Source organism: Aplidium turbinatum, chromosome 3 (genome assembly GCF_918807975.1).
Source record: "Aplidium turbinatum chromosome 3, kaAplTurb1.1, whole genome shotgun sequence".
Taxonomy (NCBI): Eukaryota; Metazoa; Chordata; class Ascidiacea; order Aplousobranchia; family Polyclinidae; genus Aplidium; species Aplidium turbinatum.
The window spans coordinates 45,034,537-45,095,484 of NC_137474.1; the positions used below are offsets into that span (position 1 = coordinate 45,034,537).

General features: G+C 37.3%; 3 protein-coding genes and 1 long non-coding RNA gene across 4 annotated transcripts; 2 read left to right on the top strand and 2 right to left on the bottom strand.

Moving 5' to 3' along the window:
- Positions 1-11,036: 11,036 nt before the first annotated feature.
- On the top strand, positions 11,037-14,954 carry LOC145765918 (uncharacterized). Its single transcript, XR_014288677.1, has 2 exons — positions 11,037-11,157; positions 14,346-14,954. It is a non-coding gene; the product is annotated as an uncharacterized LOC145765918 (long non-coding RNA).
- A 9,334-nt stretch (positions 14,955-24,288) lies between these two features.
- LOC145767234 (uncharacterized) lies at positions 24,289-38,694 on the top strand. Its single transcript, XM_082579023.1, has 14 exons — positions 24,289-24,387; positions 26,689-26,766; positions 27,717-27,859; positions 28,199-28,308; positions 30,162-30,315; positions 30,824-30,964; positions 31,300-31,404; positions 31,978-32,134; positions 33,095-33,233; positions 33,590-33,671; positions 33,795-33,869; positions 36,579-36,733; positions 36,820-36,905; positions 37,379-38,694. The coding sequence occupies exons 1-14, from the start codon at positions 24,375-24,377 to the stop codon at positions 37,477-37,479; spliced, it is 1,539 nt and encodes a 512-aa protein (XP_082435149.1). The 5' UTR covers positions 24,289-24,374; the 3' UTR covers positions 37,480-38,694.
- Positions 38,695-39,780: 1,086 nt separating this feature from the next.
- Positions 39,781-43,037, bottom strand: LOC145767452 (uncharacterized). Its single transcript, XM_082579273.1, has 5 exons — positions 42,874-43,037; positions 42,278-42,600; positions 41,495-41,629; positions 41,119-41,399; positions 39,781-41,002 (listed from the first exon to the last, which is right to left on the bottom strand). Exons 1-5 carry the CDS (start codon positions 43,035-43,037, stop codon positions 40,259-40,261), a joined length of 1,647 nt encoding a protein of 548 aa, XP_082435399.1. The 3' UTR covers positions 39,781-40,258.
- A 4,436-nt stretch (positions 43,038-47,473) lies between these two features.
- LOC145767485 (uncharacterized) lies at positions 47,474-59,926 on the bottom strand. Its single transcript, XM_082579317.1, has 15 exons — positions 59,565-59,926; positions 58,758-58,882; positions 58,408-58,526; positions 55,012-55,165; positions 54,202-54,342; positions 53,577-53,681; positions 52,540-52,708; positions 51,745-51,892; positions 51,099-51,165; positions 50,833-50,898; positions 50,000-50,154; positions 49,767-49,852; positions 49,080-49,174; positions 48,670-48,779; positions 47,474-47,958 (listed from the first exon to the last, which is right to left on the bottom strand). Exons 1-15 carry the CDS (start codon positions 59,593-59,595, stop codon positions 47,802-47,804), a joined length of 1,728 nt encoding a protein of 575 aa, XP_082435443.1. The 5' UTR covers positions 59,596-59,926; the 3' UTR covers positions 47,474-47,801.
- Positions 59,927-60,948: the final 1,022 nt, after the last annotated feature.

Sequence of the window (60,948 nt, forward strand, 5' to 3'; positions counted from 1 at the left end):
TAATTTTGTAAACTTTTGATCAGCAATGTTGCCTTTCACCTATCAGGCTACATACCTTAGAAGTTTTACTCCAGTAGACTATATATACTTTTTTTTTGCAGGTTCAGGTTAAAAGACCGGAGCCGGTCAAATAGCCACTGCCTTCAATGTACGTTATATCACTAGCCTATCAGTTACTTTACATGATTTTATTAGGTTAATAATTTTTGTTTAATGTCTAAATAAATATATACAACCAAGGATAGTGCTGTTATGCCAGTGTTTAGATACCATGTTTACTTGCTGTATTCCGAAATGTAAAACTGGATATAAAACAACTCAACCAACCACCACTGAAAAAGATCGCATTGTTCAAATTTCCAGCTGGTAAAATTCTACAACAAAAGTGGATTAGAGCAATTCCTCGTCGAGATTGGAATCCAATAGAAAAACATAGAGTGTGTGCAAAACATTTCAATAGTGATGATTTCATTACCACTTCTCATGATACAAAAAAGAGTCGAAAGATTATTCGCAAATCTGATAAACTGCAACGGATACGTTTTAAACCTACGGCTGTTCCACATGTTTTTCTGTGTCTTCCTAAGTATTTATCTACGCCTGGGATCCCATTTCGACCTGCATCTGCAAGACTTAACTTAGAAAATGCAGCAATAACAAAAATGAGTGAAGATCTGTTACAACAGGAAACATTTAATGATTTTGCATCATTCCAGTAGAAAATAAAGGATGAGCCATTGATAAGTGGGTACATTGCAATAAAGAAAGACAATTGTATGCACTTTCATTACATGAAATGCTCAGGGAACTTCGTTGATGCTCCACAGTTGCTGGCATCAGTAATTATTACTGATAGTATGGAAATTAAAGCATGTACCGGTAGCTGCATGTGCAGATAATCATGTTTGCAACAGGTAAGCTAAAATATGTTCTTATATTGATACATGTGCAGCATTTAAGAAATTGTTGTTTAGGCAATTGACATTTTTGGTGTGCAAGAAATTAGCTTGCTTTGGCAGCTAATGACAGTTAGTTGTCGCTAATCTCACCATACCCTTTGTCTTTAATCTCAATGTAGAGTTTGAAATTTTTTGATAAAAATGATTTAACTTGGTAACATTTTTTCTTTACAAAAACCTATGAGCAACTCACATTTGTTTCCGGCTTTGTGCAAAAGTGAGCTTGTTAGTGACACTGCATTTTTATATATATACATAATGTATATAGGCTACAGTATGTGAAAACATTTGGAGTTTTAAATAACAAATGTGGAGTTAAAAAGTTTAATTGCATCTAGAATTTCTATCCTCTAGAGCAGACATGGGCAAACTACGGCCCGCGGGCCAAATCCGGCCCGCCGGCTCTTGTATTCTGGCCCGCCGGATGTTATCGACATGTTGCAAGTTTTATTATTGTGAAGTTTCAATAGGAGGATTAGATACCTCTTGTCTCTAAATAGCGATACAATGTAGAATGTAATCGGGAAAGAATGTAATCGGGAAAGCTGATGAATTTCCTGAGCTGGAGGACAGAGATTGGCTCTGTGATTTTGCTTTTTCTGTCGATATATTAACACATATGAATGAGCTGAATGCAAAGCTGCAAGGGAAAGAACTCTTCGCTCACGATATGTACACAAGCGTTACGGCTTTCAAATCAAAATTGGCTTTATTCTCAGCACAAATGTCCAACAATTCTTTTGTTCATTTCCCCACATTACTGACGATGAAAGAAGCCCCTAAACATGCAAATAAATACAGCAAATCACTAAATGATTTGCACCACGAATTTTGCCGTAGATTTCTTGATTTCGAAAAACTCCAAAAACCATTTCAGATTATTTCGGCTCCACTTTCACAAGTCGCTGCAACAGCACCACAAGAACTGCAGTTGGAATTGATCGATCTTCAGAGTGACTACGTTTTAAAGGAGAAATTCGAAGCCCTGAAGCTAAATGAGTTTTACGCATCGCTAAGCAACACCAGATTTCCAGAAATTCGAAAGGTGGCACAAAAAATGCTGGTATTGTTTGGTTCCACATATATTTGTGAACAGACGTTCAGCTTGATGAATTTTAACAAATCTAGCCACAGGTCTCAGCTGAGTGATGCGCACCTCAAATCTATCCTGACTATCGCCACAACCAAAATGATGCCAAATTTCGATGCTTTGGCAAAAAATAAAGCTTGACAATCCTGTCAGACGTCGTATTTAAATTCGATTTTGTTTTTTGGTTGTATTTTTCAGTTATTTGTTAATTTAATCTTCCGTTTTTTTTGTCCCTTTGTTATTCGTGTGACAAACTATATGTAAGTGGCGGCTCGATCACTTGGCCAGCCAGTCTAAGAACAAAATAATTTTGGCCCCTAATTCAAAAAGTGTGCCCACCCCTGCTCTAGAGTGTGGTGTTTATATGGTATGATTCCAGTGTGGTTTGGCATTTTGGTTTTGTCAAAGCAATCCGATGATGACAGTTATAAGCATAATTTTAATGCTCTTTTTCTCTGTGTGGGTTAGTTTGTTGTGTTATGGTAATTTATAAACTGTACTAACTACTGGTGTATGTATATATATATTTTTAGGAAGCTCTTTGTGGACCTTTGTGATGGGAAGTTGTCACACAACATTGATCACCCAACACGGAATGGAGAACGTTTGTTTATTTTATTCGACTTTACACACAACTTCAAAAACATGTACAACAACTTTCTTAACAGGAAAATAATGTATCTTCCCACTGTTGGCCATGAACAAATATTGGGTGAAGCCTGTTGTGCTGAATTCTCAAACATCAAGAAGCTGTAGGCCTATGCTCTGGAAGAAAATAAGACTCTGAAAATAGCCCACAGCTTGAAGAAAGTATCATTAAATCCAAGCAGTATAGCACGAACTTCTCAACATGCTCTGGGTAAGTAGATATGTTTGTTATACCTTGTTTACCTGTTTATTTCACTAATAATTATATAACAACTTTATATTGTACATAGACATAATTTAATGTATTGTTAGTTAAAATAGCGGTTACTGTGTTATACAGTACCAGTGCTGTATTTCCATAAAAACAGCAAAGTTTTGTAAGATAGCAGCTTAACGTCAAGCCTTCTTGGTAAATGACAACCTCTGGTTATATTAACAGGTTTGTGCTCTTTTCACTGCATGATTAATTATTGAATGACTATATAATTATTAATTAGTAATCATTAAATTCCTTATCCATTAAGTTTTTTGTTGTGAACAATTCAAAAGAGCTTCATGAATGAAAGTATATTATAACATAATGTACTTTCCAGGTGTATTCAGTGAATCCACTGCCAGAGGTTTGGAATACTATCCCAGCACCTACCCTCCATTCATGCAGACTGCTTGGTACGTGAAATTTGTGAACAACATAATTATGGAAAATCATGTCAGTAAAAGCACCATATAAAGGTAAGTCTTGTTTCTGAATTAAATAGGTACTGTCGCTAAGGACAGTCATCACACAATAGTTATGGCTTTAAAAGCATTTTTTTAATCTGGCCAGAACTCAAAATCCAGGTCTGGTATATCCCTATTAGTGTCTACTAAAGTATATTATACACAAAATAATACTGGTTATGTTTTGGTAGATTTAAGAAAAAGAAACCACATGTATATGGCGATGAAGGTAGTAGATGGTGAAAATCATGCAGCATTGGCATACTTGCAAGAAGCAACACAACTCTTAAAAGAATGGCAAGCATCTCATAGATCTGGACTTACAACCAAAACCTTCACAGCGTGCATACAAACTATGGGGGCACTCCCTAAATTAACTCGGCATTTGCAAGATAAACACAGTTTCCAGTATGTTCTGTCTGGCAAACTAATGTCGGATCCTTTGCAATCATCAGTTTAAGCAGAGCCACAATAGTGGGTAGATTGCTTGACCCCACGTGTTACGTTGAATTTTATTGTTTGTACTTTGTATGCTTGTGATATTTTATGTATGTTCCTACTTGAAATCTCTGGCCTGACCCAACTGGGATACGAATCCGGTGAACAGTTACAATAACTGTTCGTACCTTTTCGGAAATGTCCAAGCATTGTTATGTTCAGGCTATCCAGTATCCACACCACCTTACTATTTTTATTAAAGAGATGTGGCCTTTTGCTCCAAAAAGGTTGGATGTGTTAAACGTCATTGTCACGCTTTCTTTCTATCTCTTACCAGGAAAAAGACTTGGAAAGATTCAATGACGTAGTTTAATGGGTTATAACCGAAAAGCAGTCAATTAAATGTCGAATAATTCTACTAGCGAAATGAAAATCTGACTTCTTGAAGAACTTTAACGAACGGCTTCTCAAATAACTCTAATTTCTGCATCAACTACCAATCCACAACTCATAGCACAACTCTCATAACCAACTCAATAATAATCATCATAATAATAATCATATTATCATAATAATCATTACACAAACTACACCACTATTTATATAGTTGGTTGTTCAGTCCAGTAACTTCGAGAAGGTGACGTAGTATTGCATCACACGAACTCATCGTCGGTCACGTAGCATTGAGATGTAAACAACAGAAGTCTCTAGAAAGTCACGTAGGGCCGAAGGTTGTAGAAAACACGTTACATAATGCAGATTTCGTCATCAGAGGTTACTTTAGGTCAATACCCGATAATAACACATCGCTCAAAATTCCATAATGAAAACAACACGCTCGTTGAAGATACAAAGCAAGCCATCGCGAGGCATTGCACCTTGATTGTGACAGTCATTATCAAATTAAAACGGTCTAGTTTTAGTGTAGTACTGGTATTTGCAGAAACTTTCCCTTTCACGCATTCACTGTTACATCATTATCGCTGCAAATTGTATTATATCCTTTGGAAGCCAACTTTGCTACCGCTTATTGGTAATATACTTGTGATAATCTCTAAAATGTGGTCTGACGAAGTGAGTTAAGTTGCCCTCAAAACATCAAAAAATAAATGTGGTGGGTCAGCGTTATGTATTGACCTCTTAGAACTTTAATTTAAGAGAACATTAACAAGTTTGCAGGGTTTCGAAAATCTACCCTACTAGTGTCCGGGGCAAAAACAAGTGAGTCATCCCGTACTTCAGAGATCCCTGTGTGGAACCCATTATTTGCATTTTGTTTTAGAAAGTCGTAAACAATTTTGTTTTCATTGTTATACCGACCTCGCAAGATAGTTCAGTAATATAGAAAACTCATAAAATTGATCCAGTTTTGCCAGGGTGCCACAAACTATTTATCTCCTTGATTAGGGTGCCACAAGGTCAAAAAGGCTGTGAACCACTGGTCTAAACCTTCAAAGAGAATTTCTCAGACTTTTTGTGCTTGCTTATTTATAGAGTAGTTCAGTTCAGTTTATTGTTTTGCTGGCGATAAACAAACATAAAGTACATACAAATTGAGTGTCTATCAGCACAACAGGATGGCAACGAAAGACCTGTAAGGTCATCTATGTCAGCTGCCACCCTAGCCTGTTGCAGATAACACAGTAAGCAAGGTGGATGGGAAAGCAGCTCTATTGTTATAAGATAGTAATGCTGCAAGACTTTCTACCACAAGGAATCATTTCCAAGTCACAAATTCAAAAATTAGAGCGATTCGTTGACTTTTGTATTTAATGGATTGTGGTTCAACTGTCCAATTGCTGCATCAGCACCCCGAGAAGATTTGCAACTGGTAAGTAACATCAAAAGCTATGATGCAGTAGACAACACTATCGTATCGGTGTTGCTGCTATTTTATTTGATTTTTAACAATATGATGAGTAGTTTTTAAGATATTTTAATTTTTCTTTTCACCACTAGGGGCAGTATTGTGCAAAAAATTGGTGACAAAACTTGAATATTTTTGGATAATTATACTTATTCCATTTCTCTAATTTTTTTTAACAATTCAGAACATCATAGGTAGAGATGTAAAAAAACGTTTTTTTTGTTTTTTATTCGTTTTTTTTGTTTTTTTTTTGTTTTTTTTACCTATTTTGACATTAAATGTCACAATATGTAGCAATTAGGGTAAACTCATTGCAATAACACAACAGATTATTCATCTGAGGACTCTGATCTTGCATAATTACTTCATAGCAGACAAATAGACTCTTTACTACATCAGATTTTTGTTAGTTTCATTAAATTTGTTCTTGTTCCCAAATAAAACAAGTTTTCATCTTTGATGTTTGTTTTGTATCTTTCTCCTGCATTGCGGGAATATGGGTAAAACTTTATACTTGTCAGGAAAAGTATTATGAAGCATTTATTCACTCTGTGAACACTGAGCATTGCTGAAAAACTCCACTTTAAAGGAAAAATTTCTTCATTCAGGGTTGGTAGTTACTAACAATAGTCAACATGGGTGGTGGGTATTTGAAAGAAACATTAACCTAAACCTTTTCTGACAAATGCACTTACTTCTGACAGCTAAAAATATCAGTGATAAGATCTCTTGCATTATGTCACAAATGACCTGCATCAATGACTTCAATGACATCAATGACAAAGTGTCTAAGACCTTACAACACACGAAAGGAATACTTCTGTTTCAATATTTATATAGCATATAGCCTACATCGTTGCTAAGCTATCAGTTAAAAAACATGTTTAAACAAGCTTATAGCAATAGCTTGAAGCATTAGTAAATTACCACAAACAAGGTAATGTGTGTTCTGAATACTGTCATCCAGTGGCGTAGCCAAGGGGGGTTTTTGGGGGTTTCAACCCCCCTTTGGCACGCGTGTGACGTCACGATATTGAGAATGATGCTTTTAGTCTCTTTATGTCTCCAAAACAAAGTTTGCCTAATTTTAAACGAAACTGCATTAAAAGAGCGAGTTTTGCCAATAGCCTACCAAGCATTCAAATATCAGAAGAAAACATAGAGACTTAGCTTTATTTCCGAAAAATGCCGAAGAAAACATGATCTTATCCTTTTGCTATGCCACCGGACAGCACTATTTTACAGGAATATTCATACCCACATTTTTGTTGAAAATGCTCTCAGAATGCACCAAATTCAAAGTAAAAATTTTCTGAGGGAGGCCCCTCAGACTCCCCACCGGTGGGTGTGGTCTTAGGCAAACACGCCGACGGGCTTCGCCCGCCGGCCGTCAAAACCCCCCCTTTCAAAATTCCTGGCTACGCCACTGCAGTGCCATCTTGTTTTTGCCAAATTTTCGTCAACCCATTAAGTGTGTACAAGAATAACAAGTAGGCTACCGGTATACCATCACCGTAGGCTACCTTCCATAAAGGGTACTTCCATGAAAGGAAAAAGAAATTAACTCATCCGCATTCAGTGCCGGATTAACCAAGTGCGGGGCCTGTAGCAGATTGATTTGATGTACAGATAATACCCGGGAAGTCATTGAATATTTTATAGATTTGATCTACATTCTACAACAACAAAAATAACAAAAATTTAATGTAATGTTTTATTTGCAAGGAGAAATATAAAACTTCAACAATATCATTCAAAGGTCTTTTCGACGCATTTTGATCTCTGCAAATTTGGCAATTTCAGATGAGTTCAGTGACTTCAGAATGTCATTTTCAATATTCAAAAGAGTTCCATAGGCTAGTGTAGTCGCTCTTGCCCCATCGTGTTTCGCGGATAGTTTTTAATCAACTTCAATTTTGAAAATGATCTCTCTTCAATACAATTAGTTACCATCATACATACATAAATGCGCAACAAATTGTCAATGTTAGGAAACGTGGTGTCAAAATTGTTTTCTTTAATCAAAGTTAAATAGTTGAGTTCTGGAGAGGAGCACTCAATAGCAATGTGCTTTACGAATTCTGAAAACTGAGGTAGCCTAGATCATCTTTCAATCAGTCTTCCAAATCCTGCAAATATGCTTTTAAAAGTCTGTCAGCACTTTCTTGGATCTGCGCAGGTGTTACAGTAGGTCATGCAGATTTCGCAAAAGAAAAACACTAAACCGTGTGTTCAATTGGGTGTATGCCTTGCGACGTTGCTCCAGCGCAGATTGTAGGCTGTCCAATACTGCAAGGAAAACTTCCATCCGGAATCTGTCTTTAGGTGATTGATTAATTATCCATTGCATCTGGAACTGAACGGCCGCTGCCTACATCCTCATCGCGCCTTCGATTTCGGACAATTCTTCTTGTGCTTGTTGGTCGGTAATCCGGCACAATTAATCAGCTTCTGCGCCTCTGACTCAAACTTAGCGAATTGTTCTTTGAAAGTCTGTATGAGATCCTGCCAAAGAGGCACACAATGCTTGAAGAGAGGCTTGAGTTGCCTGGAAGCAATCGAGTAAGCTATTCCAAAAAACACTAAAATTCCAGTTTCGAGCAACCCCATTTTCTCGAGGAGTCCATTGGCCTGCTGTCGACATTCTGCCTTTTGCTCTTGGTCATTCGCAAGCTTCTCCAGTGCCTCCTTTATATAAGGAAAACGGTCTTTAACATCCTTAATGGCATCAGCTCTTGCGGACCATCGTGTTGCAGAGAGCCTCTTTAGCACTCTAGCACTCGTCCTCCCCGATAGCTCAGTGGTTACGCGCCGGCTCAAGATCACGCGGCGCTGGTTCGACTGTCGGGGTGTGCGCTTGAGCAACGCATTTCAGGACTGCTCTCCATTCATCGGCACCTAGTGAATGGCATAATTCCCCTGCAATAACACTTCAACAATCGGAAAACTTCACTCTGCCGATCTCGGTAACCGGCCCTGCGTCAAGACCCTCTACATTCTACAAGTATGCGAAACTATCAAACCAAACCAAACCACCTGAACACTCCAGAACGGACCACCGGCAGGGCCTATGAGAGGGGGGTACGGAGGGTACGGTGTACCCTTGAGGACCCAGACCTGTGATTGTTGGGGGCCCGGAATTGTGATTTTATAGTTTACGCGCAAAAATGTTTGGTTAAAACCATCCTAAACGACTAAATTCAAGCATAAAAGTTGCTATTATTTAGTCTTGGGGGGGGGGGGGGGGGGCCGGAATGTAGCAAGAGGGCCCGGAAAGGTAACCAAGTGCATTGTGCGCAAATTAGGGGCCCAAAGTGGTGATTTAATGCTTTACGTTAAAAATGTTCTGTTAAAAGCACCCTAAATTAAATCATAAAAGTTAGTTATTCTCCTGTCCGGGGAGGGCATAGCGTAGCAAAAGCAAGGTTGAGATTGCCTAACCTGCCAGATTTTTTTTTAAAAGCTCGGGTATTTTTGTTTTTTTTTGTGTTTTTTAAAAACTATTTGAAAAAGGAAGTTACACGCTTATTTTACTTTAAAATGAATTTAAGAGTTGTAGCAGGAGCCAGAGTCAATACTTTCGGAGCTGGAGCGAAGCCAAAGTAAAAAAAAGTGGCTTCATTCACCTCTGCTAAGCATGTGGTGAATGCAAAAGTTAATGAAGAAAGGTTATTGGTCAGATGATTAATTTGATTATGTTTTGACCTGATGTTGTGTTTGAGCATTGGTAGAAAGCTTGACTTGTTGTACGAGATACATATGACACTCAGTAACGTTAACAGATTTAACATTATCTATTAAACGCAAAAAAAAACAATAAAAAACTACTAAGTCCAACATTTTCGACACCACATAGTGTCCACATTTGGAATAATTATAGGCCACATCTAAGATAAATAACTAAGTTTGAAAATTTTACATTAAAGCTTTACAAGCGACACCTTTCAACAGTACCATCAACAACTGGCAAACACAAATTGTGTGTGACAATTCACATGATATGCTGAATAGGGTGGATCGTTTTTCAACTTTTTTTCTTAATCGCTTATTAATAGTGCGGAAAAGTTGTGCACTGACATTGTAAACACAACACAAAAAAAAATTTTCAAAAATTTTAATATCTTGGGTTGCCCCAAAGAAGTTGAAATATTGGAAAAAGGGGAAAATTTCCAAAAATTTTATTTTTTGCTTTAATTTTTAATCGCGTATTAATAGTGCGGAAAAATTGTGCACTGACATTGTAAGCACAACGCAAAAATAAATTTCCAAAAAAATTAATATCTTGGGGTGCCCCAACAAAGTTTAAAATTCAAAAAAGAATTGCAAATTTTTAAAAATTCCATTTTTACTCATTTGTAACTGCACTGCCTCCCGCGAATCATTGTAAATTACGCAGAAAATCAATATTTACAAGTAGAATTATGGTACAAGTACATGTAAGATACGCAAACCTTTTAAGAACATAATCTAAAATCTTGTTTTGTATTGAGACGGGGCATGTCTTTGCTGGACTGCGTAGCCGACTTCTGATGAATCCAACGCGGTTAGCGACACCACATATACTGCAACAGAGGCCTCCGTGACAACCTTGACACGCTCGAATGCTTGCGTGTGGCAGGGGAAATTGAGAGAATGTTGACTTGTGTTGATGTTTTCGCACGACCACAGTTCTCTGTTGAAATTTTCATAGTTATTGGAGGTTCGGTTTTGTCGTTATCGGTTTGCCAGCATATCATATCAACATAACTGACAGTGTTAAAATTGAATTTTGGCAGTTTAAAGCGCCGGATTTCAGCGTAAACGGGAGTTTCTCGTGCAAGCAGTATACGGCGTATTCACAGCTCACGCACATGTGATTCTTTGTCAAACAGCATTGATAAAATGTATTGATAAATAATATCCACTTTGATATTATTGTTCACGCAGTTTTCTCAACGTGTAGCTTTATCCGTTGGCCTTTATCTGTTGTTCGCTTAAACCGTTTCGCTACTGTCAAATCTCCTGCCAGGTAGACAATGATGATGAAGCATTTGTTTCGTCATTGTTGCCTACGTGTTGTTTTCGCATTATATATACTGGTTCATTGTAGTGTTTATTCATTCGCTATTCAAGCTGTACTGAAGAGAGTTTAATACTCGAAATCTAGATATACAGCAATTCATATTGCGTATAGAATGGAATTAAAAGCGGATTTGGTGTTAGAAGTCTTGTCTCAGATTTCATAGAATTTAGACATACGAAGGCGATAAAAGTCTGTTTTCGCTGTGGCCAAAAATCCATTTCTTTGACTAACAGGGTCGACAATGGCCTTTAGTTTATCCGACAGGTAGCAAGATTTGCTGATGGTTTGCCATAGATGAAAAGCACCGCTGATACAGAGTAGATTGCACTTTATTTCGAACCACATAGGAGCATATACCTTCCTAATGACAAAGGTAGCCAGCGTTTTTAAATTATCAGAGTGTTCTGTGGTCCCTATATAAAACGCAGAATGCGATTCCCCACAGATAGCCAGCGTGAGTGATTAAACTTACCTGGACTTCTTGTGGCGAGTGAACTGGGAATTTCTCCTGTGCAAACGCAATGACAAATGTCCCGGAGGTATCTTTGGTCTGTGCTTAAATCGGTCACACCCATATGAGGAAAATTACTTGGTATTGATTCAAATCGTCGGATAGGCATTTTATCACATGTAAGAAAAGCCTTTCCAATCTGTCCGGAATACCCACGAGGACCAGTTGTACTGCCATCCAAACCTTAAAAAGGTGCCGCAGGGGTATATCGTTTGCGTGGAGTAGACATACCAACCATTGCAGCAGTTTTCAAAACTCTAATTCCAACAGTCGGATAACACCGCCTGCATGACCCATATTTACCACAGTACCATCACACCCCACGGCTGTTATTAAGCTGGTGTCTGTTCCTCTATCATGAACTGCTGATATTATGGAGTCGGCAATGCTTCTGGCTGTTCCCGCGGTTGGCCTATTCTAAATTAAGTTCTATTCCTATGCATCTGAATAATGACAGTTCAGTTTATTTTTGTTGGCGAAAAAGAAAAGAACAAAAATATACAAAAACATAATAAACACAAATAATTCGCACAACAAGGATGGCAGCGAAAGACCAAAAGGTCACCAAAGTCAGCTGCCACCCAAACATTTAAACAAAAGACCCAAAATTAAGAATATTAACACATATAGCACAATACCAGCACTTTACATAATACATTAACAGTGGAGTAACACAGGGCAACATAAAAAAAAAACTGTGCAGAGAAATAAGCAGATGATATGTTTCAGGAGTGATCATTGTACAAATTCTTTAATAAACATTTAAATTTAAAAGCATTATAACACTTTTCCTGTATTTCTTTTGGTATTTGATTCCATAGTTTCACTCCATTAGAACATAGCATCTTCTTACCAGAGTTTGACGTTGCAGAATATAAATGACCGGGCGCCACAATGCTCTGCACCTAAAAGACGCGGACCACATACAGCCAGTAGGCTACTATTGTACAAAGAGGATAATTTGTACAGTTTAACAACTACATAGCAGTATAATGTGCTATTACTGTAGAACTCTGATGTAATGGACCAACACTCTGGTCAGTTTTTTTTCTCCAAGGCATTTGGATGTAACAGATGTCAGATTTCTGATACAGGAAAGGACAAAAAATGCTGCCCATGAATAGTCCATTATATAAATCCAAATTCTGCTGAACATAAAAAATTCGCTATTTATATATAGTTATTAAACAATCAGTCTATCATTTAACTTGAACATGCACAAAATTTTGCTGAGATTGAGAATGACAATGACCGTCCGAATGCAAAAAAGCTCAAGTACTTTCAAAAGTTCACGCTTCAACAGGCTCAAGAGCATCAAATTAGTAGCTGTAGTATGGTATGATTGCAAGTTAGCCCACAATCAAAACTAAATATACTGTAATACTTGTACTACAATAACTTCATGATCGGTATTTAGTTACTAGTTAGCATAACAGCTTGTCTGGACTTTTCTTTCAAAAACTTTTATAACTTGGCCAAAATAAACTTTGTCAGGGTCTTCTTTAACTCTTAGCCAATGCTTGCATGTCAATTATATACCAAAAGCAGTATTTTGTACATCGCTGAGTTCATTTATTCAGCAAAACAGATTTTTCTTTCCTTTTTTTCTGCAAAAACTTTAATAACTTTATCAAAGTTAACTTGTCTGGCTAACTTTGATTCTATGCTGAGCCTTTCCAGATTGACTAAACGCTCTTCACCTGTTGTTGATCTTAAATAATTTTTGATCAGCTTTAGTTTACACAAAATTGCCATCTTGCTTTGCGTTTTTAATTAGTGGTTTTGTGTTGCGCATATCATGTGAATTGTCACACACAATTTGTGTTTGCCAGTTGTTGATGGTGCTGTTGAAGGGTGTCGCTTGTACAGCTTTAATGTAAAATTTGCAAACTTAGTTATTTATCTTAGATGTAGCCTATAATTATTCCAAATGAGGACACTATGTGGTGTCGAAAAAGTTGGATTTAGTAGTTTTTTATTGTTTTTTGTTTTGTGTTTAATAAATAGCCTAATGTTAAATCCGTTAACATTACTGAGTGTCATATGTATCTCGTAGCCTACAACAAGTCAAGCTCTCTACCAATGCTCAAACACAACATCAGGTCAAAACATAATCAAATTAATCATCTGACCAATAACCTTTCTTCATTAACTTTTGCATTCACCACATGCTTAGCAGAGGTGAATGAAGCCACTTTTTTTTACTTTGGCTCCGCTCCAGCTCCGAAAGTATTGACTCTGGCACCTGCTACAACTCTTAAATTCATTTTAAAGTAAAATAAGCGTGAAACCTCCTTTTTCAAATAGTTTTTAAAATACCCTAAAACACCCGGGCTTTTAAAAAAAAATCTGGCAGGTTAGGCAATCTCAACCTTGCTTTTGCTACGCTATGCCCCCCCCGGACAGGAGAATAACTAACTTTCAGGATTTAATTTAGGGTGCTTTTAACAGAACATTTTTAACGTAAAGCATTAAATCACCACTTTGGGCCCCTAATTTGCGCACAATGCACTTGGTTACCTTTCCGGGCCCTCTTGCTACATTACGGGCCCCCCCCCCAGGACTAAATAATAACAACTTTTATGCTTGAATTTAGTCGTTTAGGATGGTTTTAACCAAACATTTTTGCGCGTAAACTATAAAATCACAATGCCGGGCCCCCCAACAATCACAGGTCTGGGCTCTCAAGGGTACACCGTACCCTCCGTACCCCCCTCTCATAGGCCCTGTACAAAACTGATGTGGTATGTACATGTTGTACATGAATTTGAAGTTAATGGAAAAAGTCAAAATATAAACAGTTTTCAACGGATTTTGAAAATCTATTTCCAATTTTGAGAAGCCATCGTACTAAGGGCTGTGGTGTCCGGCGAAAAAATATACCACTCTTTGTCCTCGGTTTATATCCGGCCGACTCCGGACATGCCTAAATCCCTCCAACTCCACGACTTAGAGTTTGGTGCAGGGTTGTGTAGTCAATGTTGCAGTTTATCAGATTTGACAGGGACTGTGTAATATTATAACAGGATTGATGTTTTGATTATTCTCAGGATGGAGGAAAGCAGTTGCAAGAAGGGATGGAAACCAACAAGACTATGATTGAGCTTGATCTTCGGCTGACTGAAGCTGGACAAGAGAGCGAATACTGCATCAAGCAGGTCCTTAAGAATAACCAGGAACTTGCAAGAGAGGAAGAGGAAACGATTGCTTCATTCAACGCCACGAAATGATTTCGATTTGTCATTTGAGCTTTGCTTTTTTGTTGATCTTGTTCTTCAAAGAGTGTATTTCGGTTTACTGCAGATTTTGTGACTTGTGCTATGGTTAGATGTCGTAAATTCGATGATTTAATGTTGATCTTTCAATCTTTTATTTTTCTTTTAGTCTTTGTTCTAAACTGCATTTTATGTTTCATTAAAAATGTTGCTATGTGTACCTACCTGCATCAACCTGGCATTTTCTCTAACGATCTTTTGAGCTGAATATATCAAACACACTGCAGGGGCGGCTCGCTAGTGTGTGCTGTGATACTGCAGCATTCCCACAAAAGTTTTCACAAAAAGCTTCCCAAATATCTTAGCGTTTCTTCTGCCCAAAATGTATTTCATGGTCTCCATTTGCAGAATTGCTTACTGTTATTAGTGTAAATTATATTTGGAAACCCTGCATGTGCAAGGAAATAGTTTGCACAAGGTTACAATAAAAGAAACACTCGATTGTGACGTCTAAGAGCCGCAAGTTTTCTTGAATTGCCAATACAAACGAATAGCAAAAGGTTGTGCAGTGTTTAGACAGCACAATTGAACAGGTTGCTATCCCAAGTGGAACGCGAGTGTTACGTTGTGAAATTTAAGTGTTACAAAATAAACCAATTAGTAGTTTACATTTTCGCTGATTTATATTACGGCAGTCTTAGCAACAGAAGAACGCAAATAGGGAGGCACAAGAAAAGACGATACTTTTTAGGATAAGTCTGCTTCCCATCCTTGGTGAAAACTGCTTGAATTTAGTATGTCATGCAATAAGCAACGTATCTACAGTACATCCAAAATTTAAATCGACATAGGCCACGAAAGATTTTTTGTCGGGTAGGTAATGAAGAAAAACAAGCGTTTTATCATTTAGAACGTGTTATTCACGTTTGTTTGCTGATCGTCCCTTTCAAAATATTAAACATTTGCGAAACTCTTAAATAAGCCAAGTCTTATCTCAAACTTTATCACAATTTAGAGCTGAAAATACGCTCAGAATGCACCAAATCAAATGTTTTTTTTTCTAGGGTAGGCCCTCCAGACTCCTGCTGTATTTTCCTTTGGCAAACACGTGGCCGAGATTTGCCCGTCTGCAGCACCCCCATTTCTAGAACTCACCAGCAGCCACTGAAACACAGTACCTTCGATTCTTTTGCTTGGACTTTGTGGTAAAGAAGAGTAGAACCGGGATGAGAAATGTTTTTATCCAAACATCGCTGAATACTGTGTTTGAAAAGAGAAAAAAACAAAAATTACCACTTTGGGCCCCTAATTTGCTCGAAAAGCACTCGATTACCTTTCTGGGCCCTTTTGCTAGATTACGGGCCCCCAGGACTAAAGAATAACAACTTTTATGCTTGAAATCAGTCGTTTAGGATGGTTTTAACAAAAAACATTTTTGCGCGTATACTATAAAACCACAATTTTGGGCCCCCCAACAAACACAGGCCTGGGCCCTCAAGGGTACGCCGTACCCTCCGTACCCCCCCTCTCATAGGCCTTGTTTTTGATACAAAGAAAATTAAGTGAATGTATCACCACAAGCAGCGTGGCCTAATGGGTTAAGGTTAGGGCAAGGGAATGAAGGGAATTTTTCTTCTGCAACTGAACTGAGTGCAAGAAGGATCTTAATGACTGTAATCAATTGAGTTTATAAGGAAAATTGTCCTACCTTTCTTAAATGCGCCGCGGCGCAATGATGGTAGCTGGTTCGCACGGAATACTGTCCTATGTTAAAGTGACTACCGTTTCAATCTTGATGACTTTGATGCTTTGACCTACGTTAGCTATTCAAAACTTTTTTCTAAAATCGTTTGTTTTGTTTTTTTGCTGAAAAAATTGTCATATAAAAAAGTGCCAGGATAAAAAACCTTTCAAAGAAGTTTTTTTCCGTATGGAGGTAAAGATTTTGACAATCAGTTCACAAAGTAGGCTATATAGGCGTAAGCTTACATAGGTTCGGTAGCCTTCTTGCACCTGTAGCTGAGTTTTAGGCTTGTATTCTTATTAGACTTGTAGGTTTAGCGTGTTGTATTACAAAGAATATAGCATAATTAAAAAATCAATTCAAACGTATTCGAAACGCACGTGTGTCCTCATCAGGAATTGCTTAACTGCAATATACTTTGTTTCATCTGTCTATGTTGAACAAATCATACTCTCTACCAAAGCTTTATTATTAGAGGCTATTTAACAAAAGACAGTATAAAGTAAAAACTGGCAAATAAGTCGAAGTGAGATATTACAGTCGACTGCACATTGCACTACAGTAGTAGACTTATACGGATTTATACGGAAGAAAGAACACAAGAATGTAATTAAGGTAAAGAGTACAAAGGCACTGATTTGATTGGAACGCTAAGCCAGTAATCAAATCAGACGTTTGTACCCGGTGGAAAAAATATTACGTTTAACTAACGAAAGAACAGTTGGTTGGTTTTGAATCATTATCGTCGCATTCGTCGGACTGACATAGCCTCTGATAGGAAAATAAATCAATAGCTTTACCAGATCGCCTTTTCCGCTTAGTTTTTCCCACTTTTGAGCCTCTGATAAGTCATTTCTGTCAGTTTTGCATAGCCTACTTGTAGAGACTTCAAACCGCTGACGGAGGGTGGATTATTGAGATTGACAAAGTGAAGTTTCCGATTGTCGTTGAAGTGTTCTTGTCTGTGAATTATTGCATCTACTAGGTCCCGCTGAATGGAAGCAATCTAGAAATGCGTAGCTTAAGTGAGAAGTTCTTTTTATTTGCATCAACAGCACATGTGGAAAGCGCACACCCCGAGAGCCGAACCAGTGCAGCTTGATCCTGAGTCTGACGCTTAACCTCTGAGCTAACCGGCGGACTCTTACTTCACCATGCTGGACTGAATGCATTGATGTAGTAGCTTACCTAACTTGCATTGTTAATTGTAGGCTAAGGTTGCACTGAGTGAACAAAGCGTCTGTTTCGAAGCCACTTACCTGTCATAACAAAGCTTTGTTGACACATGTAGCCTATAACTTTTTGTTCAGCTTATTCTACGTTTAGATTAATGACTGGGTGTATCACGTAGTAGCGTAAGTTAAATAAGCAAGCTATTCTAAAACCCATTTCACCCATTCATGACAACAATTTGCATTTGAGTTGCGACATTAGTGCATAGGCTACCGTAGTTAGAAGCAATTTATTTAGGCTAGGCTTACAGTCCATACAGTACATACAATACTTACAGTACAGTCCATAGGCTACCAAATTTTAAACTAAAGCTAAGGCTACAGTCCAAATTAACCGTTACGAGGAATAAATTGGCTGAGATTCAAGAAAACGACCTGACTCTGAAGAAATGTGTTAATATGAAAGACCCAATTAAAAGAGGAGGCGGGCGACGACCATTTGGAGTTTGCTATAGATGCGGTAGACGCGGACATTTCGCCAGGGAATGCGTTGCTGACGGCGGACATTCGGAAAACAGACGTTGCCGTGACAACCATTGCTACCGATGTGGAGAGATTGGACACATAGCCTGGAGCTGCCCTTTTAATGAAAAGGCTTGCTACAACTGTCACAAAGAAGGTCATCTGGCCAAGGACTATCCGGACAGGAAGTGTTTCCGATGTAAGAAGATGGGTCATCTCGCTCGCCGGTGCACTGAAGTAATTGAGGACGTTGGAAAACTTTCGCAGTAAACGTGATTATGGTTTTGAAAAACGCTGTCGTTGGTAGATCATGCAACGATAGATTAATGAGTCATTTGAGAATTGTTTTATTGAGTAAATTTTCGTAATGTGTTTAGTATTGATTGTGTTTTTATATTGTTTGCAACAATATTCTAAGGGGGGGCGTATGTCACAATCAATGTGCAAGGTCTCGCGTCGGGCTGCTTTGTATCTTGACAGAACGTGCTGTTTTCATTATGGAATTTTTGAGCGATGTGTTATTATTGGTCACTGCCTTGTAGTAACGTCTGATTTGCGAAATCATTATTATGTAACGTATTTCCAGAATTTTCTGTAAGCATGCAAATCTGGAATGTTTTGTTGTTTTTCACAATTGCCGAGTGACGTTTGTCATGACGTTATAAGGATGTTTACCAGTAGATGTCTGATTGCGAAATCTTTATTATGTAAAATATTTCTAGAACCTTCTACCCTACGTGACAATCTAGAAGTTTCTCTAAACTTGCTTGTTTATGTTTAATGCAACTTGACAGAACAATGTGACAATACGTAACCTTCTCGATGTTACTAGACCGAACAACCTTCTATAAATAGTGGTGTAATTTGCGTAATCGTAATTATTATTATGAGTTGATTATGAGAGATGACCAATGTTGTAGCAGTGGTAGTCGGTAATAGACGCAAAAATTAATGTTCATCGAGAATTGAAGTTATTGAATACGAGTAAAGCAAAACTGATGCTAATATAAATTTTATTTGAATACAAGAATCGTATGAGAAGCTTTGAGTGGGTTACGTTAAACTCGATTAATAGTTATAAGCGTTGGAATCTATTGCTGTTCACTGTTACTATTACTTTGATTAGTTGCTGGAAGTGCTGAACCATTCGTTAAAGTCCTTCAACAATTTTCATTATCATTTCAGTAGTACAGTCGCGCTCAAACGTTTAAGACCACCTGTCAAAATTTTGGATTCTTACAAAAATCTATGGAAATCATTCTAAACGTTATGTCATATTGGGTTTTATGCCGTTACTGCAGTGTTATGTAACAGAGTCTTCTGTTTGAGCCTTTATGAATGAGCTATTTCTTTCAGAAATAAAAATTTAAACTCTTTTTCAAGATTTGTTGCTAAAAAAATGAGCAAAAAAGGGAGCTTTTCAACTGTGGAGAGGTCAAAAATTGTTATATTAAGGGAAGAAGGGTACTCAGAAAGAAAAATATTCGAAAGACTAAAGTTCAGCAAGACAGCAGTCCATCAGGCAATAGTTAAATTAAACAATTGGGAAGTTTAGTGGACTTGAAAAAGGGTGGTAGACCCAGGGTTACCAGTCCAAGAGATGACCAAGTGATGAGGAGGATGGTAGTGCGCTCACCCACGTGTTCCAGTAAAAAAATTAGATCGGCTTTGTTGTGTAAAGGTACAAATGTAAGTACATCTACCATAAAACGCCGTCTTAGCGATAAATTTGGCCTCAAAGCATGTGGGTGAGCGCACTACCATCCTCCTCATCACATGGTCATCTCTTGGACTGGTAACCCTGGGTCTACAACCCTTTCTCAAGTCCACTAAACTTCCAAATTTTTTAAATTTAACTATTGCCTGATGGACTACTGTCTTGCTGAACTTTAGTCTTTCGAATATTTTTCTTTCTGAGTACCCTTCTTCCTTTAATACAACAATTTCTGACCTCTCCACAGCTGAAAAGCTCCTTTTTTTGCCTATTTTTTTGAGCAACAAATCTTGAAAAAGAGTTTAAATTTTTTACTTCTAAAAGAAATAGCTCATTCATGATGGCTTAAACAGAAGGCTCTGTTACATAACAGTGCAGTAATGGCATAAAACCCAATATGACATAACATTTAAAATGATTTCCATAGATTATTGTAAGAATCCAAAATTTTGACAAATGGTCTTAAACTTTTGAGCGCGACTGTAGAACTATCTGACATTTAATTGACTGCTTTTCGGTGATATCCCATTAAACTACGTCATTATTCCTTTCCAAGTCTCTTTCCTGGTAAAAGATAGAAAGAAATTGTGACAATTACAAACGAAAATTTTACTTTTTCAAGAAAAGTGTACGACAAGTCCAAATTATATCAAGTTATCTTGTTGTCCATCGCGATTTCGAATATTAAATTTTTCTCACAAAAATTCAAAATTTTTTATGTTTATCGTTTTGTATCCAGTCGAAGTCAGCTTTTTTGTAACGACTCCGACTCCAGACATACCAAAAATTTTTCCGACTCCACAGTCTTGGTTTTAAAGCATAAAAGCTAAGTGCTAACTTTGCCTAAACTTGTTCATTGAATAATTTACGTCTTGGTGTTTTATTTACAATGTAGCAATTGTGTCGAGTATGTTTTCCTAAACTTACAAGTGGAAGGTTGCATAGCTGGTAAAATATAATTCGCCTCCATTTCTCGGTGACTTGAGCGCCTTAATTGTGGTCGAAGAGACGACAGATTATTGTGGCCATATAGGCTACCAAATTTTAAACTAAAATCCTGTTTGAGCATCAAGCAAGATACGTTTGCGTTTTGACGCTTTTACCTTTTTGTAGACCTCTGCTATGTTTGGCGTGTATTGTTTTTCGTTGTGATGGTCAGAAATAAACTGAACTGAACTAGTTGAACTTTCATGGTGTTCACTTGAACAACACACTTCAAGAGCAGATCTCTTCAAGAGACACACTTCAGGGTGTTCACTTGTCAGCAACACCTAGTGAATGGAATAATTTAGGAGCAACAACACTGCAAAAAGTCGTAATTCATTCTGTCAATTGCAGTGACCGGGCCTGCATCAGTGGTTCAAACCGTCTAAAAATATACGAAACTATCAAGATTAATTAAGCTTCGATTAAGCTTCCAAAGAGAGTTTTGAAGTCTGAAAATGAGGATTCCCACAATCTCTCAGAATTTTGTCAGGAAATGTGAAGATGGCCTGGCAACCTTTTGCGTAACCACTCTACTCTCAGAGCCAAGATGACGCACGTTGCGTTTTCCGATACCGTCTTGATTTTCCCATTCAAAGCGTCTACAAATTTGCAAAACTGCCAAGATTAAGCTACCAAAGAGATTTTTGCAATCCAAAGATATAGGTTCATACAGTTTACGAATCACTTCGATGTTCAGCCATAATGTATCAGCATAATGGTAGCCTATTGTATCAGCATAATGGTTGCCTATTCTATCAGAATAATGGTTACCTATTACATACGTTTCATAAAAATACACGTTTAAGATTCTGTACAAGACCATCATCAACAAATGACACATAACCCTATCAATTAGTTTGGGGTCCATGTGCTCTACCATATCGTCGATTATTTTCTTTATTGTGTTGTAATAACACATCACGCAAGACTGAGTTTCTTTTTATAGTTGGAAGAATATAATTCATGTGGATCAAGAAACTCACAAACAAAATAGCCTACTTTTGAAAATATCTACAATTTTACTGTATAAGTGGCTCCAGAGATTATTTGTTCGTTCTCAATCGTAATCCGGAGCTTAGATGCTTACTCAGGCGCTTATTCTCACTGCCAAGAATGCCGTAAATTACGACTTGTGCAGACTTTGAATGGCATTGTGCGGAGCATAGACAAATAATAGACGGTCGGGCGACAGCTTTCATGCTCAAGTAAGGCTTCATTCCTCAACTGGGAAGCTCTTAACATAGCTGTCCACTTCAAAAATAGTAAAAGTCTTACGCATTGAGCCGTCTCTCAACAACTCAACAAGTTCATATCACTTTATTAAATGATAAGGGTTTGGTCGGAAGCAAGTTGGTTTCTCCAAGACTCCAGTTTATCAAAATTAGAACATTTGTATGCATTTGCTACTAATCATAACAAAGAATTAAAAAAAAAATTTCAATCTTAATTTTAGTTCTTCCATTGCAGTGTCTATATCTACTAAACTATCAAGGCAGACTCAAATTAGTTTAAAAAGAATTATTTTCTCAACTGTTTAATTGCATTATAGTTCGTGTTGTCTAGTCGCACATGGCACATACCAAATCAAAGCTTTTCTAGAGTTTATTAAAGTTGATTTACTGAGCGTGTAAACTTCGTAATCATCAAAGAATGTCCACAAATCTTATTTGCATTTGTATCTTGTGGCCTTGGTGTGATACTGAGGTAATAGTTTACCCAAGAACGTTGTCAGCAAACACTTTTAAACGTTACACTCATCCTATGAGCCTGCATTGAATAGTTACTTATTGACAATGTTTCTTGTAGACTGCAGCCTATTATTTAAGGTAAGTGAGACACAGAAACTAGCAGTTTGTAGGATGTGAAAGGCCAGTGAGAAAAAAATGACAAACATCATTTTGAGACAATATAAATTACAGGTTTTTTCTATTTACAAAATATTTACTTTTTATAGAAAAGTATGAAGGTAGTAAGGTTAGTTTTAAAGTAATGTAATATAACTTTGTTTAAACTAACTTTGTGACAAGGCGTAAAAAAATTGTCAAATTGGTAATTGATCCTTCTAGTTTGGCAGGAAAAGCGGAACGTCGCGTCTGTAATGCATTGTGCCTAAGCTTGATATTGGAGTAGCAGATCGTAAAATCAACCGTAAATCTGTTGTGGAAAGGACGTTTATTGTACCCTGTCGAGTCGTGTAAACCGATAGACACTTAGACAGACTTCTATTTTATTTCACAAACAACCGTTCAGTTTCGAGATTAGCCCACCACAAACAGAAATTTATGTGTAAACTTTCTTTTATGCCTTTGCAAACGAAAATTGCTTGTTTGCAGCAAATGCGTTTATTATTTTGTCAAACTCACTCCTTCTGTTTACATTTTAGACAACTGAATATGATGTTTGACCAGCAGTGTTATGTAAACAATTGAAGCAGTCCGCGTAAAACCTTCTATCAAGAAACTTGAGGAAAACGTTTTATCCATAAAATTACTACAGTGCCTGATTCAATGTCTGTTGGCTTGGTTGGTTGGTTTTTGAATGTTTATCCTCGGACTGACAAAGCCTTGATAGGTTATTCCTGGTAGTTTTGCATACTTGTAGAGGCTTTTGACGCAGGGCTGGTTACCGAGACTGACAGAGTGAAGTTTTCCGATTGTTGAAGTGTTGTTGCCGGGAAATTATTCCATTCACTAGGTGCCTCTGAATGGTGAGCAGTCCTGAAATGCGTTGCTCAAGCGTACACCACGAGAGTCGAACCAGCGCCGCGTGATCTTGAGCCGGGAGCGTATCCAGTGAGCTGACGGGTTTTCTGTGTGCACGTGAATAAAGTTACTTGATTGTTGCTCCGAAAGACCAGAAAGAATGTATAGATTTCAAACTGAGTAATAAGCAAATCGATACAAGTCACTTCAGGCTTACGAATTTAAAGCACTTTCATCTTCTCAACACTTATTGACTGTGGAAATTTTTATAAGCAAATTGACAAAGCTTCTTTGAGGGTTTAATCCTGGCAGTGTCGCATACTAGCAGAGGCTTTGAACTACTGACGCAGGCTCAGTCACCGAGTTTGACAGAGTGGAGTTCCCGCTCGTTGTTGTTGAAGTTTTGTTGCATGTGAGCAATTCCATTGAATAGTTGTCGTTGAATTGACAGCTGTCCCATACGTTGTTCAGGAGCATACCCCGAGTGTCGTAGCAGCGTCGCTTCGTATAGTTGATTTTCCTTCATACAGTCAGGCACTTCACCATCTAAATTCTAAGCGATCAGGGCAAATAACTTCAAAACGTTTGTTCAAAATTCTACATTATTCTTAGAAAGTGATGTTCTTTATACTATATTACGTTGTAATTGACCAATATAGGTTACTCTTTCTAAACTCTAAAGAATGTGGTTCAATCTTTTGAATGTCCAAGCCTGAAGTTCATACAGGGTTGTTCAACAACGTGTTCAACAGGTTGTTACGCAGGGAGACTATATTCATCTCTTTCGACTATTTTAAGTTCAAAATAAATTTACAAAACACATTCCAAACAAAAATTACTCCAATTGCTATTCCTGGATCTTTTTCACCAAAACACCGTTTAACTTGAGTTCTATAAAACTCATGTTTTCTTTAGAGTATGATCCCAATTGGGTTCTTGTTATCGATTTACAAAGCTGAAAATTAACAGTTTATTTCTGCTTGAAGGACAATTATCTTACAAAATACATGCAAACATCTCAGAATGGCCACCAAAGGTACGTATTGCAGTTTTTTTAAGTGAAATGGCGTTTTATTTGTGCCAAAGAATCCTTGGTTTTGTAATAGATCTTTGAACATTTATACAAACGCAAACACAACCGATCCATCAATCAAGTTGATTTCGAAGTAGCCGCACATTAGATTCGATTTGCAATGGTAAAAAATAACAAAAATTTAATAAATAGGTAACAACACAATCAGTGGCGCGGGAACTATTTTTCTCTAGGGGGGGGCTGAAGCTGCCGTAGTGTTGTGAGCTTCTGGGGGGCTTCGCCCTCCAGACCCCCCTTATGTGGGAGATCATTTAAAATTATCGGTCCCCTACAGTGTGTAAATAAGACGCCAAAACACACACACATTGTAAGTTGTAAGAAACGAAGAACGGCAACAACAAAAGCAGCGTTCAGGAAATTAAAATGAAAACGAACAAATTTGAAAGTGATATGAAAACGACAGTTTGTGGAAATGAGTTCTCACACGCTTCCGAAGATTGCTTTTCGCTCAGGATTTTCTTTATGAGCTGTGTCATGAGTTTTTTGACATCGACAGTGTTCAAAATGTTTGCATCAACGCAAGACGAGTAGGCCTAAATTTGTTTTGTGTCATTGAGCTTCTCAACCACGTTTTCAGACGCCATAGAGCAGAAAAAGAACGTTCTGATGATGCAGCTGAAACCGGAAGGTAAAGGCAGAGCTCCACAACTTTTCACGTTTCTTTGAAAAGATCTAGTCTTCGAGGGTTTAGTTGCGATAATATCTCAGCAACCTTTTTAACGGAGTTTGCGGTTTTTCCACTTACAACATCGCTGAGCAAGGTAAGTTCCGTTTTTAGGCCATCTTTCCTGATGGCATCGGGTAAGCTGATCTCAGTATCAGATCCTCCCTCACCGTTTGCACAGCTCAGAAGGGCCTTCTCTCTGTTGGCTGCTTAAGCAGATCCCCTTGGTCGAATCTTCGATCAAGCTCAGCTTGAACAAAATCAAGGGCTTCGATGTATTGCCGTTTCCACGCTCCTTCTCCCGCAGACGACAAATCATCCGATTCCTCTGTGTTTCGAAATCTTGCTAGAGTTTTGCTCACTTGGGGATTCTTTGGCGTCTTTAGGTTATTAACAGACACAAAGACGTTCGCTGCTTCCACAAGCATGGAAACGGATTAATCTTTTCTGAGATTTTTGATCCGTTCGCGGAAAATGGTGATGATCCAAAGATGAAGCAGAGATCTTTTTATTTTGGAGCTGTCTTGCGACGGCTTCTGCAAACTGAAAAACTTCACCGCTGCAGGTAATCGCAAGCCACATCATGCGTGCTTATTTTACCAAGCTGAATATCTTTGCACGTGCGTCTCCTGTCATTGCACTATCTTCTGTCATGTGGGTCAGACATTGCAACAGCCAAACAGGGTAGGGTAGCACTTAACAACATGAGCAAAGGCAGAAGCATGAACGCACCAACGAGTAGGAAACAAAACCAGCAAATTGCAGGCAACTTCATCGGAACCAAAAAGCGACATGAACAAAGATTTACGTTTAGACGATCGATTCACGAATTACAACTGCAACACTTTGAACGAAGTTTAAGCCATCGGCAATAAGCCTCACCTCCTTTACAACGTCTCGCAAAATCAAATCGAAAGCATGATCACTGCAGTGAATGTATAACGATCCAGGGCATAATGCTTTAAGTTTGGCCCGCACTCCGTTATAACAACCAGATCTCTTGCTGTTTTATGCTGCAAAGTGGATATTGCAGAATGATGTCCAATAAACGATGGACCGCCGTGTTAGTAAGGAGGGTGGCTGGTACCGCTACTGCGAGGTATTATAGTGATTGACGACTCTTATTGCGAATGATGAGCGCGACCACGCGTAACAGGAACTCGATTCATCATAGCAATTATTGCTCGAATAACTTTCTGAAAATATGTTATGTACCTTAAATTTTCAGAATTTTCTAGGGGGGGGCTGAAGCAATTTTGGAAAATTCCAGGGGGGGTTGAATTAGCTCTAGGGGGAGCTGAAGCCCCTTGAGCACCCCTACTTCCCGCGCCCTTGAACACAATACTTTTATCCATATTGAAACTGCAGTTTTTTTCTGAGTACAGTATTGGTATAAAAAGAACACAAAAACATGTAAATACGAAAACAAAATAAGACATCAACACCAACATTCAAGGCATATTTTGCAAGTTGTAAAGGATTTACAACTGTTGACATAAGCAATTTGACATAAACATGTTTGTCACATGCGCTTGAACGCGTATTCTATTTTATTCAAACCAACTTGTGTATTTTCAAAGCTAAACCAACAACCGCGAGAGGCGCAGCATCAGCTCAACAACAATTGAAAGTTATGAGGGAATTTCCGGGACTAAGTGGTGAGTTTTGTCTTGGGCAGAATTTGCTAATTGTGTTTTTATATGGCGCTGTATCAATCTATCGCAAACACGCGACGCTCTCAGCCATCAAACCTAAAACCAGAGTAGAATTTGTTTTAGCATGCCTGTTGTTACTATGCTACCTCTATTATTATTATTATGTTAATACAATTATTAGTAAACCTGTTGAGAAAGGAAAGTTTTTAGTGCCAAACTTATCAACAAACACTGAACAGAAGCACAAGCAGGCCTACATCTGAACAACAAAAGGCTGGCTTTTGGCTTTATTACTTTGTTTTTGTTGTGAACTCGGCTGCAGAGCCGAGAGACAGGAGCCCTGGTACAGGACACTGCTGTGTCTTTAGCTGGACAGTAAACGCGGTGCTGGTTCGGCTCTCGGGGTGTACGCTTGAGCAACGCATTTCAGGACTGCTCTCCATTCAGCAGCACCTAGTGAGTGGAATAATTCCCCGGCAACAACACTTCAACCCTCTGCCAATCTCGGTAACCGGCCTGCGTCAAAAGCCTCTACAAGTGTGCGACACTACCAGGAATAACCTATCAAGGCTTTGTCAGTCCGAGGATAAAGATTCAAAACCAAACCATGTTTAAATGTGTAGCCTACACGAAGATTGTGTCTCTTGCCTTCTCATCAACTTTATCTGCTAAATCTTCCACCACGGCATAAGCCCGAATGCCTGGATAAGACAAAAAGTTGATGAGACCCGTTTCCTTGATGTTTGCCAAACCGACTGTGGGTTGCTTCAGAATTGCCAGTTTTTGTTTTTTTTTCAAAATTTTATAATTGTTTCAATATGATAAAAAATTGGCTGCTTTGGCTTGGCTACTCAAAAATGGATATTTTTCTCGCTTCTTGATCAACATTTTAACGTTTATGCTAAGAACAATTTCAAGAAAATCACGTGTGTTTTTTTGTGCTTTCCTTTCAGATGAACTGATGTTTGCTAGAAATCTGGTCAACTCTCTAAAAGACTGTATAGAGGAAGATGAGTCGAATCACACAATTAACCAATCTGGCGCCCAGAAGCTTCTGACATTATTGCGTCATTATGAAGAGGAGTTTAGTAATAGAGTAAGTTCATGTGATGAAAACAAACATGCCAACGCAAGGGTCGAGAACTGTGGAACTGTGGCCATCATTCAATGCATCTTCATAAGAATACCTCGTTACAACAATATACGAATGACGTGTATACATTTTTTGTGTGAAAAACAATCAAAGACCAATGCAAAAGCAGACAAAGATAACAAATCAAACCAGCACAACATATTTTTAAGAAGTAATCCATTTTTAAAGGTTTGCGATTGGCAAATATTAACTCGTCATTTAACTAGGTTAGTTATTGTGGGCATCAGATTTGTCCGTTTACTTTAGTAAGAGCTTGATTTACACCCAAATATTACATTGTAGATTTGCAGGCAAATGATTGGCGATGAATTGGCAGAAGCAAATGTGGTACCAGTCCTGATGAAGTACATGAACATCCTGACAGATGACGGAAGTGACTACCCTATGGATGGGTAACTTCTGATTACTTCATGTTTGCATTAAATACCATATTCATAGCTCAGTTAGTAACTTTATAGCTTAGGCTTAACAAATACATTGAATGATTCATTAAATCTTTATCCTCGGACTGGGAAAGCTTCTTGCAAAGCTTAATCCTGGCAATTTCTCATACTTGTAGAGGCTTTGAATCATTGATGCAGGCCGGTCACCGAGATTGACATTTCACTCTGAAGCTTCACTATGAAGTTTCCGATTGTTGAAGTCTGTTGCCAAAAAATTATTCCATCTATTAGATGCCGCTGAATGGAGAGCAGTCTTTAACGTGCATTGCTCAAGCTCAAACCCCGAGAGTTGAACCAGCACCGCTTGATCTTGAAGCTTCTTTGTTCCAGTAGTCATGCGCAAACCAACTGAGCTATCGGGTCGCACATGATATTCTTAAAGAGTTGATTGGTGATACAAGAGAGTCAAACTTATGATAGGAGCCAGTCGAAAACCCGCAGCTTCGAGATATGAGCAACATTCTGCTCACACGACCTTCTGTTATCCTTTTTATTCAATTTCAAACCAACATCTAATACTTCCCTATTTTCAGTCCTCTTGTGATCAGTAAATGAACGAGAATTTTATGTCCTTTTTAAGTCACTACCAGTGACGTGCGGTGAGGTTCCTAGATGGTGAGGCACTACTTTTTTCAAGTCACTTTTACAATAAAATTTTTTAACAACAAAAACGGTGTCATAACTTACTAATCAAAAAAATTAGCAGCATGCTTTCACATTTATTAAAAATAAAATTCATGCGCCTATCCTTTTGGACTAAAACATCTGTGACTTTGTTGTAGAGACCCTTCTTTACTCCAAACATTATCACTAGATATTGAAAATAAGAGACGGGAAAGCAGAAAAGGCAATTTTTAAAGCATAGCCACACAGCCACTTCTTTTTTTGAGTACCAATCTCTTTGAAAGTTGCAAGTTATTTTTTTTTTGTTCAGTCGTCTGATGCAAACCTTATAAATTTGGAACAGGTCTTCCTTTATTTATGACTTCAACTTTGGATTGAAAGTTTAGTTTTTAAAAATCTCTCAGATTTGATACTAAATCTTCCTCCATTTTATTTACATTTTATAAGAAACAATCCTTTACGCTGCAAGAAGTCACATACCACGTAGGCTCGCGGGCACTCCAGCTTGACGAAAAAGGTTTCATAGCTGTGACGTCACATTTGAGGCGTGCCTCAAATCGTAGCTAAATCGTTCATGATGATTTCTGGCGACTTTGCAAAAGAAAAAGGCACGCATAGTGCAGTGTATGGAAGTTTTCTGATCTGAAGTGAGGCAAAGCTGGCGTTGCCTCTCCTTGCGTATTTCAACGATTTTGACCACATGAACGCTCGATAGGAATATCGCCACAGAAACAGATTAAAGCACAGTTTGGGTGTAGAAACGTAAAATTTGGGGGAAAGGGGGCACGACTACAGCAATTCACACAAACTAAAGCACCTAAAAACGTGCAATATTTACTACTTTTTAACAAAAACTATTTATTCTGTGATAACCATTTCTTTGATATAACTTTTGCTTTGCCAGATGTTGGCAGGTGAGGCACTGCCTCACCTGCCTCCCCTGACTGCACGTCCCTGGTCACTACATTATATAGTATATCAGAATTCCATCTATTTTTCTCATATTCGAAGTTTGAAGATTTTCAGAGTTAAAGATCGATTTTGGCAAAAATACCTGGCTGTTTGTTTAGTGTCAGATAATTAAAGCTCAAGTTTAAAACCGTAGCTCCCTCTGCTGTGATAACAGGTTAGTAGATGTTCAGAATAAAAACATTAAATACTTAATCTTTTCCTTCCAGCTACAATTGTCAATGCTACAAGATTATTCGATCGGTTGCATGGAATTTTACCGACGCGAGTATAAACCTGTGCAAAGAAATTGGGAGAAAGGGCATGCTCGAAATGTTGCTTTGTGACATGAAGTATTTTCAAGACACTTTCAAAACCAATGACGTGAGTGCTTATCATTTGAGATCACTGCCTGGCAGCCGTAGTCACGTGACATATAAGAAAGATTAGCAAGAACTGAGCCCAACAATTACACTGGCTTTGGCATATATAGTAAATTAGAGTTAGGAACCCCGCGAAAGTAGGCTATGGTTACAAATTTAAAAAGTAAAAGTCGCTACTTATTAACTTCATTAAACAATAATGACTGATGTATCTTGCAAAATGGAAACACAAATTATTTCTTGTACAATTGTCAGTTGTGCAAGGTTCGGGTAATAACCCAGATGGCCACTTTATCTGGTCCAGATTTGGTAAAGGTCTGGTCAGATCTGTTCCCGATCTGGTAAACATCTGGACCAGACTAAGTGGCTGTATGGGAAGTTCAGAGTAACCTAATCCACAAACACAACGCTTACCAATTATGACATCAGCATAGTAGCGTCTGATGTTATTGGCTCAACGGTCAACAGATCTTAAAATCGATTGTTTGACTTCTATATCATCTTTTCAGATGAAACGCTTCATTGTCAGATCAGCGATGGGAATCTTTAACAATTGTTCCAGCGTCAGTGAAAACGTCAAGTACTTCAGGAAAATCAATGCTGTCACCACAGTAGCCTGGTATGCCACCAATGCAGGGACAAGTTTTGAGGTACACATATAAAAACCGAATAGACCTTTACTCATCAGCTGTCTTAGCAAAATACTGCCCAGTGCTTAGCTATAAGTATTTATCAGTACCAACCAATTATATACGCAGAGGTGGGCAGTAACGCGCTACTCTGATAGAGAGTAGCTTTTCATCGACTGGTAGCGAGTGGGGGAAGCGAGTAGCTGTAGCGCCGCTTTATTAGCATTTTGTAGCGGTATCGACGGCGCGCTACTTACAAAGTGGCGGATGTTTACCTCTGTCTGTATGTATACCAAGTCACTTCAATTTTGTTTACAAACACAAACAAATTGCTCTTCTGTGGATTCTCTTCACAGGACGGACTCTCCACGTCAAGTATGATGACGTTGTCGTACATTGTAGATGAACAGAAGAACGACGAGTTGCTCGCTGACGAATCCATTATACAAACGTTTCTCGATGTAAGTTCGTTTTTGTCATGTTTCTGGTATTTTCACCGCCCGTCACATGTTTATTTGATTAATTTTGATTATTTTGATTAATGGAATGTAACAACAACTTTATGTTGTTGTTACATTCAACAACAACAACTTATTACAATAATAATAACAACAACTTTTGGTTTACTTTTGCAACACTTTTGGTTTATAGCCATTTTCAAATGGAGGAATGAAACATAGCTAATCAACAGCACACCTCAACCGGTTCAGATGAACTTGTTTTGAAATTTTAATGTCCTGCTCCAACCAGCTGTCAGCAACCTTGTGTGCAGATTTATGTGTGCCACATGTAAATCAGACCAACATGATATGCTGATAGTGAAATAACCCGTTGTTGAACTATTGAAATCCCACTACTTTACTAAGTAGTCTGCGTTTATTAACCAAGTAGTTAAAGTCCAATAGCTTTACCGACTCGGTGCATTTCAACTGGTTGCTTTTTTGTGAATTGGTTTTACTGCGCTTGTTCCGTTCAGTTAAAGTTACCAATGATTTATATTTTTGTATTTACTCCAACTTGTGACGTCTTTGTAGTTACTTGAAGAAGCTCTAGAAAGTTCGGATGGAAGATGCAAAAATTATTCTGGAGTTGAAGTAGCAAGAGCTTTGACTCGCTTAGCCAATAATGACAAAAACAGCGCAACACTTGTGAAAAAGGGGATTCTAAACAGTCTATTGAAGATGATGAGTGGTGAGATAACTTTTCCAAATTTGATTTCAAAAGCTTAAGGATAGTGAATTTGAATGTTCTAGTGAATGTTCTAGTGAATAGTGAATGTTCTAGTGAATACTGAATTTGAATCAATACAGTAATAAATCTTTACAAAAATAATTTACAACTTGATGAATTTCAAACACGTGTAGTGCTTAAGCAACCGCTGCATACCGGATAGGCTGTGCCAAAAAATGGTGAGGTTCATGAATTTTTCCTTAACTTTCTGAAAATTTGTAGTGGACTTTTACAAACACAAACGTGAAAACAAAAATTGAAAATAATGACGTCACACGGTCGCGCTGGGCGTTTCTATGGCCCATTTTCATAAAAATTGTCATATTTCGAAAACCACAGGAGATAAAAAGATGAACGTTCCATCAAAAGCTGCAGAAGTGGCATGTTTATATCTGCTCTAAGGACTACTTGAAAAATATTTACACTGTAAGCAAAAAACTCAATTTTACTATTTTTTTGTAGTAGGGGAGATGCAGGACCTATTAGACATTTTTTTCCTGTCATTTCTTAAGTTTATTTCGAAATAAGACAAATTTTTTAGAGAATACGGCCAAGGTCAATTTTTATTGACTGTGTAAATATCTTGACAATCAAATTTATTTTTGTGAGGTTAAAGCTTATACAAACTTTTTAGAAGAGTTTGTATGACAAGTTGTGCATGTGGCAGTGTCTTTAGCAGGACACTTAAAGTCAAGCCTGAGAGTGGACACACTTCCTTGCCTTTCCCGCCCACTCAATCTAAATCTTCAATCACCGGGCGTAAGCCTAGATACGATAAAAGAAAAAAGATCAAGCAACAAATACATCTTTCCTTTCTGGATCGCTGCGAGCTGAGAAAAAAAAAATCGTGACAGAGTTTCACTCAAGTTATACATATTCCACCTCAACAAGAACCATATAACAGTGTATTAACATTTGCAGGAAGTGAGGAAGACAAATTTGTGGCTACAGAAGCGGTATGGGCGCTCGCGTTTGCTGATGTCAATAAGAACCAAATAGCAGCGTTTAAACATGGAAAAATCATGGAATTACTCCAAAAATTTTCTAAATCTCAATCAGCGTAAGTTCTCCAGGAACCATAACAGTGGTTTTCAAACTGTTTACAGCGAACATTTAAGCCGGGCCATGCGGTAGAGGGATTGAATTTGGGGAGTTAAAGCCTGTGATTGCAAAGGAATTGAGAGTGGGGAAATTAAAAGTGTTTAAGAGCAGTCCTTTCAGCAACAAATAGTGAACTCATGGCAGGGGAGAGAAAAAAAACTTCAAAAACATTGATTTACAATAGGCTACAGCAAAATGTGAAATTTTGCTTCAACAGAAATTGATAGCGACTTGTGTTAGCTCATTTCGATCGTTGCCATTATTTAAATATCATTATTCAATAAAGTGTAAGTGATTGTTGCCTCCTGTTTTTAGCGACCTACAAAATGCAGCCAAAGGAGCACTTTGGGTTCTTGAGCTTGTGAAAAAGACCGAAGCAAAACAACAACAATCCAAGGTAGACAATAGGAATGTGACGTCATAATAGATTATAATACTCTTTACGGTAGATTATTATCTTTTCATATCATAATCTTAATCGTTTTTCTTTTTAACATGAAACCTTGATCCTGCCTGCCAGCCTTGCAAATCAAAACACGATGGAGGTCACGTGATGATAAGCTACCAATGGGATAGCCAGGATACAATGATCAAGGTGGGTGTGGTAAATCATGAAACAACTCGTTTGAAAATATAAACAGCTTCAATTTTTTTCCCACGCAGGTGTAGTCATAGTTCATTAGTGGTTGAACAAAAAACGCAAAGGAAAAAACCTGTCAACAAAAAGAAAGTATAAACTGCTAACTGCAGTATTCTATGCAAAAGATATTGCATAAAATCAATTTACTTTAGAATAACACAGGTTGATTACACTACATTATGAGTAAGATTGCGTAATTATGCAATAAACAATAAGCACAGTTACGGAACAATAAACAAAAGATGATTAATTATCCTTTGGCAATGCAAGGGCGACGGGAAGGTAAGGATGCCAATCCTCAGGCATAGCTTTAAGTGTCCTGCCAAATACACAGCCACATCTCTTGAGCGGTGTCGCACCTGCGCCCTTTCGAGTGTCGTTCAAAGGCTCTCACCACTTGGCAATGCAGCTGGCGATTTATTGTTAAAAAAGCTTCACAAATATCAAATTTTTTCCCTAATTTAATTTTGCATTTGTTTAGGATAGTGTCGTTATAAGTTAACTAAACAAGCTAAGAATAGTTATAAAAGATTGGAGAGCGCTAGTGGGTTAAATGCAGCAGAAATGCTTACGAAGTTGCCAGTAGAATACAGTATTAATTAAATTATGGTAAATATTTTTTAATGACAATGTGCTGCCAAAACATTGACTGGTTTGATGGCAACCATGACAACATTAAAAATATCAAAGTTGATACTCATAACATGATAAACTTGTTGATAAACATGCTGTAAGGTTTGAAGCTCACTGGTTGATTAATTGAACCTTTATCTTTGGACTGAACACGCTTTTTTGAGAACTTAATCTTTAATCCTAACAGTTTCGCATACTTGTAAAGGCTTTGAATTACTGACGCAGGCCCGGTCACCGAGATTCACAAAATAAATTTCAAATTGTTGTTGAAGTGTTGTCTGTAAATTATTCCATCCACTGAGTGCCTCTGCATAAAAAGCAGTCCTCGAAATGCGTTCCTCAGCTTATATCCCAAGAGTCAAACCAGTCTCACTTGATCTAGCACAGGGTGGTCCAAACCCTGGCACGCGGGCCGCATGCGGCCCGCGAACACTTTGTGCATGCCGGAATTATCAGTGCTAAATCCAAGGTTTAAAAATACACCTACGTTTTATAAATACATTACATTCGCCACAACCCTAAATAAGTCGCACATAATCGGGTCAATAGGTAGCCTAACTAATGTCGGTTTGTGACGACACAAACGTGCGTTGATATTTTGCTTTTGGTGCTAGCACAGCCACAGAGTACACTCTCGAATTTGGTTGTAAATTAGCTGCAACTCATTTATGAATGACATCATCGATGAGTTTAACGACATATTCGCTGACTTTGATTTGCTGAAAGCACAAATGGAGCTTTTCAACAATCTAATGGAAATAGTTATAGAGTCCCAACCATCTTACGTTCAGCAAGAACTATGTGAATTGCAGTCAGACCCTTTTCTTCTTTCACGTAACAATGAGCGATACGATGCCTTTTGGAGGCTTAGCAACGAGCAGTTTCCACGATTAAACGACTTCGCACTGAAGATATGCTCCATGTTTGGTAGCACATAGGCTACATATGTGAAAGCACTTTCTCCGTTATGAAGCGATTAAAAAGCGACACACGGAACAGAATGGCTGATGAAACCCTGGATACCTGCTTACGTCTGTCGACCACTGAATTTAAACCAGAGATCGACACTATATGCAAAAGCAAAAAACAATAAATTGTTTTGGTTTGCTAATTTGTTGACGCGTTATGTATCGTATCTTTTTTACTAGCTGAAAATCACTTTTTGAGTCGCAAGCAGAGATTAAAAAGTGAGTTAGGCGTGCAGCAAAACATTAGGTCGATCAGAACAGCAAACTCAGTCCTTTCATTGCAACTGTATTTTGTCAGCGACAAGATTTATTAATGTTCATAACCTGCAAACAGTAAGAATGAAGCTAAAACAGATTGAAATCTATAGAAAAGAAGTTTAAAATCGCAACCTAGTTAAGTTTTTATTTAACAACGTTTCTACTTTCAGCAACGCGTTATCATTTCTCACTATGCGGCCCGTGAAGTTTTTCTCAGACCCTAATGTGGCCCTTCATGTTCGCAGTCTTGGACCACCCTGATCTAGCATATTCTTCTTTTGTAAAGTCAAGCGCTTAGCTAACTGAGCTGTCATTTTGAATTCGAAATTTGTAAAAATCAGCAAACTTTCCTTTTTTTGGACTGTTTTATCATGAAGAGATTGGGCTATTTTTAGGCTAGTTTTTGACGGCAGTTGGGCTGGAAATTTCAAAAAAAAATCTGGCAACCTTGATCATGAGGTTGGTTCTGTGATCACTGATCATGCCCCAGACAAAATGTTTAGCTTTCATCAAAGATTTTATTGGTTTCGAACCAAGATCGCATGAGTGAAAAACAAGCGCTTCAGCTACTATGACATCTATGCTCCAAGAGTCCAAGCTACCTATACGCAGGAATAGTTACATCAAATTTGATGTAATTTGTTCTGCTTAGCATTGAGCACTTTTGGGAGCATTAGGATCATTAATTGTAGGAATAATTGATTAATTGAATCTTTATCCTCGGACTCGAAAAATTAAGTAGCCTACTAAGCTTTGAGGTAAGTGCTATATTGTGGGGCATCTCATTTTTTTATTTTAATTGTAGGTGAGAGATATATTGCAATCCGAAGGATATAAGGTTTGGATGGATGTTGATAACATGAGTGGAAGCATATTGGAAAGCATGGCTAAAGCGGTCGAAGGTGCTTCTGTGGTTCTTGTTTGTCTGTCTCAAAAGTACAACGCAAGTCGCAGTTGTCGGTGAGTAGATGTAGAATGTCATATTCAGGGTGATATCAATCACATGGCAATAAGTTAATTGGAAAATCTGTTACACACTTTTGCAGAACCGAAGGAGAATATGTTTATCGTCATGATAAGCCCATAGTCCCTATCTTAGTGGAAGAAAATTACCAGGCCGATGGATGGCTAGGTACGAGTATGTTTTATTTGTTTTTGTAGTCCAAGTAGAAAAGAAATGATAAAATTCTCATCATATGAATAAAAGAAAAAAGAAACAAAAATAACAATTGTATGCATTCATCTATAGGAAAATGATGGTTACTGTTTACCATGTGTGTATTGTATACCAATAATGAATGTTGAAATTTAGATTAGTGGACTGTAAAGTAAAGAAGCCAACCTTTGTGTCCACTTACAAGCATGCCATTAAACTGTACTGCCAAAGAAACAGGCGCTTATTTTGTATAGATGTCGTAGCCTATTATTATTGAACATCATACATTTATACGTATTCTATATTGTAATACTGTAATAAGGCGTACAACTCCTTAATATTTATTGGCTGCTTGCTTTGTTACAGAAGAAGAAACGTTGTGAAAAAAACAGTTTCGTTTTATTGTTAACAGTAGTTTACAAATTGATCAACTCCTATTTTCATTGCAGGAGCTCTTGTTGGGATGAAGCTGTATTTTGATCTCAGTGACCACAAGAAATTTAAGAATAATATCTCAAAACTGATCAAAGAACTATCAAGCAAAAAATAAATTGTAGATGTTCTTAAACTTTTATTTCAATGTACGATAGTGGCCTACTTTTATTGCTTCAAGTTACCTTTGCAAACGTTTGGTAAAACTAAAATATAATCGTCTTAACTGTTGTCTGAAGATAACATTTTCAAAATAACATTCAAAATATCGCTATCACTTTTATTTGTTTTTCTTGTTTTATCGACGAAACGGAATGCTTTCAAAACGATTTTTAATTTTATATGAAAACATGTTTACTCTTGTTTTGAATGAAGGTTCTCAGCCAAAGTGAAGTGTCATAAAATACTTCAACCATCTTTTTACCTTGGATTTGTTGGTTGCTGGAAAACCGCAAACAAAAATATATTTTTATACTAAACAAATAATTGCAAACGTTCTGCATTGTGTTAAACAAGTTGTAGACATAATGTCAATTCAGTTCTCTAACGCAATTTTATTCTCGTAGCTTAGTTCTCTAAACGTGACGTAGTTCCCTAACGTAGCTATTTGTAGTAAATACTGAAAAGTTTGGATGTTTATCAGGATAAGTATCGTTTCTAGCACTAGCTGCAACGTTCATCGGATGAAAGTGAAAGTAAAAGCAACGACAAACAGGTTGATTTATTGCTTCACTGACGTTTCGCGCACCATGACAATGCGCATCCTCAGATTTTAAAATAGTTTTATTTTTTCTTGCCTTCAATCGCACTGCAGTACATAACTTTGTAAATTTCATTTTGTTTGTTATTCGCTCTGAATGTGCGCATTGTCATGGTGCGTGAAACTCCAGTGAAGCAATACATTCTTGTCGTTGCTTCTCCTTTCACTTTCATCAGATGAACGTTTGCAAGTGCTAGAAACGCTATTTGTAGTGACATAAACTTTGAATACTTTCTGTATGGGCGGAGTGAAGTGTATAAATATGAATTCATACTAACAACATTACAAGGAACACCAACTATAACTTCAGATTTATCACAAATACTGATAGCTTTGCTAATAACTTTATAAATTTACATTTACGGACTTGGATTTGTAGGCTACATATGCATCTATTTTTTGTGTATTACCTGAACTTCTTCATTTTACAGTTGGGTTTTTGTCGAAAACATCCGCCACAGTATTGTAAACTACCGGTAGTGATGTAGTTTTAAATAGTTTTTGCGTCCAAGTGATTTCACGTTTTCGTACCTTACAAAAATTTATTCAACATAGTTAATCAGGTGCACTTCACTTATTCACTCACTTTATTATCTGTTCTCTTGTGGTTAGTGAATCGATGGACATGGGCTGCCCTGTCAGGTCATACTGAGACTTTTCAATAGTGGAAGGCTACTGAATTTTGTTTCCAGATTCAGGGAAATAATGTATTAGGCTCAGCCTCTATACGGCCGTACTGACACTATCTGCTTAGCAAACATTAAGAGCAAAGCATATCTGCGATGGGTAGAAACCAGGGATATCTACAACTACGGGATTGCTAACTAGAAAATATCTATGACAGGAGCGGGCCGACGTCAAAATCACCACATTGTGAAGATACGATGCAATCAGGAGGCACTCAGTCAGTGGCGTAGCCAGGAATTTTGAAAAGGGGGGGGGGTTGACGGCCGGCGGGCGAAGCCCGACGTTGTCTTCGCGCAAGGCGACACCCAGCGGCGGGGGGTCTGGGGAAACTCCCCCAGAAAAATTTGAAAAATTACTTTGAATTTGGTGCGTTCTGAGAGCATTTTCAACAAAAATGTTGGTATAAATATTAAACTTAGATATTTTCTAGGTATAAATATTCCTGTAAAATGGTGCTGTCCAGTGACATAGCAAAAGGATAAGATCATGTTTTCTTGGGCATTTTTCGGTAATAAAGCTAAGTCTCTATGTTTTTTCCTTGTTAATTCCTGGCTGAGATATTTGAATGTTTGGTATTGGCAAAACTCGCTCTTGTGACGTCACACGCGTACCAAAGGGGGGGGTTGTAACCCCCTAAACCCCCTTTGGCAACGCCACTGCACTCAGTCATCTATGTACAAGTACAAAAGTGTACCATGTAACTAACCGTATATTTATGGAATATTCAACTTGCGTCGGCATGTAGCCATCAGGCTAAAGAAAGCTCTACCACAAACGTTAATTATGAATACGGTAAGCAATAAGAGAAAACAAAATGGGTATGCATCGTAACAGGAGTCATAAATTCAAATTAAAACGTGTGCAGTAGATATGAAGCAATAAAACAGATAGTTTTCTTTTAGTTACACAAAATAAAGCATAAAAATACTACCCTAAAACACAATAGAGCAGTGGCGTGGTTGGAATAGCGAATACAGTAAAGACGTAGCCTATAATAACCAAGCACACACAGACATTAGTGCCAAAATAAGCGTTGACAGTGACTAGCTCGTCTGCAGACTACTGATAACCGAGGAGCCTGAAAGGTGTGATAATATTGCGTAAATTCCAACTTTCATGAGCCAAACACCTGAAAGCATTCTCGCTAATGTGGATATAATGCTAGCTAAGCAAGAGCCGAAAAAGTACCGGCATCGACTGAAATCAGCTTTGAAAAGTACTTCAGTACTCCATACTTGGCTCAAAATGTATTGTTGGTACCAGTAGCGGTATCGGAAAAGTACTTCTCACCTTTAATCGCAATGAATTATAACATTATGCACAAATAATACTGGATAGAAGTCTGGTGACAATCATACGCATTATACATATAGTGTGAAAAAAATGAAAAATACAAGTTCAATACAAATGACATGTGAAGATATGTAAGCATATTTCCTACAACTTAAAATTAGCTGCTACTAGAGGCTTTTGATGTTAGTTTTCTGATTTTTCGAAGCAGTTTAGGTTGTGGTGTATCAACAGTTGGTTGACTGTTAAAACGTTTAAGCTGATTTTTTGAAAAACAATTAAAAGCACATTGCACAATTAAGTCAAAATTACAATGCCCAGTAGAACATTTTGTATTTAGTAAACTAACAAGAATCTTTGATGAGCATAGCATCTTTTTGATTGCATCAACAAAGGCACGCTGATGACTGTTTAAAGATAAAAACTTTCTCATCATAGAAGGATCATTAATGATGGCCTGATAACACTGAGCAGCCAGTACAGTTGTCCCAAAGCAAAATTCAGACGGTTCACATAAACCTCCTCGGTTAGCTATTTCAAACAGATGCTTATGCTCATTTGGGATGGAGCTCTTCAAATCAGGCTCATCATCTCCCTTTATTAGCAACTCCTTGCAAGCACAGCACTTCGTGCGGCGTACAATGCTGCGTGCAATGTATCCGCTGACATAGTAGGCAATAGCAGCATCCGATTCTGACATATCCTCTAATACAATACCAAGAAAAAAGTCTGCAAGCCAAACTTGCTCTTCATTAACTTCACTACCATCGTCATCATTAGAAAAAATGTCAGAAATTCTTGAGGCTGCCAACAGAGTTTGCTGCTGTAGCAAACTTAAGCAACGTATTTTCTTTTCAGCCAAAAGCAGCTGCTTGACGGAAATAAAGAAATTGCCGCCATTGACCTGTATACAAAAAATGAAACTCAATATATGTAACGCATTAAAAGCAACACCAGCGAATCCTTAGCAAACCATACAGTGATCTCTAATAATACTAGTACAGAATAATATAAACTGACCTGCCTATACCAGCCAAAGCGGCCTTCAATAGGATCCGACATAACCTTGCCAGAAAGCAGATAATCAAAACCATGATTGGTTTGAAGGTAGGTGGCAAGTTCAACTACTGCTCCCATGGACTGAATGCAAGCTGTGAATGTCTCGTTGGAAAGCCCAGCCGTTCCACAAACACGCCATTCTTCAAAAATTTTTGTTGCTTCTTTCAAAAAAAGCAACCCAACATGATTTGTCTCATGGCTGATGCTTAATGGAATGAACATAGGATCTCTTTTCTTCTCTCCTGAACAAAGTACCAAAATTTTATAGGGTTATACATAGGCTCAGCTTATCTGCACTATAGTGCTTGTTTCTTTGACCTCCATAGACTGTACATACCTTTAAAACAAGTTTTAACAGACATTACTTTCCAAATGTTGGTGACAAAATTGATATATCGAGCAGTTTCTGAAAATGCTAAACAAGCTGTGCTGTAATGTTCCCAGCCACAAACAGTTGATTCATTGAAAACACCTGCATGCCAAAAAATAACTAGTCAATAGTCACACAAAAATACTAGTAAAGCATTGGCATGAACACAAACACACACCTTGCACATGAATACATAAAATTTATTACCAGCTATATAGCTATAGCTTGAACATAACAAATTTACGCTATGCTGATGATACTGTTCTGTTGGCTGAATCACAAGAAGATCTTCAAGAAATAGTGGACAATGTTAACTCAATTGCCAATTGGTAAAGAATTTAATATGAAAATTAACGCTAAAAAGACCAAATCAATGATAATCTCAAAATCATCAGACACTCCAGTACTCCAAATTATAATTGACAATGAAATTATACAAAAAGTAAAATCTTTTTCCTATCTTGGACATTTAATAACTGAAGATGGGAGGTGTGACCATGGAATTTTGAGACGGATAGAAATTGCAAGAACTACATTTGGAAAAAAGAAAAAATATTTTAACCAATCAACGTTTAAAATTACCAATTCGTCTCAGGATCTTAAAATGCTATATCTGGTCAACCCTATTATACAATTTGCACTTGATTACATGTTCTTCAAGTTTTTGAAGAAGTTACATTGAATGCATTTTCTACCAAGTTGTACATTTGTACAATAATGCATTTATAAGAACACTAACCAAACACCTACTGAGAGCATGTAGTGGAGATGTCAGTGAAATGCTGCTTGGATTTAATGAGGATTTCTTCAGTTTGTGAGCAACCTTTAATGCCTTGTCTTCTTCCATAGCATACAGGCGAGACAAATGATGAAATTCTGCAATACATGACTGACCAAGCAGGTGCTCATGGCCAGTACAAGGGAGATGCATCCTTTTCCTTTTTACAAAATTGTTGTAAATATTCTTCAGGTTATGAGTAAAATCAAAAAATAAAAACAGTTTTTCCTCTTTTCTCAATGGATGCTCTATGCTGTGCGAAAGCTTTCCACCACACAGATCAACAAACAATTTCCTATAAAACAAAAAGTCATACAGCTTAAAGTGGTGAAAATGGTATATACAGCAATAGATGTCACTTTGTTTTTGAACAATGTTTATAAAAACTTGCAAAAGTAACAGGCAAAAATTTGAGTTTTTATTTCATTGAGATCTAAGAGACTATCGAGCATATGAGAATGAAAGCATAATAAAATATTTTATTTAAACAATTATATGAACAGCTTACGCAGTAAGTACCCAAACAAACTACCGGTACTATGATGTAATTAGAAAAATGTTATCTTACCTGTTACAGACATGATTGTCTGCAGATACAGCAACTACAAAAAAGATATCATTGAGTGCAAGCATCACACGTTCAAACCAACTCTTCAACAAATTAGTGTCAAGTTTTTCTACAGGAATGAGACAAACAACATCTTTGTACTTTCCACGTATTGATTGGACCATAAATGTCAATACAGTTTTTGCAGGCTGACCTTCTTCAGTTAAACCAATGAAAGAGCCACTAGTATATTCAACACGCTGAGCAGTATACACTTCGTCCATCATTAAAACGACAATTCGTTCTCGTTGAGATAATTCAGATGTTCGTAATCTTAAATATTCCAAATCCAGTGTTGCAAAGTCAACAGTCATTCCAGTAGAAAGCTGACGAAGACGGCTTCGACAAGGCAATACAAAAAAATTTCGTAGTTTTTTATAAAGAGATGAACTGGTCAGTTGCCATAAAAATGCAGTAGTGATAGTATTGGTGGAATAGCGACGAGCATTTTTTGGTACTTGGAGTAAAGATATTTGTTCTACAATAAATTTTAATAAAGGCACACATGTGTTTTCATTGCAAATGGTCAAATCTATGGATGCACATTGCTCTAGACATGATGCAGCTAACTCCAACAACTGAGTATGACTTATACTATCAAATGACTTGCTGCATAGTGATTTACATAATGCCAGTAAATTTGTAAGCTCAGAAATGGTTGTTAAACATTGAGAAGCGAAGAGATGTTTATAAACTATGCGAGGCAGGACTGCAGAACACACATATGCTTGAACTTCCAAAGCATCAGTAACAACAACAGAGGATAGAAGTTTGGGTGCAAATGTGAAGTCTTCAGAAATGGCAATATAATGAAACTGGATATTTGATTCTTTGAAAATAACGACATAACCACTTGGTATGATAATACTTCATTCTGAATATTTGTCTTAAATGAAGCAAAATTTTTGATCACCTCTTGTTGGAACAGATTTTAATTTTGTTGTTCAATGACAGAATTTTCTTTTTTCAATCTGGCAGATGCAGATGATGCAGTTTTGCGAGGCACAGAACTTGCCTTTGTCAGATACTGGGGTAAAGCCAAAAAAACATGAGGAACTGCAACAGATTTTAATCGCTTTCTTTGCAATGTACTTGAACCCCGTACTTCCATTCGATCAATTCTTGTATCACAAGAATCCGTTACAAAGTCATTCTCATGAAAATGCAGGGAACATACTCTGGATGACTCTGTGACAATCCAATCTTTCCTCGGAATTACTTTTATCCATTTTTGTTTTAGCTCATGTTCTTTAGGAAACCTATATAAAGCAATTTTCTCTTTACTGACATTCGTTTTATAACCAGTTTTACAACCTGGTACACAACATTTATACACCATCTTTCAGTTTACATTAAATACAGATAGAAACTTAACACTGCAATTTAGCTGAAAGCAATATACATGGATCGATAATGGTACAAGCAGTGTAAATATTTTTAAGGTAGGCTGTCATGAAATATTTTTACTGGCTACCGGTAATTTTAGTAAAGTGACAGTTTCACTTTACTGGTGACTGCCACACAAAATTCTTGAAGTCTAGTTTAACCAGGCCTACTCCAGAAGCTGAACTGGCCTTTCCTGTCTGCTCATTCATAAAAACAAGTGATACCTACTGCCATGAATCAAACTTGTGATCAGGTCAGCATCTTCAGTGAAACTTGCCTAGCCACTTGATTATCAACGTACCGTAGCTGGTGAGAATCAGCAACAATGTTGGTACTGGTAAGCCTAATAACCCCATAGTGTGAGCATGTACTGATGCAACCTGCCATCAACTTAGCAGAGTAGCCTACGACTAGTACATGCAGGGCAGGCATAGGATTGTTGTAGTAGTAGGCTACGGTACCATACAAAAAGTTAATGGCATTTAATGCCGCATAAAAGACAAGGGGGAAAGTCCATTTGTATTGTCAGATTACAAAAATAGATGTTTCTATATAGTTATAAATAGCCTAAACTCAAGTTTTTAAAATTTTTGACTAGTTAGCAGGAAAGTTAATATCCTAACTTGCATATATTGCTTCTGCTGAACCCCTAGCCTAGCACACCATTTTAGTAGCCAGCCAATCTAAGCAAAGAAACACTACAAAGCTTTACATTTACTCCCTTTACTTAAATCATAACCAAGAAACAAAACTAATTCTGCAGTGACAATCTAATAAGCACAGAGTTATGAATTCTCTGGTCAGCACACTGCAAACTTGCAAAGGAATTGTGGAAACACTTCAAAGTTCAAAAATACCGTCGGCCCGCTTATGACAAAATTGCTGAGTCATTAAACGTGAGTTAGCAATCCCGTAGTTGTAGATATCCCTGGTAGAAACACACATCATTATTATTATTGTTGTTGATTTATGTTAGGCTACCAAATATAGTCTACTATAGGCTACATTCTACAAGATGATACGTTTTGAAGCAAATTATTTTTATTGTTGCTGGCAAATTTACCTTTGTGCCTGAATTTAGCTAAACAAACAATTTGATTGGCTGATGAAGAAAGAAAAGCTTGATCAGTAAATGAATCACTGGAGTTCAGAAAACATAGAACTGTGCTATTACATTGCAATTTAAAATCAAATCCCTGTGTAACGATATGTCCAATGCATTGACAATTTCTTCTAAGTTAGCAGTTACTCTTTTTATGTTTATGTTACTTTTTACAACTCTAAACCTTCAAATTCAATGAATCAGTCCAAGTTTACAATTAGAACGAATGTTATTCGGAATTAAGTTTAAATTTAGTTGAACGATTGCTCCTTAAAGAGAATTCTTTTAATTCAATGCAAATTACTATTTGCCAATGTAGTTTGCTCATCATTCTTTTAAGATTTTTTTGCAGTGTGCTTTTTGCGTGCCTTATTTGAACTGCTAAAGATGTATTACTGCTTCACTAGAACGTGATGATGAGTTCCAAGTTGGTAGATGATTGAAAAGTCGCAGACAACGAAGTTCGATCGCTTGGCTTACACTCAGTAGATTTACAAAATAAAGACACCAGCTGTTTCTATTTTCGTTTGTGTCATGTCGTGCCAAAGCAAAGTCACGTAAACTTCTCTGGTGTGGAATCGGTGTCTTTAAGTGTGACAGTCAAACATTTTCACCACTCGGCGGCGACCTAATACGGGACTCTTTGTTATCTCATAAAGCAGGATTCAGAATGACAATGTATACTGCAGTGGACAAAGTTAGGCTATGACGTCACAACCAAATGAATACGTGCATTCACGATAGGCTCAATTTCCACAAAGTTGTTTTCGAGATAATTGTGTTTTAAATATTTCAATCATTTATTTTTGTGGTGGGACTTCGATTACGATTATATGCTGAGATATAATGATAAGTATTATGTCTAAAAATTTCACTTGGCGATGCTTCTGCGGAGAAACTATGAGGAAGATCCCCCAAATTGGGCCCTTTTACAACTCAATTTGAATGCATGTGGCTGCGAACCCTTTGCAACTGGTTTTATTAATGAAATAATTAATGAGGTTTTATTAATTATAGTGTATTTTAAAATGATTAAAATACACAGAACAAGGAAAAACAATAATGCAGCAATGTCTATTGTCCAAAGCGTTTCAAAATCAAATATTTACTCCTCATAGTCAGAGTATTCTTCGGCTCCACCATTGGGCATATGCGCATTCAAGGCAGTTCATATAGCCTACTATCATGCTTCTTCAAGATATCGTGCCAGTGATTTAACATATTTCACTTTCTGAGGAATTATAATGCAAGGGCCTGTGTAGAGGGGATCAGTAGAGTACTAAAGCAGAGTGTACGGTTGCTTTAAAATCCGAAAACTTTACTAACGTGGGATTCATATCTGTAGCCTGTTGGCTGTATCCAAGAATTTTACACTGGGTGATTTTCCGGTTCTTAACTTTAATCTTGTAACTTTTTCAACAAACAAAATTTACAGTTTTTATGTCACTTCCTTTCATGATGGTCGTTGCTCACGATCATGTCGTTCTAGCTGGTGTAAAGCTGGACATGGTGGCACTTTCCCTGTATACTCTCTGTAACGCCAAACTCTTTGTTTGCAGACAACAATAACCGAGTGTGGTCAGATAGTATAGAATCCAATCTGCTATGCAATATTAAAGAATACAAAGATGCAGTATTGCACCGTTGTATTATTGTGGTTTTGGCTACGACACTCATCGGTAAATGCGTGTACATTCGTTGCATTAGCATCCAGATGGTTGGAAATGCAATCGTGAAGGCAGCTCACCAGCGCATTTATACACCTTCCAGCTTCTGTCTCAGCTCATGTCACTAGCGTTGAAAAAGGGATGCAGGGGCTAATTTTGGACCTAGGCCGTGCTGGATCACGCTTTTCAAGAAACAAAGCCAAAGCATACATTCTGAGGACATTGATATCGCATTCCAGATATCCCTTTTTGTTCCTCTGACCACAAGAATGAGACACCCGGTGTAAAAAAATGATAATATTAGCATCAATTTTCAGCTTGATGTCATCAGCTTCTGAAACCTGTTTGCTTCTTTGGTCTTTTGGCGTGGTTCCTTATGCTGTCAACTGAGCTATACACCTGATTTGTTTAACTGACTTCAAGAAGGACCCAGCTTCTGGAGTTGCGGCCTTCTTGAAACCAATTGAAACATTGAGGGGATATTTTTCATGTTTAGACTTGACAAATTTGGCCGATTTTCAGATATTATTTAGAAGACACTAAAAGGAATCGGAAAAACGTCGGATCAAGCACTGTGCATCATCGGGAATTCGTGGTGAAACCAACGTAGGACTAAAGTTTCAAACTTACAAGAACTCAATATCTAACAAACTGTTTACTGTAAAAACACAATTAAGCTACGTTTTTCTAATCTTTAAACTTGAAAAAAGCTGCAATAAGTTGCCGACTACGTATTATTTCATGTTGTCAATCGCTTTAACAAAACTCATTATGTGTTTAAGACTTTGAAGTCCAAGTTTCTCTGTGACGTAATGAAAGAAGAAGTCCGGCGCCTTGTGCTTAATGTTCTTTAGGAATTCCAAAGTCTCTCCGTCAATTTCTTCTTGTAGTCTGCAGAAGAATCCAAGGTCAAAATGAATTAATGTGAACAATTCATGTCTATTCAAAATGTGTTTCACAAAGTGTACGCCCCGGTAGCTCAGTTGGTTAGCGCGTGATTCCGTGGAAGGGAGCTTCAAGATCAAGCGACGCTGCTTCGACACCTGGGGTGTGCGCTTGAGCAACGCATTCTAAGGACTGCTCTCCTTTTAGCGGCACGTTATGGATGGAATAATTCCGCGGCAACAAAAAAAAAACAAGACTTCAACAATCGGAAAACTTCACTCTGTCAATCTTAGTAACCGTGCTTGCGTCAATGATTCAAAGCGTCTACAAGTATGCACAACTGCCATAATTAAGCTCTGCAAGAAGCTTTCCCAGTCCGAGTATAAAGATTCAAACTAAGAGAGATTTTTTTTTATTTTAATTTTATAACTTTTGAAGGACGTGTGATAGTTTTCAACAAAGCGTGATAGTTGTGCAAAGGTTTAAATGCAGCCACGCTGCAGACAAGGGAAATAAACTTGGCGAACGCAATTTCAATAAATGCCGACTCATATTGCAGCATTAGTCTCAAAACTGCGTTTTTCATTTTAATCAACTGATATTATTCAAAATTATATCACGGCAAAGCTTCGTTGGTAAAATGATTTGATGTCGTAGTCGGTAATATTGAAATTCATTTAGCTTCCTATGACTTTAACCCTCATCTACATAACTTACTTTTCTATTCCGTTTTCATTCAACCATTTTGTCACTTCTTCAACTGTCCGCTTTGAAAGAGCATGCCTCGACTCGGATGAATTTTTATTTTCTGAGTTTTTCTTCCCAGTCTGAATTAGATGCCATAGATTGAGTTTCGCTTTTAGCAGCATGATCGTTGTTTATACCATAGATGTATACATAAACGACATGTTTTAGCCTGATGGTGCAGGTTTGTGGTGGTAGTAGAGATTTGTCACGAGAATTTGAATTTGATGATTGTGCAGGTAAACTATAAATAGAATTGGATGAAGATTGTCACAGTCAAGAAATAAAATCTATTAGAAATAGAAAACCGATGCAATTTTAAAGTTGCATCGTTTGTTTAATATTGTGCCTTGCTTAAAAAAACTCAAATTGAACAACTTTACCAGTATGCTCAGTTCTTTGAGAAAGCCTTTAAAGTTTTCTTCAAACTTTTTGCTGCTGCTCAAATTGAAGTAAAGCTTTGTCCCGATAAGTGCACCTAGAAATGCAGAATTGGTATAAGTAGGCTACAGTTGTTTGTGTTTTCATCTCATGGATGACTTTCCAAACGCTTTTGCAAGAGCTTAAAAAAACCATTACACTCGTGTGGAATTGTTAGTACGCCTAATCAAAAAAACAGTGTAAAACCAGCTGCAGAGCGGCCTTCCCAGATACCAACAGACACAGTTTTAAGTTTAAAAACCACGTATTTATTTGTGTCCTACATAGTGACCACTACAGGAAACCTTTATCATAATGTGTCAGTGGAAGTGTGGAACTAATTATTACACCGTGATGGTTGGTAAACATAGTGATGCTCCATACGGTTCAATCTTCATTGTGTCTGCTAAGCAAGCGTTTGACTTCTTGCTTAGTCAACCCACAATAAAGAAAAGTTAAAATTTATGATGCATTTAAGATATCAATCCATAACCACCATTAAATTTAATATCATTAATTTTATCTAAAGTTACTGAGTTACTGAGAGTATTTCATGGGATACCTTTGGAACATAAACAATCCTGTTGGATAAACGAACAATGCTGTTTGATAATCATATTCAGAGCAAAGTCGATTAAATTTGCACTCACCAAGCCACCCATCAGCTTTGTATTTGTCTTCCACTAGAATTGGAATGACTTTCTTTCCGAGTTGATACGCGTAGTCCCCTTGTGTGCTGAACAGGGTCAAGAAAAAGAAAAAAATGATTGTCAACAAAGAAAGAAATTCTGATGTGAGATTTTAGCAGAGAAAGGATAAATTTATATTTTTCTTTGAAACACAATAAAAAAATAAATCATAACAAACAACAGCAAAAACTTACTGGCAGTTTTTGCTGTCTTTGTATTTTTGGGAAAGACACATAATAACTACAGATGCATTTTGTACAGCATCGGCCATGGAATCTAAAATTGCTCCACTCATCTTTTCAACGTCCATCCAAATTTTATAGCCTTCTGATTGCAATTCATCTTTAACCTAATAAAGACAAAACAGTTGGTAGCCTTTTGAAAATACTAACTGCAATGCTTTGCAAATGTAAGGAAACAGTTGGAATAAAATTACAAACATAACTTTTAAAGATTTAATTTCCATTCAAACATTGTCCTCTTTTGTTTGTCCAGAGTGAAAAATGAGAAATTGTACTAAGATGTACCAATAGGTGAATGAACTGGTAAGGATGGCAAAACGTTGAAGAGTTTACAATTTTTATTCACCTGACTTTGGTGGTAAGCTACATTTTTGTAACTTGCACAGGCATAACATTAAAAATTAATTCACGCATTGTTGTATTTTGTTACTGTACAAGGATAAAGCTGTTGCGAACTCTTCTTAACAGGGACAGGCTAAGGAAAACTAAAAACCAATGACTTTATACACATGCCAAATTCCTTGAGAGGTTCAAAACAGTATGATGGCCAACGTCTGTATCAAATCAAAATTAAATCAGACATCATTATAATGACTCCTGCCTCTCGTTTGCTGGTTTCATTTGGAACGCTTGTTTCAAAGAATATTTACTTTAATTATTTTCGATTTCTTATCGATTTTTGCTTTCTGAGATTTTAATAAATATTAATCTCAAGCTAAAACAACTTAAATTCCGTCTCACATCACTAGGAACTTCATCACAAATACGTAAAGATTCTCGCAAACCTGAAGAGCAATCTCTTGTGAGCTCCATTGATAGCTGATCATCACGTGACCTTCAGTCATGCGTGTCTACAAAACAGTTTATGAAGTTACGCTTTTTCATTGCCGCTGTACACTTGCACAGTGCATGCAAAGTCTTAGCAACTGCACATTTTTACTCCGGATCATGTATCATAGTTACGATCCCCGACGTTTGCTCATTATCATTCAAGGGCTGAACATGATTTCTTTATGTAAAGGCTTAAGCCAACATTGCATTCACTCTTTACCTGTTTCGTTTCTTGTTTTAGGTTTCGAAGAACCCATAGAGCATTTCCAGCTTTTGATTGTAATTCTCTAGAAAAACAAACCTGGAATTACATTTCAAAGCGTCAAGTTAAACTGTGAGTAAATTTCTTACACACGTCAATCTGTAGTAAACATGAGGAAGGAAATTAACGAAAGAAGATTAGGAAAATAAATAAAATAATATCATGAATACAAGGTGGGTTTGAGTTTAGGATTACAGTATGTTGAAAAATACTTAAAATATTTTAGGCTGGACGGACTTGGATGGTATACGGGCCTATGCTCGGATTGTCAGCGGTTAAATGATAAAATTAAATCTGTTATTACTAATTTAAAAGTGAGGGAAAAGGATAATACAGAGAGTGCAGTATATACGTGTATAAAACATTCATTTACTAAACTTTTCAGTTAAAGCGTCTTTCGTTTATTGTTGTGCATATGATCAATTGTGGTTACTGAAGAGAGTTCACTATAAAAGAACATAAAAGGCTACAAAAGCAAACTTTAATTTCAACTTCAAAAAAATAAAGAATTACTAAGCCTAATTTAAGCAATGCCCTAATCCTGAATTGTGGTATACAGGCTTACGACCAGTAGTTGAGGGTTAGTTTCTATCTAGGTTCGTACGTAAGTTTTTTATCAGGCTCTGTTTTACGGGAATGTTGTTCCAGCAAGTCTATGAGCCTTTGATCTTCCAGAATCTCGCTTTTGTTCTGATCAGTAAATGCCAACTGCCATACCGCCTCAGCTGCAGCAGTTTTTTCCTTGTCATTTCCTAAGACCGAAAGGATTATTTTAGTGAAAAACTTAAACCAACGTAGGCCTACAACTGATTCACTCATCATCATACTGAAGAACCTAAACCAATTGATTTAGTTGGTCAATTTAGCGAGGAAATGATCTGATGGGGCTACGAATTTCCCGTGTTGTACCTGTGGTGCTCAACAGCAGAGAATGCCGTTATTTTCAATTATAATGTCTTACAACCTCATAATGGTTCAAAGCAACGTGTCATGCGGCAATACAATGGTTTTCCATTGATTTAAAGCTCAACCTTTTTGGATCTACGACACCCTTTGGAAGAGAAAAATATTATGTGGCACCCTGTGACAGACCAGCGATCTAACTATCACTTCAAATGTAGCAGTTTTTTGCTGTTTTTTTACAAACCTAAACCGTTCCACACCCAAGATTTCAAAATATTATATTCATAGTTTTCTACTTGACTTTCAGCTCTTATGCAGTGTGGAGAAAAGTAGGCAAGTTCGCTCGTGCGTGCCCTTGGGAAAGGCAACTAAAATAACACCTTCAGAAATCAACAAAGAATAGTAACACTTCAATTTTACTTGGAAGAATAAATGCCACTATGAACCAGAATGTAAAAAGAAAGAAATTAAGATGATGCGAGGTTTAAGTCTTTACCGTATAACAACATCTTGTAGATTTTGTGTAAAATTCCATTTTGAATCACAATCGTGCTGATCTTTTTGTTGCTCGCCAGAGCGGACAAGCTGTTCAAGATATCTATGGCTTGGTAAGGGTGGTGTGTTGTAGTCACGTGATCTTCATTTCCAAGTGCCTCTTCCAAAAGCTAAACACAAAAACAAAGAAAAAATGCACAAAAAGGGGCACCCTTTATCTTAATTTTTAAGAATAGTTTTTGAGCTAAATTTGGGATTCCAAAACTAGGTGTCACAACCCACACAGGAGCTGCGCCATGAATGACGGGGCTACCAAAGGGTATGCTACGTCACATTAGGGGTTTAGGGGTGTATGATTAGATAAGTTATTTCTTTATTAAATTTCTTTCCGGTTGTTATTCAAATAAAATAACTAACAGTTGTCACTTTCCAAATTTCAAACAATATATTATTTTTTGCTTTAAAGGCAAATGTTTAAAACCTAAGTCAGGAGAGCCTAACCAGCAAGTTACTGTGACAGCTTGTCTTATCGGGTTTTGGTGATAATCTACAGTACTACTAATGAGAATAAGTACAGCTTTACTGTTTGTATTGAGCTCCTTGCAAGGTAAGTTTGCAATTTGCAGACAAGCAATGTTTGCGGGAATTTTAAAAGCAAATAAGTATAATAAGCTACGATAAGCTATATGAAAGAACATAAATTTAGAGGAATTGTCCGCAGTAAAGCTAAAACATTTGGCTAGATAAAGGTCAGGTGTTGCGTTTTGAGCAGTTCAATGTTTGAGTCAGCATCGCTCTTGCATGTAATTGAAAACCCTAAATCTAGAGCTGGGTGAGATAACACTCGTCTAAGAACAGATGTCGGATAACGTAGGGTTAAAATAATTGCTGTGTTTTACCTTTTATGTCTTCACTAAAAATGTCGAAGTTTGTCTCAAGAGCCAAGAATATTGTTGCCTCCACAAGTAAACTTTCATTATTACAAAAAGTTTTAATTCCTTGAATGAAAAATTAACCTAATCAGAAACTTTCATTTACTTTCAACAATGTGGTAAGCATAGCTTCGTCAGCGGTGATGATCTTGTTGTCATCGTCGTCAAATACGTTACAGTACGTCATAATGAACGATATGCCCAGTCCATCCTGAGAAATCATTCAAAATGCATCCCAAAATGTTCAAATAAAAGTTTGATTATGTTATTATGATTTTGATTATAAAAAGTTTTGGATAATGTTAATGTTACTTTAAGACAGCTGCACTTACACAGTGTAGCCTACCGTAGTTATCTGGGTATTTGTTCATGCTTCAAGCAAGATTTAACTTATCGAGCAAGACAGTAACTAGTTGCCGAGTAAGTTATTCTTATTTCCAACGGAAATTTATAATGTAAAGCTTAGAGGAAGTTGTGGAGGAATTATAAATATAAAAGGTCGATCATTCCAAATGTTTCACCCCATCTGGAATCAAAACGTGATATTTTCTAGTTTGGAAAGCGGAATATTTTCGACTTAAAACTGAGAATTGAAGATAAGCATTTAGACAAAGATGAGTGACATCACAACCCATACCTGTGACATCACAACCCATATCTTCACGATTAAGATTATAAACAATAATGAATGGAATGGACTCTTTTATTTTTTCATCTCTTATTCCACTTACCTTTAAGTCAGTTTTAGTTTTGTCGGCATACCACTTAATAAGGCGAGATGCACCAGAATCTTTAAAATATTTAACATTGTCTCCCACAACCGAACAATTGTGCAGTATCCCAATGGCCGATCGCACAATAAATCCCTTTCCCTGAAAAGTGGATCAGTTGTTTCCAGGCAAATGGTAGGCTACAGCTAGACTGCAATGACTTTAGAAAAGATAAACGTTGTGTGACAAGCATGTTCTTAAAAGACAGGAAAGGTACACAATAAAAGAAATCAACTATTGTTAATGTAGATGACAGATTGATTCATGTTGAAGAAAGAGATTGTTTGTTGTATGATCGAACATTTCGTAGTCAAATCTCTTCAACAGTAGAAATAGCAATTTTCAAATAAATCCAAAAACTTCAAATTTGTAAAATTTGAACGGAAAGAGTAATTGTTTTAATGTTCAGTTTAAAAATTCAAAAATTTTCTAACACACCACGGATAAAGCAGGCGATTTCCAATCGTGCAATTATAATTCCTCCCAGCTAAAGCTGATTGCAAACAAATAATACTCAACTTTACTCAGAGTGTAGTAAGCTAAATTAGTTGGCTTGATGGCTCACGAAGAAGCGTTTGAGAGAACAACCTTTGAGTTTTGATTGACCACCCTACTCTCGTTATTGCACAAGGCCTAGTATGTATATAATCTTATTTTTTCATTCCCCGATGCTTAGCAACTGCGTATGGAGCACTTTTGATATCACTATGGAAAAAACGAATGTGATAAAGTGACACAGAACAATTTTATCCCTTGGATCAAAACAACTACCTCTGATTCTGTGTAAGTGTTTTGAAAATCTTTCAGATCATCCAACAATACTGTTACAATGCCGTTTCTACCAAGCACTTCACATAGAGTTTCACTAGCTTCAGTGTAATCCCAACACACTATCCGTAACTCTTTGTAGCATTCGAACGCAATCCTGCAGGTGAACTATGTTAAAGTCAAGTTAGAAATGATTGTTTTGTTGAGTAGCGTAACAATATGTTACTTTGTCGTAACAATTTGTCGAGTAGCGTAACAATATGTTACTTTGTCGTAACAATTTGTCGAGTAGCGTAACAGTTACTTGCCCTTTGCAGTAGGGTGGTCCTTATTTTTTGACTTTTGAAAATTTAAGGTCTCACCCTCCCAAAAGGTTCCATTTTGGATAAAAACACTCTGTGTGAAATATTTTTGAAAAATATTAATGTTTAGAGGTTCCTCAAGGCCCTTGAAATTTCCCCATACACTATGTATAGGGGGTGTAATGCGGTATGAAATAAACTTTTTGAAACCCCTCTAAACAACTTTGTGCAGACATGAAAACACCTGAAAGCAATGAATATGATTACCATTGAGGAAGACAAACAGTTCCTTATGGCACAACGAGACAAGGGTCGACGTGGATGAATGGACAAGATTGATTGGGTTTTATTGAGAAAGCAGAAAAACGTAAAAGAGAAGTTTGAAAAACAAAGAAGACAACACTTAGCAGAAAAAGCAGCAGTAGAACTAAAATCGATGGCAGTTCTAGAAGATAGTTCTAGTTCTACAAACAATGATTCTGCAACTGACTCTGAGGATGCCACACGTTCATCCAGATCTCCACATCCAAAAAAAACGGGGGCAAAAGGAGATCATGTCAGCTGATCTTGCAATAAATTTAGACCGTACTAATGTCTCTGATCGTGCAGCTATGTTTATTGTTTATCATCTTTTCAACAGCTAAAAGCCTTGGTCATAATATTAGGGATCTTGCTTTGAATCAGTCAACAATCAGGCGAGCCGCCGGCAGCACAGAAAACAGTTGGCGGAAGAGATCTTACAAATTTTTTCTCCTACTGCATTTTTGACTGTGCACTGAGACGGAAAACTTCTTTCAGATTTAACTGGCAACAAAAGTGTCGACAGCCTTGCTGTACTAGTTTCTTATGGACAAACGCAGCTTCTATCCATACGTAAATTGCCATCTGGGACAGGTGATGCCCAGGCTTTAGCAGTTTGCCATGCAATTAAGCACTGGGGTCTGGAGGAAAACGTACAAGCAATGTGCTTTGACACAACTAGCTCAAATACCGGCCGTGTAAATGGAGCCTGTGTTATTGTTGAACAAACTCTTGGTCGAGATCTACTGTATTTGGCATGTCACCATCATATCATAGAGTTTATCGCTGGAGCTGCCTTTAAACAGGCAATGTCAACAACCTCTGCACCAGATGTTCTGCTCTTTAAACGGTTCAAGGAGCAGTGGGAGTACATAGCTCAAGAGAATTATGAAGATTCTTCCACTGATGAAGAAGCTGCAGCTGGTGTTAAAGATATCAAGGATGACCTTATTCAGTTCATTCATGTAGTATTGGCCAAGGAAAAGCAACCTCGTGATGATTATCATGAACTAATGGAAATCTCATTGCTTTTTCTTGGAGATACTACACTGGGGCAAGCTAATTTTGAAGCACCTGGTGCAAGCCATCATGCACGGTGGATGATGAAAGTGATATACACCTTTATGGTGTGGTTATTTCGAAGTCAGTTTCACCTGACGCGCTGTAAGTAAAACGGTTTCCGTGACCTATGTGTGTTATTACATGTATCTATATCAAGGCGTGGATAACAGCTCCTTTGGCTATAAAAGCACCCAACAATGATTTGTCCTTATATAAAGAATTGGAAGCTTATAAAACTGTTAACAAAGGTATTTCCGAAGCAACAACTGAAAAGATGGGTCGTCATCTGTGGTATCTTTCGGAAGAGCTTGTTGCCCTTTCTCTGTTTGATGATGATGTTGCAGCAAACATCAAAGAAGAAATAGTGGAAGGGGTGAGAATTGAAGAAAATTTGGAAGCACCCAATAAAAGAGTCACCATGACACTTGACAGCTTAAAAACTAAGACACTATTTTCATTTGCCAGTACAAACACAAAGTTGTTGTTCAAAAAATTAAGCCTTCCAGATTCTTTTCTCCATCTTCCTGTGTCAGAGTGGGAAGAAAACAGTGCTTATCAGACTGCTCGAGAACTATGTAAATCTCTAGCTGTGACCAATGATCATGCAGAAAGAGCTATAGCACTTATCCAAAACTTTTCTGGGCGACTCACCAAGGATGAGGAACAGTTGCAGTACCTTCTTCAAGCCGTTTCACAACATCAAAAATGCATTTCTGAACCACTTAACTTAAAAAGGCTTTGATGTGAAATTTTACCATTTTTGAGGCGTTGACCATTATAACCATTAACCAATGACTATTAATTTGCATTTAGCAAGTTTGTTTTAACATGACTGCAATATCGTATGAATCACAATTTTTCTAAATTACACATCTTATATAGGCTATATCTATTCAGCGTGCATTGTTATTTTTATTGCAACTAAAGGCTCACTTATAGCTATTGCTTTACACTGTTTGTTGCGCAATATGTCGAAGCAGTTAAATATGCTTCATCAGTTTCAAACATGTGAATATTATCATTTTTTTTTTATGAATAATACTTATCATCAAGATCGTAAAAAAGAACTTTTGTCTTAGGTATACCAAACTGGGTTATTATTAATTATGCCATGCTGATGAAAACAAGCCCTTACAGGCTAACACTTGTGCATTTAAAATCAGCATAGCAAAACCAAGCTTACAGAGGTATGGCATACATTATACATAAAAACGTGAAATTTTCAGAGGCCTCGAGGAACCTCTAAACGTTAATATTTTTGAAAAAAATTTTCACACAAGGTTTTTTGTGGTAAATGGAACCTTTTTGGGGTGTGAGACTTGAAAAATTATAAAAAAAAATTTTTAGCCCCAAATAAGGACCGCCCTACTTTGCAGTCTGTATGGCCAAAAACGTTTATTTCTTCGTTGTTATGCTAAATGCCGGTTTAATTTGCTTGAGGTATCAAAATCTTTCAATACAAACTTTGTTTCCGACCAGTGACGTAACATTAGTTTGTATTTAGTGATGATACGACACCGGGTGGTGATATACACGAACAAAAATGTTAAGCTCTATTCTGTAGCTGGTTATAATACGTAAAAATTCCAGTGAAAGTTACCAAATAGTAACATTGAAGTCTAACGGTAGTGATTTTAAATTTGTCAATTGATAAATTACATGAGAAAGCTTTCTAGATTCAATGTAAGATTAGATAAAAGCGATTTAAGACACATTTTCTGCTAAAACACCGTACTCTTCTGCAAGTGGGTATTTTTTCCCGTTGTCAGTGAGGTGATTCAAATGATTGATCAAAAAGCCTTCATTTCCAAGTTCTTTTTCAGCGATTTTATGTCCAATTTCCTTTCTCCATTCCTAAAACCAAGTAACATAGTTCAAACAGCTTGTTTCTACTAATGAGTGGCAAAAACAACTTGACGTTAAATCCATGCAAATAAGCGGAATTAAAACACTTTGTTTCTGGATGTTGTTGTTGATTAATATTAGATTGAGATTGGTAAAATAAGAGATTGGTAAAATAATTTAAAATAAAGTCAACAAAATTGTGGAAATTTATTGATAAGTATTTAAGCTTTGCCATCATACATCATTTTTGCAATCTTGGTAAAATATGTCAAATTTTCTGAGCTCTTGTACTGCTTCGGAATAAAACACTGAATTTTGGCTTTCGTACAGCAACTGTACAAGGTGGTCCACATTCTTTAGCATATCTGAAAATAATAATTTCCGGTTAAACCGTGACCAGCATTACACAATCTATTTTTAAAAAACAATTCTAGTTGAAACAGTTCTTCAAAATAGCCCCAAACAGCAAAGACAGACGCAAAGAGCCGTTGAGAGGATAATTTGGGCCCAGTACCAAAGTGTTCTTTAGTCCCCAATTTATGATATTTGTAAGAAAATCGCACCGTACCCAAACAATACGGTTTTGTCAAGTTCCCAGGTCCCTTGGAAAGGTTACGGCCTCAAAATTCATCTCGGGTCAGTCCAAACGCATATATCTATATAATGAAAAAACCTGTACTTCTTATTTTTGAAATGAGCTCACCCTGGCAGAAGACCCATAAAACAGCAAGATCAGGCAGCGACAGTTTCGTTGACCTAGGTGTGCCGTTGGGTAGTTAACGCATTGAATGATTTTACGCTAATGCTAATTCACCAGACAACAAAATTCGTCATTTGTACATTTGTCTGCAGACATTAAATCAATGTAAAAATGACGGATTTTGCTGTCTTGGATCAATGTCACAGTTTCGATTCAGTTCTTTTAACAAGCCGCATCATTTGTGCTTTCAGCGTTGTGTCCTTTTGTATAATGAAGCTTTGTTTAGGCTTTCTTATATTTGCTTAACGTCATACCATACGTCATAAGTGCAATTTTGCTTTACGTACCTGTCACGGTGAAGGAGTTTGATGACGCCATGCACAATGAACAAGTTAATTTTTTTCGTTTTCAAGAAATCGAATTTTAATCAACCAGCACTTTCGTTTCGTTTTGCTAATTACACTGTAAAATAACCTACAAAAAACGTAGCCCACCAACATTTCATAAAAATTCGTCTATGTGCAATAAACTGCTTTGTTAGCCTGAATGTACTTCAGGATGATTGGCCAACATTTGCTTTCTTTTTTTTTCTTTCCTTCTATCTATAAATATCTAACCACATTTAGCTTTTGATTGACTTCATTATGACTGACGATAAGCTCCAGTCAGATGAAAAGTACTCCAGCTTCGGGCTATGAGCCTACGACAAACCTTCACCTTGCCATCCAATCAGAACAAGTTAATAACCGACTGTGACATTTTCTGTTTCCTTTGTCGATTAACTGTTAGATTAACTAAACATGTTTAATTGTTGAGAAATCTAACTTTTGTGTGTGGGTTTTGTGTTGTTTGTTAATATGTTAACAGCATACTAGCTTCAGGTTACGTGGTCTGGTCCACTTGCTTGATCGTTCCACTAAATAACCTTGCGAGCTGTGAGCTATACGTTATTTGAACAATGATCCGACTATTTACAGAACAGCTGCGAAATTTGTTAATCAATCAGACACTCACTTGTTATCTGACTAGCTGTGTTTTATTTGACAAACCCCACAGAAACGTGTTGAATCTTTAACGTGCTATTCTTTTCCTTTTTTTATTCCATCAAATTTGCATTTTTTTTTTCAGCTTTCTTATACGAATTTTGTCTTTGATTCTGGAAACAGAAAGTTTAATTTGTGGAACGGTGACAGAAAATATTTCTATAGTTTCTTTCCTTGTCTGGACAGAAAGCTTGTCAAGTTTAACGATGACGAATTATATTAACTTTCTTCAATATGCATATATTAATGACTTGTTTTAGCCATTTCGGCCTGTTTTGGCTTAGCTGCGGCTATTTATTATATTGACCTGTTTTAGCCGCTACTGACCTGTTTTAGCCGCGACTACAACAGAGCATTTAATATCTGCATTGTGAAGTAAGCTGCTAAAAGCGAAACTCAATCTATTGCATATTCACTTTACTCTGATTTGATGATTGGATGTAATCTTTATCCTTGGACTGGCAAAGCTTGTTTGAGAGCTTAATCCTGGTAGTTTTGCATACTTGTAAAGGCTTTGAACCACTGACGCAGGCTCGGTCACCGAGATTGACAAAATAGAGTTTCCGATAGTATTTGAAGTGTTGCTGCCGCGAAATTGTTCCCTGCACTGGGTGCCGCTGAATGGAGAGCAGTCCTAAAATGCGTTGCTCGAGCGCACACCCTGAGAGCCGAACTAGCGCCGCTGATG

Bases quoted from the DNA above. Each gene is read 5' to 3' on its own strand.
- LOC145767234 (XM_082579023.1), top strand. The intron at 26,767-27,716 runs GTGAGTTTTGTC...CTTTCCTTTCAG, and splicing joins GGAATTTCCGGGACTAAGTG to ATGAACTGATGTTTGCTAGA. The intron at 27,860-28,198 runs GTAAGTTCATGT...ATTACATTGTAG, and splicing joins AAGAGGAGTTTAGTAATAGA to ATTTGCAGGCAAATGATTGG.
- LOC145767452 (XM_082579273.1), bottom strand. From the start codon at position 43,037: ATGGTCCAATCAATACGTGGAAAGTACAAAGATGTTGTTTGTCTCATT. The intron at 42,601-42,873 runs GTAAGATAACAT...TTTGTTTTATAG, and splicing joins GACAATCATGTCTGTAACAG to GAAATTGTTTGTTGATCTGT. The intron at 41,630-42,277 runs GTAGGTGTTTGG...TTTGGCATGCAG, and splicing joins ATCTCCACTACATGCTCTCA to GTGTTTTCAATGAATCAACT.
- LOC145767485 (XM_082579317.1), bottom strand. From the start codon at position 59,595: ATGGCGTCATCAAACTCCTTCACCGTGACAG. The intron at 51,166-51,744 runs GTACGAACCTAG...TTGTTTTTCTAG, and splicing joins GAGCCTGATAAAAAACTTAC to AGAATTACAATCAAAAGCTG. The intron at 50,155-50,832 runs GTTTGCGAGAAT...TGTCTTTATTAG, and splicing joins CACAAGAGATTGCTCTTCAG to GTTAAAGATGAATTGCAATC.